We start from the raw sequence: 72,089 nt of genomic DNA, 5'->3' as shown, positions 1-72,089 counted from the left end.
TATATTTTTCCCAAATAGAATTGAAATCAAAATAACTCCTATTCAAAGTATTTCTCATTTTGCCTTAAGAGTGTTCCTTTGAGATACTCCCTAAAGCTTTCCTAAAGCCCAGCCTCTCGGCCCAAACAGCTTGGCAGAACAGATGCTAAAATTCATCAAGTGTTTCAGTGTCACAAAGTCAGTTTTGCTCACTGACAAGAGTTTCAGTCAAAAAATCAGTCAAAAGTCCCAGGCTTTCCCTAATGCTGTGCGTTGTCGCAGATGGGAACGAGTCTTGGTGAGTTGTGCAGGGACAGAGGATCCCCTTGGTTTACTCCGGGGAAAGCCTTCACCCAGCACAAACCCATGGGCATCCCTCCCAACCTGCATCACCAACAAGGCCAAGTTTCCTACACCAGCCCACGTCTGGGCTGCAAGCACAGCCCTGTTCTGCCCCTTGCCCCGGTTCCTGCCCTCCAAGCAAACGTTTGCGCTGCACAGAGAGGTGCTTGCTCCAAACTGCAGTGTTGGTGGGTCTCACCCCTTTCCTCAAAATATCCTTAGGCACACCAAGACTTCAACTGTTGAGAACTTCTCTGCCTTGTGAAACAGCTCCCCAGGTTTGCTTCGGGACCTCTCGAGCTTGAACACCCCAGGTATGGCAGCAGCTCCCAAATTCCCCCTTACCTCCACCTGCGTCCCATCCTTGCGCTCCTCCCAGCGCCTCCAGAATTAGGGTCCACAGCCGGATCCAGCACCACTCGCAGGGACCAGCACGGCCACCCGGTAGGGCACGTTGGTGCCGAGCTGTCCTCAGGGACAGGGGAGGCTGTCTGGGGCAGGATACATCGCCCCCGTGTCCACTGGGTGGCCACCGCGCACCCGGCCGCGCCTCGCTATTCCTCGTTCTCTGCTGCCATCAGGTGGATGCTGGGTTTTCTTCAGCTTCGAGCTGCAAAACCCCACCGCAAACTGCCTGGCTGGAACCAGCTCAGGCCTGGGAAGTGTATTCACAGCCTTTGGTCCTGCAGGCAAAGTCACCGGAGCCCGGAGAGGCGGAGGTGCCCCCCGGTGTGCTCCCCTCCCAGGAAGATGCTGATTTTGGACACGCCAGAGGGCACCCAGCACTGCTGGGCCTTGCGTCAAATGAGTGGTCCAGATACAACCCTACCTTGGAGACGGGAGTTATTCGTTGCTCCCCTTCACTGTGCTGTCAGCATCTCCCTTGCAAATCCCACCCCAGGAGGGGCACAACTGTAAGCAGTGGCAGGATCATCACTAGTACCACCTTGGCATGACCCCACGGCCGGCAGACTTGTATGTGCTCATTCAGACCTCTGCTGTCTCCAGTACAGAAGCCCAGGACAGGACAGAGCAGGTCCGTGCTGAGCAGGGCACCACGACATCTTGGAGATGTGGTTCTGGACATGGGAAGTGATGCTGCTGGTAGGGGTATACAAGTGCCCCGCTCCATAACTCCCCAGCCAGCAGCTGTACAGGACAAGGACTGCTCCTGTCCAGCACCACAAATTCGTCACCTTAGCGACATCCCCTCCCAGGGCACTTTTACGAATTCTGCAGTTTGGAGCAATTCTCAAAGCTTTTTTGGAAGTGTTTTGCACTTACCATGCGAAGCAGCAGCTAATTTAAGAGGTGTGAATCACTGTGTCCCACAGCGCAGGAAGCTCAGAGTGTTGTCTCAGTACTGCAATTCAGACGGATACCATGCTCGTATAGGAAAAATTTGGGAGTTTGGTGGGCGAGCCAACCAACCTGACACTGCCCAGAGCCAGGACACTGCTAAGATGTTTGATGCCAATGCAGTACAATGTGATATCTCCTACAGTAGTACAATAGTTAGAGACAACAACCCCAAGCTGTTCACAAAGTTCACACAGGGCTTTGCACAACTGACGCTAGGTACAGTAACTTCCCACCACCACCAGGCACCCACCTCCAGTGCTGTGTTCCCAGAACTTTGCATTTCAATCCATTCTGCTCAGTCAGCAGCAGAACAAAGAAGCGAAAACATCGGCCTCACTTTGCAGCAGGGTACTGGTGCAGATTGTGCCTTTTACGTGGCCCTAGGAGATCCTACAAATCTGAGCATCCTCTGTTAAATGTGACCCAAACCAGATTCAAAAGGCTGTGGGAGGGAAGAGCCTGGGCTGACAACAGTGGGGGCACAACTGTGCAAATGCAAAAGTCCCAGGAAGCACGTAAAGTTAGGCAGAAAGAGCGCAAAGTGGTGGATGAGGATGCTGAAGAAGGCATTGTATTTTTTCCCAGCAGATTCAGACCACCTACAAGTTGTCAGCACTTCTTTCCCCTGACAGGAGGATCTAGGAAAGCGAAGCAGCCAGCGTACAAGGGGAAGCAGCACTTCTCAAGGCACCAGGAGTGAATCTGCCTCCATCTCGGGGTGTTCCCATTCCAGCACCACCCTTGCCCTCACCTCGGTAGCGCCCTGGTTGCTGGTGTGATGGCTGCACACGTGCCCGCCATGCTGCAGGACAGCAGCAGGTTGGCATCAAGGCAAGGATGAGCTGAAGGGGCTTTTCCAACTAACTGATTCTATGGCAAACTTTTGCAGACAAAACACCCCAGGAAGGGAGAAAAATGCAGGTTTGGGGCATGATTTGCAACAAGAATACTCCAATGAAGTGTTCCACTCATAGGCATCTGCTGCTGGCCCCCTTGGAGATGTGAGCATGGCAAGAAGAAGCGAGCTTTGGCCAGGTCCCCGCGACCATCTTCACCCAGGTGTGGTTCAGTCCAAGGAGTTACCAACCAGCACAACACATGGCAGGGAGATAGGAGCACCCAAAAAACAGTGCTGCAAAAGGCTGGGGCTCTGCCTCTCAAAATCGGTACTACACAGCAGTTTAGGAGAGCAAATAAAGGCACGAGCAAAGCATGGCAAAGAAAAAGAGAGAAAGGAGCCGCCACAGAAGTTGTATGGCCAGAAAACAGGAGCCCAAGTGCCCTAACGCACTCTCTGGGCTCCTGCTTTTCCTATGCCCCTAGAGTAAATCGGATGCTCAGGCGTTGACAAAAGACTATCAGCAGAAAGCAAGGTTAAAAAAGCAATAATTCAGCTAGTTAACTGCCGTCGTTGTTCCTTCCTATCTCTGCATTCTTGATAAACAAATTCATAACAAGATTTTACTGCTCCGTTCCCCGGAGCAGTCTATTAGTCTGTCGTTCAACATGCACTACCAGTTGAAGCCAAGCTCCCACAATACAATATCCCTTAATATGATCTCCTTTGCATTCGCTATGATGTAATTATGCTAATTAGCCAGCCTGCTTTGATATCCTCATATTTTCCAGGAGGTTTATGATCAAACCTGTTCCTTTAATTTACTTTCGCTGCCATCAGAGCCGGCGTGTTTTTATGTGCTGTGCCACATGCACGCCTCTCTGCGGGCTGTTACGGCTTGTCAAGGCCACGGGGAGCTCAGACATAACTTTGCCCCAGCTGACAAGAATTTTAAAAATCACTTCTCCTAACTAGCATTTAGCCATGCTGGATGGCTCCCCCTGCCTATAATGCTACACCAACAACGCCCGTGCATTTCAAGGTTTCGTCTTTTTGCAGCGTAGCAAGTTTCTCAGGAAACCTTCACATATTTACCCTTCCACTTGCAATGAAAGCCCTGTTAAATTAACATTTATCTACCAGAAAAAAAAAAAAAAGTTTTGGAGGCCAGATCCTCACAGCTCATATAAACCAATGCAGCACCTGCAAGGAAGAAGCTGGTTTCGACGTCTGGGAGGGTTTTTTGTATGTATTACTTAAAGCAATTCGCTTGACATAAAAATCTCATTGCCTTCCTGACAGCCTGAAATATAGCACGGTTCAAACCATACCAGAGTGGAAGATGGAAAGTCTCTCTCCTTCAATGAGTATTAGCTTTCTTAGGAACATTTTCTTTTGTGTTTGTAAAGTTTCAGTGCAAATGTGCTGCAGAAAATGGGTTACACGGGTTATGTTTTCAAGTATGCTTTCTTTTGAAAAAGAAGAAATTCTGAATTTTCATGGCTTGGGGCTACCACTAATTTTTCTTCCCATTAAATGTGATTTAAATACTGAGAAAATTTGGTCATAGTCACAATAAAATAACCAAACATGACCCAGATCCCTGTCATAGAAGGTTCTTTTTGGGGTGCATCTTATCTTGGTGCGCAGTGCCCTTTAGTACTTTGTATTTTGAAAGTGTTTTTACGAACTATTTCCTTCCCCCCTAGTTACCATCGGGTGGAATTGCCTCATGCTGTTACATGAGTAAATGCTGTGCTTTATAATGTTTTATAGATTTCCACGCTGGCTGTGCACTGCAGGAGCATTTCCTGCACAGGGCTGTGCTGCAAACTGCCTCTCCCTTGCAACAGGCACCGTGCAGCTCACCGGGGACAACACCAGCACCAGCGCTGCCACGTGCATCCACGGGTGGATGGAGGCTGATCCTACCTCTTCCATTTTCCTCCCCGATACAGAAATACAGCTCCAGTATGTGGGACAGGCTGCCCAGCACACACGTTCCCTGCCTACAGTTGCTTCTCACCTACGCTGGCTCTTATCTTCCAGCAAGAAGTCCCACTTACTCTAAGCCATTTCCCTACCCCGTTAATTCAAAGGGCAGAGGGCCAGCCCTCGGCACCGACAGCCCCCAAAGATTCAGGAACAGGGAGTTGCCTGGAGGGTGGAAGATGACCCATGGCACCGTGCAATGTGTGCAGGAGAAGGAGGCTCCGCGGCTCCTTCAGCTCGGAAAAGACAACCTGGCAGCTGGGCACGGCAATGGGGGGCTGGCAAAATTGCCAAATTCTTATCTTCTAGCAACAGTTCCCCACGACCAGGTAGAAAGCCCTCTGAATGGGAGAGCTTGCCTGGTATGTGGGGGGGAAGAGCCTCCCAGCTGTGGGGCTTGGGGACAGAAATAGGATTAATCTGGCTGAATCAGACCATCCGAGAGAAACGTGGGTGCACTCTGAAGGAATACTCTTCCCTCTAAATGCTGTATCAGCCACGAGGAGTCAGATTTCCCGTCCTCCCACGCCACAGGCTAGGCAAGCAGATGTAGGAAACAGATGCCCAACTCACAAACGAGCAAGGGGACAAACACCTCAGCAGAGCCAAGGGGATACCCAGACTCCTGGGCTCCCCCAGGTATCCCCAAGTACTCAGAATTGGTAACACAGAGCGAAAGCTTCAATTAGCTACTCCAAGGAGACCCCTTTCCACTGTCTCTGACCTCTTAGTACAGCGGAAGATGAGTGGGTGAGCAAGGAGACCAACAGGACTGCCCAGCGGTGAGGAGCAGCAGGATGAATGGAGTGGGCAAGTCTGTCTCAGGAGGTCAGGGAACAGCCCAGAGATTTTGGGGACCTCAACAGATTTTAACCAGACTTCCAACTGCTTCCACCCTGCTTCAGTGACCAGAACTGGCAGAGCCTTGTCCTCTCTTCTTTGGAGCTTCCCAGACGAACAGCGAAGCCAAGGAGAGCAACTCCAAGAGTCCAGCCGTGCAACCTGAAGCAGCTGAGAAAGACCCCGTACACACCTACCTAACAGCAGAAGCATCCATGTTCCTTGGCCACGTGGGAAATAGGCAGGCTCGGTTCATTTACATTGGGTTAACCCCCACATCACATGCCCTCAGAATAATTTCAAAATAAATCTCCTACCTGGGGGAAAAAGCAAAACTCCACTCGATTCATCTCCTAGAGCGTACAAGGACAAGCAAGGAGGAGAACTGCTGAGACAAGCAAATCCTGTTGTCTTTACCCCAAACCCACAGGGTAATCGGGACTGTCTGACAGAGGAAAAGGTAATCTTTTTGATATAGCAAACAGTGGTTGACAGACCAGAAAGCTTTGCATGAACGCCTTTTAAAAACAGCCCTGAGCTTTAGGGCATGAATGTCAAATTTCTGTCTACCAGGAGTATACCAAGAGTAGTGAAGTTGCCTACATGAGCTGCCCCAACCAGAAGAGATGGTGTTTGCTAACACCAACCTGGGAGGAGACAACCACCGAACGAGTCTTGCCACAGCACAGATGGTGACCAGGCTGCTGTGGGAAAGTCTGGCAGGAGAGTAAAGAGAGCACAGCTCCATCTGGGAACACCTGAAGCAAAGCTTATAAATGAAACCTCCTGTGAAGAACAAAGACGGTGTGCCCAAGAGGGATAGACACCATTTGACCACGGTGGTTGGCTGGGACATCAACTGCAGGATTAAGTTTAGCATAGTGGAAACCTTGCCCACAGGAAGTCAGGGTCGTCTTGCTGGGGAGTCACAAGATGCCCAAACAAACTCTACGCTCACAATAACAGCATTCAGATCAAGCCTGAAACCTACCTGAGACCATGAGGTCTTACCTGCGCCCAGCGTCAGATGTCTTCGAGACATGGTCTTGTGGGATTTTTCCAGATTCTAGCTGTCCTAGGCTCTCAGACCTAGGGTTTTGCACAAACCATCTTGGGAGTGTGATACAGGAGACAGCGACACCTCCCCGTGCCCCCAGTCAGGAGGCTGCTTCCCCAAATTGCAAGATGATGAGGATGGAGAGATAAATGTTGGCAGAGCACAGAGTTTTCAGAAGGCAAGACAGCCCTGTTGCTACGACTTCATGGTTTGTGGGAAAAGAGAGTTCGAAGTGAGAAATATCCTGCAGAAGACTTGTCAGAAAAATTTAATTTTGAAATAACTGGAGATACGTGGGGTGACATAAGCTCAGGGAGACTGCCTGGCTGGGAAGATGACCAAGGGACCGACTTGTCTGCTTTGCTTTTATTCAACAGCCCCATGTAATCAGCACTTTTCGTGTAGCATTTCAACTCTCATGTGCCTGGCCTTTTTTTTTTTTTTTTTAATTCAAAGGTAACAAAATTTTGTGACATCTTTTGTGTAGAGTGGACTAAAACTATCATCTCACACTGTTCAAAGGCTTTCTTGATATTTTGCATTAAAACATTGTCATTAACACAGGTACCTCTCCTAACCCTTTTTTAAAGGCAGTAATTTTCAAAGGAATATAACCTCAATATAACATTAAAGCCAAGGTGCTGATTTAACCTTTTTGCTGACTCTTAGAAGCAACAGGTTAAATTTAAAACCCTGCTAGCAGCGAAGCAGCATGTGCCCCTGGTCGTTCTCACCTCACAGAGCAGGCGAGAAGTGTGCAGGCTGTTTATCAGCTTGCTCTGGAAACCTGCGCTGGGGCTGATGCCCGAGGTCAAACGAGCTCGTCTTACACCAGGAATCAAGGTCTGTGAGGGTCCTCTGTCCTTGTGCAAAGTAGCCTCACCCTTAACAAAGAGCAAGAAGAGCACAAACCAGTGTCACATCTGCAAACTCCAAGACTACCGGGAACAAAAATAGTCTTGACAACTGACACGTAACTCCTTCCATAAATATCAGCACCTGTTTCTCAGTACTTCGCATCTTTGAAGAAGATACTTTGATTTCAGCTGGTCGGAAAGCCAGCCTCAGCTTGAGTTACAACCTGCTCGCAGCACCTCCACCACTGGTCATTACCTAGGGACAAGAGAGCCACCCTCATGCGGATGGAAGGGCTGAACCCCAAACAATTCCACAAGCTAAAGGACGGGGGGCACACTGTGAGATACATCTGTTGGCATTTACTTCAAAGTTTCCCAGCCTCAGAGCTATGGGCTGCCGGTGGCAATACCCTGTCAAGAAATACTGTGGCTCGGTGAAGTAAGCCTGGGGCTGGAAGGCAGGAAGACATGCATGGGTTTCACTTGGCTCTGCCACTGCAGCATTGGGTAATGGGGACCAAGAATTTCTCCATGAGTTTAAACACTTATTTGAAAGTACACAAAGGGCTGACAAACACTAGATGTACCTGAGGACTCCAGCAAAACATGGGCATAAAATACAACCCACAGACTGTACTTATTTACGCATGTAGAGATGGAGTGCAGATATCATTGATCATGTTCTGCCTCCCGTGGTCCTCCTCCACACAACCTTTTCGCAGATCATTTTCCCCCTACTCCCCCATAGCTGTGGAGGTTTGTCATCTGCGTTGAGAGAACCCGATGCCTCTGCTGTGCAGAGCCACCCATGCAAGCACCTTTTATGGGAGAGAAATCAGGGTGAGAACAGAGCTATCCCGCTTTATTTTTTTAACTTCTGAAATTATGGTCATGTTACTGGTATCATAATGAGTATCAGTATTTTATCCCCTTTAATCTCCACACTTAATTAGTTTATTCTGTGGAAAACAGCCGCTAAGGGAGCTGGCTCTTGACAGAGCTGACATTGCCTTGACCACACGGATAACAAGAAGACAGAAGTGATCTCAGGCTGCTCAGTGAAAGGCTAGGTTTGATCAACACCAGTTAGAGCATGTGATTTTTGCAAGTATCAAAGGAGGAGAAATAGCTCCTATACACCATGAAAGGCACACCTTAGAAGTTTTAGAGTTAACGCTATCACTGCTGCTAGAAGTCGAGTACCCAGAGCTCCATGGATGTTAATAATGGCAAGTTTGCAGCCAATACAAGAATTTTGGTTTGACCCAGACCTGCCACTTAGGCATCCAGGACATGGAGAGAAGTCCACCGACTCCTTTCTGCTGGCCAGTTCTTTCAATCCAGATATCTATACTCTCATCTAGATGTTCTTCAATGATTAGGACTAATATTAAAGAAATACAAATTCATTTCAATACCTAGCTAATTCATTAAACTTGCTTTTGTCAAGATCCTAGCAAATTTACACTACCAGCAGCCTCTGCAAGCAGACTGGTGCTTCTCAAGCCAGCGTCTGAACAACAATCAAAAACATCAGTTAATTCACTGCCATCTGTCCTTATCTGTTGTCAGCCATGCAGTTGGACATTACAGTCCCAACACTGGCAATTAGTGTGGCCAGGGCTACGTGCTGCAGTGCTAATTAACAGAGCACTAGCTCTCCTGCATGTACGCAGACCTTTTGAGCCTCTTCAAGCTTAAGTTCAAGTAGGCTTTGGACCATCAACCAGGCAAGTTCCAACCCAGTACTCTCAATCCAAATACAGTTAAAATACTTAGACTGTTCCTTGCACACTAATTGCTTCCCACTCCCCACCCCCATTCCCTTTTTAACAAGTACCTAACTTGGAAGATTTTTTATTCCTCCCTTCCCCTAAGAGAACTTACTGCTATTGACACGTGCACATTTTGGAAAAAAAAAAATCTACTTAATACTCTTCCTCAGGGCATCAGAATAACACAGTATCTTTTCTCCACAATTAACAAGCATGCCTGCTGTCTGTTCAGTAATTTGGGATTTAAGCATATATAGAAGAAAATGAGACAAAAGAAGTCTTGCAATTTCAGTAAGTCAGACTCCAGGCCCTTAAAAACAAAAAAACACCTTCACTTCATGGGATAAGATGTACTATATGCTGAGGAGCACTTGAACATTCAACAAGGACTGTTTTAGCACTCTGATTAAAGAAAAGGCAAAATTCTCAACTCCAAAATCAAAATTTGTTTAGGTACTAGGTCAAATCTCTTCCCACAGAAGCTGTGGACTTTTTATTATTAATTCATTTATTTTTTAAGACTGCTTCTCCTTGTGGGCAGGTAACAGTCTCTTCCATGCAGTGCCAGGCTACGGGACAAGTTGTGTCAGTTCTTCAGTCTTGACCTCAAGTTACTTCTAAAGGGACTACACCAAGTCCCACCTTTGAGAGTAACAGAGGTGCAAAACTAGGCTTATATTCCCACTAGTTCAATTTCCCTTAAACCTGCTCCTGTGCTCCAACTATTCGTTCAGTACTGTAACAAAAAGAAAACCAGTTTTTATCTTTAACTAGCAGATGTGTATCAAGAGTGCTCATACACTGGTGAGGGTGCTTTTCAAGACCACGTATCTCTGCTGAAGCTGAGCATCACCCGCTTTCATTTTTTCAGCTCCACCACTTTTCCTGTTCTACCAAACCTCAGTGCTTCTCAGCCCTGGCTCTCTGCCCATTTTAATTTAATGCACCACACAAACCTCAAAGTCTGAGTGCATTATGAAGATATTTTCCCCTCACATCAATACTAACATCAGCGTTGCTAACAGCTGTGGTTTTTCCTCCCGTTGGACTCTCAGACTTGTGAAGCTGTAGAAGAGATAGCGCACTGGTCTAGAAGGGGATTCCTTATTGTTCCTAAATTAGTGTGTTATCATTTCCAAGGCTCAACTACAAAAAGAGGAGATAAAGCTTATGTTGGCTACGGAGGTACACCTCAGTGCTGTACATGCATCTTTCCTGCAGACTTGGATCCTGTTAGATATGTCCAGTCCGAAGGGCGGATGCTCTGCAGAGCAACCACAGCCCTTGCCAGCCACAGTCCCAGCTTCCCCTGCCCTCAGCCTGCCGCAGTGCTCTGCAGTCCTGAGGCTGCTCCACTCCTCGAGACGCATGGCAACGCTCCCCGCAGCCCTCGTGAAAAACTGTTTTGTTTGTTCCCCGCTACAAATCTAGTGGTTTTGGATCCTCTGCTACTAAAGCCAATGCTGTTTGTTAAGCAGCAGACCACTTACCAAAATAAATTGCAACTAATTCTGAAATGGAGAAAACTCTTAGGCATCAGTCTGGGTAGTGAAACTCTGTGGAGCCCTTACCCTTCCACACTAGCAGCAAAGCCCAGCCTGAGCTTCACCTGACTTTAACAACTCTGGCAACAAGCAAGCAAGGAAGCACAACACGGGCACGCAGCACAATTAAATCTTGGCTCTGTAAGAAACTTCGCTAGAACCTGTACCCGTACCTGAGCTAACACCTCTAATAGCGCAATCTTTCTCTGCATGGCCTTACTCAAATTGCCAGCAGCTCTCAAATCTTGACACTGCCTGCTGTTTTATGGCAAGACACATTCTGCTCTTCTCAGGGGTTCAGCAGGACAGAGTCTTGCTTTTCTCCTGAAAAGCCTGCCTCTCCTGCCTGAGGCTTCCCCTTCCCCCCCACCAACACCATTTAACCACAGGCTCCATCAGTGATTTCACAGGAAAAGTACAAACACCCAGCCGCTAAAGCCCTGGGGAGTCTACAAACTGCCTCCTAACTGAGGACTTTGGAGCATAAGAAACAACCCCGAGGAGCCTGGAATTCCCTGCTCCAGAACACAGCTCTGAAACTTGAACTGCCCCTTCTCCACCTTCCTTGAAAATTTGCTGCATGCTCAAGGTCTTCCAGTTTCCCTGCCTAGCTACTCCTTGCCCAAAGGTGACCAACTACCTAGACAACTCCTCTCAAGGATTAATTAAGAACTGATGGACAGCACCCACCCCGCCATCCAAAGATAGAACTGCAACTGCTGAGAACCAAAGTTTAATAGTTGAATAGTCTATGCTTGGTGCCACAATAGTTGCTCTTGGAATTTTACTTCAAAATGAAGAGGCAAATAAGCGAGATTTTAAAGCAAAGATAAGTTTTAAAATCATATGGAATTTGCAGCCTCAGGTACACATTGCTCATAAGCTCAATTAACTCATGAGGCATACGTTTTTTCTTTAAACAATACATTACTGCAGCTTTAGATGAGCAAATAGCTAGGTACTATTAACACAGAAAAATCAGTGTCAGCTTTGTTCCACCTTTTAGTGTTGCAAATTAAAAGAAAAACAGGAGTGCAGGAGCATGCATTGTCCATTGCTACTTTGGATCCTATTCCAAAAGGAACAGGACAAGCAACTGGGCTTTCCTATAATCCATTCTGACTAGATCTTCTCCATGAGGAAAGAGGATCAAGAGCATCAAGGCCTGACATCTTTACATACCCATCATTCATCCATTTTTCTTCTGCCAACTGACTAGATTTAATCCTGACTATAGTTGATGAAACAAGTAATGTAACATCAAAGATTGTTCTTAGCTTTGAAGCCTTGATTCTAGTTTTTGTAGCTGTGACAATTCTATTACTAGAAACTTATTCCACAAGCAGTGCTTTCCCAAGAGAAGAAACAGCAATCTTATTTAGAGAAGTTTTTACACAAGAGGCATGGAAAAGACAAATAAGATGACTAAAGGCTATTTTTAAATGGCCTTCTTTAATATAAAGAGTTTGTGATGGTTACATACCATCCAAGCTTATGGAGTCAGGAAAATACACAATACATTAGTATTTTCTCACTAGTAATAAACTTTCAGACTGGCTGCAATTTAATTCCCTGAGGTCCTCCTAGAGATACTTTCTAGTACAGCTGTCATGTTACCTAGGATATGTGTAATTCTTCTAGTGAATACAGTACTTCATCGACTCCTCAGAGCTAGTGTTGAAGCTTGAGCATCCCCAAAATTAGGTTACAGTCAGACTTGTTTTGGGAAAAGGAACAGCACTTTATACTCAACTAAAACACTGCGTGGGTGGAGTATAGTGAAATCCTGTATTTCACAATATTTTAACTCAAAACCCAGCTGCAGGAAAATTTCAGTTTGCAATGCTAAAAAAAGCCATAACCACAATGAAGTATGACAAGTTTGAAGGTAAAAACAAAACACTTTCAGCTCGCTGTGCCAACAATTTGGAGGCAGATGATTATCAACCCCTCAAACATCGCACCCGCCCACTTCAACATGAAAAGTCAAGTTGGACACATGAAAATAAGAAGCTTAGCGTAGAAGAGTAGTTGTGATTTCTAGTTTTACCGTGTAAATTAGTTTAAAGCTATTATTACTAAACATCTAAGCAGACTGTTTTGATAGAATCCAAGTACCTTTTAAAGCAGATATTCATACTTTATGTATTTAAATTAGGCACCTCAGTCAACAGCCTTGGCTCTCTATTGGAAAGCAATTCAGAGCCTCAAACACATTTAAGAGTTTACCTCTCCCTGTTTATTATACACAGAGTTTGAAGTTAGAACTGTTCAGTTTGCCTGCAATCAGACTCAAAAAGGTTAAGCACTGACTAAGCACAGCACCCTGAGTAAGAACAAGAAAACGCCACGGTTTTCACCACGTTCTAGATTTGTATAATAGCACCTTTGGAAGCCAAAGGAGGTAGGAGGACTCTGCGCAAGACACTAAAACAGCAGCAGAGAAATCCTGTTGCAGAAAGCTGAACACCTAAATAAGCACCATGCACAAAAGCAACAGGAAAATACACAGAGGTGACATTCAGCTATCAATTCTCACAGTTTAAAGGTGCAAGACTCCATGCATTTGACATTGTTCTCAAAGACACAGCCCTGGAACTGGAAGAACTGTTAAATGAAATTGGCATTTTCTTCAGAGGGGGAAGGGTTCTGAGAAGTTTTCTCAGCTTGGATGTACTGAGATGAGGCAACTCAAACTGTTTTTAGACTCAGGTGTTTACATCAGCTACCTGATTTTTGATTACTTTGCTTTGGCAGGACTATGAAAAATCAAGCTCAGACAGAGCTAGTGACAAGGGAGAGATTAGAACCCAGGCACATGGAATCCCAGTACAAAGTTAGAGCAAGTCATCACATATAGCACTTTTCCAGCTTCATTATACAGATAACGAGTTGTCTAGCCTTACTTGGAGTACCTCAGCTGATTATTCCCTGCTTGGTAAGTGTTTTTATTAACAAAGCACTTTTACTGAAAAAAAATAATTCACTTTTCATTTGTACTTTGGAAGTCATTATACTTTGCCTGACAAATAGAAGAGGGATGAAGTCACATTCCTAACATACTGCAGGCATTCTGCATTGAGATGTTTGAGCAGGCACTGGTCAGGTTTTGAGGAAGAGCAGAACATCGGTGGGATTAAGTCAAAAAGGCACTGGATTAAGAAAAAGGAGTAGGTTAAAGTTACCCAAGGACTGCCCAAGACATTTAAATAAAATACAGGCAAACATATTTCAAAGATTTGTTCCCTTGTTCCACCAAGCTGTGGCAGAAACAGTAACAGTGGGAGAGACTATTTTAGTGGATACTGACAGAAGCCAAAAGAACTGACTTCTACACAGACTGAGGTGGCCTTGTCCACAGGCAGCACCACAGGTCCACAGATAATGCCTGCAGCATCCTTGCACGCTATTTGGAAGCGCGTTTACCAAAAATGGTTTTCGTCAAGGCTATTACTGTGTTCACAGCAAAGCAAGGAATATCGCCTCAGCTGAAAGAGAACACATTCAGAAACCCACAGTAAGGAGACTATACAATTAGGTCACCCAACTGATTCAAGTTGCAACCTGCTCATAAATGCAGTGGAGTCTTTAACCCAGACAAGTTGCTCTTATCTGTTTCACAGGTGAAAGTAAACATCTGAGCCAGTAGGATGTAATTTGATTGTGGAAGGAAAAAAGCAACTGCTTTAACAAACTTGATCTGAAGTAGAAGCCTGTATTGTTAGACACACAGATCCAGAACCTCCACGACAGCCCAAGAAGCGATTTTAACATCTAAACTGCACACCATTCTGGCCACAGCATGCATGCAACTCATGCCACTTTCTTAGGTTGGTTAGAATAATTCCTAACCTTCAACAGAAAATATATACAGTAATTAATGAAAAAAGCAACCAACATGAGAATTAAAACTTTTATTAGTGTATTCACATATTAGGCAAATGCAACGCGCATGAAGCTTATTTCTTAGGTTCACAAGTTCTACCAATACATTAGTCTACTGGTAAAACTAGCACAAACTGGTAACCGCTTTGCCAATTTTGAAAAGGTGTCTGGCCCACTTTTTCAAGGCTTGATTTTTGGTATTGCTTCTATGCCCTAGTCATTATGGCATAAAAATATCCATCGCTATCATCAATTCAGTCAACTGATTAAAAGCTGTAACACTGGCCACATTTTTGTTCTCAAAGCTAAGTTATCACTAGCTGTACTTACAAAGTACAGTACTAGTGTAATGGATGAAACAATGGGAAAAAAAACAGACAAAGGCAATCCTGCTACTGCCACAATAACAAAAGAATGACAGACAGCTAGATCACAAGATTGTTAGTAAGATGTATATTTTTCAAGTCAGAATAACCCTTCTATACAGTTTCCCAACCCTTCCCCAACCCAGACTTATTTGTAGAATATATTTCAGAATATTTTTAATATGGTGCAGCTGTAGTGTCCAAGGGTTCACAATAACATGCACTGTCACGAAGAACCTAGAAGTCCTCCTCCGCTGGTCATACCTCAGCAACCACTATCCTAGAGGTTTTGCAGAAGCAACTACTTTTATTAACAAGGCCCATTATGACATAATGAATGCATATGATCTGGTATGTAAGTAAGCTATACAAAGCCACTCAGATCAGAAATTTAAGTTCTGTTACTGAAATATCTTAAGAAGCTGCATCTATTTAGAACCTATACGAAAGAGTCTAGTTTACCCTGGAAAAGGATTTTAAGGTATTTGGCTCCAAAAACTAAAACCAAGGGGTTTTTTTTCAGTGACATCTGTTTAATGAAAACATACAGATGTAAGGGGTAAGCCAATAACCTTGTGTGTTTAATCCAGTATCCAATACCATGGTAAATTCTCACTCCATGAGAAAAAAAAAGTATTGATTTCAATGATTCAATGTACAAAAAAGTCCCAAATAAATCAGTGCCAGCATTATTGCTGGCAACAGATGCATCAACTCAGATGGGTAGGGAAAAGTAGACTCCTAGTGTGATGGATACTTGGAATTTATAGTATGAATTCATTTTAGGCCCCATTAAGCATATAAAGTGTCTTAAGATTTCACAGATAAATCTCAGACATTTCTTTCCCTTCTAATGGAGGGATTTTTTTTCTTTAAGAAGGCAGCAAAAAGTTAAGCTTTTCTACAGGGAAAGTCTGCTCTTTTTTTTTTTTTTTTTTTTATGTTTAGGACAACTTGAAAACCTGCTTATATAAAAAATACAAAAGAATAAAGGAGTAGAGTCTTGGAATTTTGAGAGACTTGCCCCAATCAAAAAACAAACCAAACATCTGTTTATGGGAACTAAAATGTAGAACAGCACAATACTGTGATATCTGAGATCATGATACATTACCTGTACATATACTTAGCTATTCATGTTATTGATAAACCATTAGGACACTCAATTATATACCCAATAAAAACACCATTAAGAGTCTTTAGAACTGTCCCTTCTTTCTGAAGAAGGCATTTCTATACACTAAGTTTTCATCTAGTATCAGAGTATAGGAAACAGAATCCACAAGGTGCTTTAATTGATGAGACCTCAAGTGCTGTTTTTTTTTTTTTTTTTTTAAAAACCTTTTTGGATAGTAAACAGTTCATGGGGACCACACACAGATACTACGACAGATGAGCTGTTATATTAAGTCTGTTGATTGGACTCGGTATTCAGCCCACTGGTAACGGAGAAAGGAGTTTTACGACATGCTGGAACAGCGTACTGAAGGGGAGCCCATCTGAGTCAATACTTTGTCCAGCCATTGTAGAGGTCCATTCAGATGAAGTTCAATCCAGCAAGGAGTGCTTGTTACTGTTTGCCGCCTGAAAAAATAAGTGGAATGGGAAAGTCAGAAAGGAGCTTTGGCTACCATAAAGTTTTCAGTTCTAAGATCCATACGATAGGATGTTTCCATCCATCTCTACTACAAAGAAAAGTTTGCAACTATTACTATAACTGTACTAATGATTTAACAATCTTTGGAAAAAAAATACCCACCCCACATCTATAAGAAACATCAACAATCACATTTTTATCCACAATATATCAAGAATATTCTGCTCTGGAGAATAGGATAAGAACTGAGCAAATGCTCCAAACACCACACCAAACGTCTTACTACAAAAAAGCAACTCAGAAGTGAAGACTGTCCAACCAATCTGGTGTCTGCATCACCATCAGCGCATACAGCTACTATCTTCACCATCAAAGAGTTTGCATGCATAACTGCGTTTGAATTTCATAGACAACTACTAAAAAAGTAAGAAACAGAAATGCATGGCTCTGCATAGGTAGGTTGGCCAAACAGTGCAGTGCTTTGGCAATCCTAAGATCTAGCTTTTTACAGCAATCGTCAAGAAAAATGTACAAAGAAGCCATGTCAGAAATGCTGCATCGTAACACAGTGTGGTTATGCTGTGCTAACTGATGTTATCTCAAAAGGAACACCAAACTTCATCTCTGATTTCCTGTAATCTTATTTATACTTCTACATTGTTTTGTACATCTTCACGCAAGCAGATTAAGTAAAAATTTTGTTTCTCTTTTCTACTCTATAGACTTGCCTTATTTTTCCACAACAGCAGCCCTTAATTAAAGACTTTTTAGAAAGCCTCAGTAAAAGCCAAAAGCTTGATAACCATAAAAGTTCCTTTTACTCTCCCATACATCCTTGGGAGAGAGACCTGTTATTCAAAAATCTTCCTTTTCATCCGCAAAGAAACCAATATTGGACATACTCGTGCCTGAGAGATCCTGTTATTTCACCGTACCCACTCTAGGCATGGGAGTTTTCTCAAACTAGAATGGCAAGACTACTGTTGCTAAGCCAGTCTTTCCTAATAATTCTACCTATTCCAAAGTCAAAGCGAGGAGGCATTAAGATTCAAAGACAGCAGATTAGTCACAAACCCAGCCCCTTTGTTTTTACAGTCAGCACTGGAACCCTTTGCTTTAAGGAAATATGTTTATATAAATGGGGGAACTGAAAAGGCAGAAAAATTAAGCCAACGAGAAGATGGATTTCAAAAGCTGTCTGTGGTTTTACATTTCCTAGGAGCAGAAACGGCTGGGGTCTGTGCTCTCTCTGCACTCCAAAAAACATTATCTTAGCCCTGAATGGCTATGCCAAAATAAAGCGATCCAATAAAAGAGCAAGCTAAACCACAGGAAATGTAATTCCATTTAGTCTCGAATCCTCTCCCAAAGAAGGAAGTTCATTATTCTACCACTGTCAACTCCCCTACAATGTGTTCCACAACACACTTCCTGAATATTTTATAACTGGTTCTGTTCAACAGCCCTGGCAAAAGATAAAATACTGATAGTCACTTAGCAGCCCTCTCAAAGCTAAAACTCAGCTTCTTCTATCCATGGAGTTCCCATCTATGTATCGCTAAATCTTTGCTGAGATTACACCTCAACTTTCTTCAGAAGATTATTCTAGTCCTGGTTAGTTCCTGTGTTAATGTGAATGCTTAACTGATGATCTGAACTTCTACCACAATGCTCAATTTAAGCCAACACACAACAAGCAAAAAGCTATGAACTATTTTGTCTACTAAGCCTATAAAATCTACCACCTCACCATATCAGCATGCTTATGAACATATGCCACATGCCTAACAGGTAGGTAATGGTTTGGCTTTGCCAAAGTCTACTCAGAGAAACATTTCTGAGATAATAGCGAAGCGTGGAAGTTTTAACAATGACTAGTTTTTAGGGTGATTCTGTGATACCCCGCTTCACTATCTATTTTGACAATTTAGACTACCTTAATTTAAATTCAAGGTTGTGCATGTAGGAGCACCTTTAATCTTAAAAGCTGCTTAAAACTTCTTACTTTAATCATAAGTTAGCATAACTTACAAATTTTACACCTCAATAATTTATTAACACCATCTTCAACAGAGATGCAAAGAAACTAGTTCAGCATTACATCGGTACTCAGACTCTGCTGTTCTGGCAGTGTTTCCACTGGGCTTTTTCAACCCTATGATCTCTGAAGGGTTTATGGACTGCTAACAATCATTCTCCCTCCTTAACAATAACTTTATCAAAAGCCTCTCCGCTGTTTTAACCCAACACTTACACTCCATTCACTTCAAGCTGTCTTCATATAATCTGACTGATTAAGCCTTTCTTCTATTCTGACTTGAATGTTGTATTTAATTATGCGTTAAGTGTATACATACGCCTTTTGAGCTAAATCCAACAGTTCTTTAAACTTGAGCCAGATTTTTTTTCCTTGCGTACCTCTTGCTAACAAAGAGGTACCAATTTATTTCATTACTCAAATTTTTCATTTAATTAGGCTTTTACAAAATTGGCTTCATTTAGCTGAGAATCCTCCCCCACACACCAATGGCTCACATTTGCATGGATATATTGCAAGAGCAGATAAAAGAATCAAAACCCCAGGATCTACCGTGCAAGCTGGTATTGTTTAACTTCAGAATTAAGGATAAAAAAATAATTGTTCTGTATTGCAATATGGTATTGATGTGTCAGACTTCTATTCTTTTAGTACACAATTTCTAGAGACATTTAAGGTTTTTTGTTGTTGTTTAAAACCACATCTGTAGCTCTCCAAAATAATGAAATCTTTAAAACTGCTCAGTTAGAAGTTAGTTCCTTCTCTTTCCAAATTCCCATACTACATTAAAAAGAGGCACCATCTAAACTACAGGTTTTAGTTTGTTCTATAGAGAATATAATTAGACTATTCAAAAGCAGATAAAAGACTACTTTTCCACTCAATGATTTTTAGCGTTTTTTTTCTACATAAACGCACATCTTACTCCTGCAAAGTTTTTTCCACTCCAAGTTCCAATGTATTTGCCATCCCTTAAATGCACGTTCTCCAACTGTTGTAGTCTGCATAATGAACTCAAGTCACTTCAATACTTTCCCTTGGGTCCCATCAAACTGTATCCCACACCACAACCTAACAAACTCATTATACTACACACAGAAAAGCACAGAGACCAAAATGACTATAGGTCTAACACAGCAAATAGTTGTATAACAAGTTCTGAAACTTCTACGTGCTGTCAGTGGTTTCACCACAATAAGCAAGCAAGACTAAGTGAGGAAGTGAACTCTGATGAAATTCCTTGCTCAATGAACTTCAGTGTGATACTAAAATCAGTTTACTTGTCTTTGTGACTTAGGAGCTCCATAGCTGAAGGAGAGAAAAGGAAAATATGGGTTCAACTTGAAGACAACATAGCTACAGTAGCACATATATATGGCTTTCAAGCCAGACAAATAGAGCATGTTAGCAAGAGGAAAAAAACAGCTCTAGATTTAAGTGTAAAGGCTTTTTTCTTACCTGTATTCAGCTCCCCATCCTTTAACGAAACTCATTCTTATGGTACACATTCTAGTAAGCTGATAAACTGCTTCAAAACCCTGATTCACAGATTGAGCCAGAAGAGCAGCAAATTCTTGGTTATTGAAGATTTTTAGATTGCATCCTACAAAGAAAAAAAATGTCAAAAAAGTACACTTAACAAATACTTGTGTTTGCTACACAGAAGACCAAAACTACGAAGAAACCCTTTACAGGCAACAAAAAGAAAGTAAATGACACCCCACAAATAAATACATTGGATTTTTTTTTTGTACGAGACCTTTGGTAGGCTACAAACCTGGTGGAATTTTGCACACAGTTGCAGGATGCCAGCCATATCTTTGATTACAGTTCGGGCTCTGAACAAAAATTGCGCTATCACTTAGGCACTCAGCAAAAACTTCTCCACCGATGTAATAGAGGCGTACTCCCCTTCCTGTAACAAAATTCAAAGGAACTCTAGTTACGATATGACCCAGGCAGATTAACAAACAAGGGAGTACTTTGTTTTAGAGAAGGCCAAGTTTTGTCTTTAAAACAAAAAGAGAAATCAATTATCTAGATAACCATACTGTTGGTCTGACAGCTGCAGCATGGACAGAACACAACTAGCTTGCATTTTTATCACACAATATTTGAAAGAACGGCAGAATAATTTTTGGTCCAGTGATCTAGAATTTTCCAGCTATGCAATGGCTAGTAACCAAAGCCAAGTTAAGAAGCAAATAACTTTTTCACTTGAAGAAATTCCACAATTGAAAGAAAAAGATTAGATTCAGCGTAATTAAAACATGTGCCAATATGAAGTGCTGTATGTGAAGTGGCACATGCCGCTAAGATGATGGGAAAAAAACAGAACAAGTATACCACTTCCACAGACTCTCCTCTTACATGCACCCACACGATTTCACAACCCACCACATACCCCTTTTTCTGTACTACTTTGACAAAAACAATGGGACTTCATTTAGTCCTATTGCCAAAAAGAAACCAGTAAGAAATTCTATTTTTCACTTCTGAATTATGATCTTGCTTTTTCTCAGAGGAAAAAAATCTGTATGGGCTATTTCTGGCATGAGTAAGTAGTAATGTACAATTGATTTTCCCCCAAAAAAGCTAATTATAATTAACAGGTCCTTTAAAGGCCATAGCTTCATTGTTTTCTTCGAAAACATTTTTCAACCAAAATGTGAGCTACTCTCTAAAAAAAAAAAAAAAAGGGGGGGGGGAGAACGCCTTACACGTTTGCTTTTCCTCATAATTGACCATTTTAATTAGCCATCACTGGCATATCTTGGGCTTTTCCACCTCTAAAATTTGATGACAAGCATTTGGATTTGGGGTGGAAAAAGTCAGAAGGTTCTCCTAAAGACCATAGAATCATGAAGGTTGAAAAGACCACCAAGATCATCTGATCCAACCATTCCCCTTCCACCAATATCAGTAATGAAAAAAAAATCTAGTGAACACTGCTAAATAAAAGAAGAATCTATCCAAAAACATTCACTTTATTGAAGAGGTTGCGTTGTAGAAAATATTCCATAACTGTTACAGAGAAAATCTTGATCGCACCGAAACAATGTGTTATTCCAGTAACAGCTTTTCACATTTAAAAAAGTATTCAAGCAGTACTACCAATGTCCATTCTGTATTTTGTAAATTAGAATAAATCAAACGTGTTAATATTTTATAATTACAGCCTAAATTTCATCACAAAGCGATTCTGAATATAAATGCTATCGAGGGCAGAGTGGTCCAACAAGGAGCCTGGAAGCCAAAACCCTGCCCTTCACACTGCTTTGGTGAATCATCTTTTTCCTGAAACAAGACAGTAGCCACGTGAGCAGCAGAAATACCCATACAGCTAAGTGACTTCCTCCTGCGCCTGCTCTCAGCCTGGCAGCTGAGTGACTGCTGCTGTCACAAACTTAGTGACTACTGATTGAGGAAAAGGCAGCTCTCTTCAGATCCAGCCATTACCACATCTCTGCCTGGTTGCAAGTGGCTGTGGTAGCAGCAGCTCTGGACTCTTTTCTCTCTCTGGCCTCAAAAGCAGTGACCTCTGTCATTCCAATTCTGTCCTTAGCAAGAGACACCAAGCTCCCCTTGGAAAGCCTTGAGACAGTTCAGTGGCTGGTTGTATAATGGTGAAACAATCCCAAAACACAGATCTGCCCTTCCTATCTGGACCACTACTGATAATTTCATGGCTAAAATATTAAAACAGTTAAAAGACGAGATTTTTACCTATGTGTCGCCTTGTCATTTCCACTGTAGCATTTCTGTTTACATTGGAAAGCAGACCTAGACAAAATCGTTCTGAATTTGATGGATCTGTAAAACCATCTACAGTCAGGGAAGGTTGTGATGCATGGAAGGTTTCTCCCACTCTTTGATTCAATTCATAATATGCTATTGAACACCAGAATGCAGGCTCTGAATAAGTAACTGGTTGCAAGTCTAAAAAAAAAGTTAAACAAAAAATAAGAATAGCACAGAACTGAAGCTGAAAAAAACCTATCTGCCTTGCTATTTTTCTTTTCCAGAAATGGTAGCTTAACTCTCCTCCAACTACTCAAATTTAATTTTTGCTTGCCATCATTTTTACCTATCCCAGTAAAGAGAACAGAATTCAATATTCCACACAAGGGAAGGGGTGGAGGGGAACAAGTGATATAAAATGACCATGGTTCACATACTTCACTTGTACTTGCTCAGCAAAATGATTAAACCAATGTTACTGTAAGTACCAGACATTGAGACACTTCTATTACCATTTTATAACTTAAAAACACTTTGGCAACGTTAAAGAGATTAAACTATCAAACACTGAACCACACAATGGAAAAAGTTATTGATATGAAAATTACGTTCCCTCGTATTACAATATATCCACCTTATACCCATCCATCTGAACACACTCTCCCTACTGTAGCCTCATATCTTTCCTGTGCATCTTCAGCTTTTCCTGCATTGCTTCTTCTTTTTACCTACTCTAAGTACTCACTCAGCTCTCTGAATAGCATTTTCCTCTCACACCAACTCCCCATTCCTTAAACAGAGTCAAAAGAATCTGATCTTCCCGAGGCATTTATACAGACACACAGCAACAGAACCTGATCAAAGCAGGTGGGCAACTAATGGAGGAGCAACAATTGTCTTGTGGCCACAGGTGAAACATTACATGAGAAGAGCAGAACAACAGACAGGGGGAGACAGCAAGTCTGGGCAGCACTGAGGACAGGCTAATGTCCTTTAAAATATTTTCTGAATTCATTTCCTGAACACACATGCAACCACATTACTCTCTGCTAGAAGCTCAACAGTTACAGAAATAGGGTAGTTATTAACTAGTCATTAGCCCAGCTCTATTACGTTTATTATCGGGAAGCCAACCCAACAGTTTCCTCCTAATACAGCTCTTACTTTAAGGTACATTTTTATTTTTAGTGTAATTATATACATAAAGAGGAGCCATCACACACACTGAAACAATTAAAAGTATTTCCAACTTACCCAGGCTATGATTAACTGGGGAGAGAGTACTAGGAGACAGCTCTGCTGGAGATCCTGTTGAAGCAACACGGATTAAGAGCAAATTATTGTCATCATTTCAGACGGATACATATGACTATTACTTAGGTACCATCTTTATCTTAAAATTCTTTGGACTAAGAAACCTCAGAAAAGCTACAACCAGTTTTCCAACATGTCACATCTTTATTATGAATTAAAATTACATTTAATTTTCCAGACTCCTGGGAACCTACACCTCCTTGTAAAGACACTAATAACATCTTAGTGCTGCATTTGGCAAAGTTCTCTCTTCGTGCACAGTCTGGGAACATATATTTATTTATGCACTTCTCCAATGAGAAGGCAGTGACTTCTTCCACACTCAGTGACAAAAGCTAAGAAAAAGCAGACAAGACAACCAAGATGTTATTTCTTTATGCTTGATAGAGTTGATTTATCTCCAGAAAAGAACAAGATGATTTCCTAATCTGAGGAATTTATTCTTTATTCTTATTCTGGATGGATGAAGGGAAAAAAAAGAAAACACTCTCCAACACAATTTTCACACTAGTAGGCAAAATACAGGGGCAAAGGTGCTTTACAAAGGAACATTCCTACAATTACTGTTGATGTCAGGCTTTTTAATTAAAGTAGTTATTGTCAACATAGTGGGAAAATACTGCAGTTCTTAAATAAACTAGTGCAGTTGGTTCCAATTAACTGAAAAAAGGTTGCTAGCATTAGCTAACCGAAACCACTCTCAGGACTGCCAGCACAGCAGGAGGTTCTTATCCAGCACATTAACTATGCTTTGTCCAAGTCTAAGGACTAACAGATTATCTAGAAATTCCGTCACACAAAGGCACAAATGTTTAATGTTTCCATTACTCTTTCAATATAGCCTTCTAAACAAAAATTAATTTGAAACTCAGCAGAAGCAATAAGAGCTAAGAGAGATTCTCAAAATGAAGCATTTCTGTAACCTATTTAGGCCAACAGTTTGCTTCAATGAACCTGTTTTCAGAAGGGAAAGCTAGTGATAAATTGAAACTAGTCAGCTATTAAAATCTATTTCAAGATTTTCTGATGAAGCCTTAATTAGACGTTTATGCTTTTGTTACGAAACAAACGAAATGTACTTAATGTGGTACACTGTTTTAAAAGCATTACCCTGGCAAAAAAATATTTTGCTCACAAAAGACTGAAAAACTGATATTTTAAACACAAAACAACAGGTTGTACAGAGGGCTACTGCCAATATCATTTGGGCTTAGGTCATGCCACTATGTAAAAGGATCACAACTAGTAAACCCAAGTCTTGAAAGTGGTGAAAATTTTACCTGTATCCATGCTTTGGTTCAACTGCTGGTCACTTGTTTCTCCATCTTCACTGATGTATCCTGGAGGTGGGGTTTCTGTTTAAAAAAAAAATAAAGTATCCATCTATTGCTTGAATGAATAGGGCAACTTGTAAGAGTTAGCATATGGGGGTTTAGTTCAAGTCCTCATAAGCTCTATACAATACCTGAATACTGAATTAGAATTTCCTTTTGCTGGACTTTCTTTCTACCATAGGAATTCAAATCCATTACCTGCCTTATTGCCTACGTAAAATGTATCATCTTTTGTATGACTGCCAATTGCTCAAACATATTATATAATTAATGGACAATCCTTGTTTGTTCCACGTAATACAAGATACTTTCGCTACAATGAGTAACAATTTTGCAATCGTGATTAACAGCTTTCACATTTAGTAGAATTACAAACGAAAAAACCATCTGGTGACTTCTACAAAAAAATATGAGCTGTCTTTATGTAGTATAACCATCAGATCAGACACCCTCCTACACCCTAGAAGTTAAGATTTAAAGGTTATTTTTCAGTTCAGTCCCCATATTCATTTTTCTTCAGTACCCAACAGCTGATTTCACTCATTAACAACTACATTATCTAACCAGTTATGATGCACAAGCTATTGTTATTATAAATTCCATATTCTATTAAAAAACATCTACTCTTTTAACTAGCTGTCTAAAGCCAGGAGTTTTACAGACCAAAGTAAACTCAATAACAAGTATAAAGTATTTTGATACTAGAAACTGTCTAATTTCACAAAAATATCTTCAAAACCCATGAGAGTATGGTTGTTCCTTTTCCCCATTCAAAACGTACTCTGTAATCCAGATAATGAGTTAACCAACTGCCTTTCAGGAAATAATTTTGTCTGAACTGGGCAAGTGTCTTTTCCTATATTTTAGTAACAAAATGTCAGTTTCTTTAGTGAAAGTGGTCAAAGCTAAATGACCTCTACAATCACCTTAGAATTATTTCAAACATCTGAGAGATTAAACTCATTTAATTACATATTATGAAACAGCAGAAACAAAGCCTTTTGCCTAAGAATTAAAATCAAGTTGTATCTAATATCTATTGCTGTAAATCTCTGACATAAGGAAGATCAGAAGGAAGTCAGCAAGAGGAAACTTGATTAAATCAGTTGCTTAAATAAAAATGAACCAAAGGAACTGCATCTTTGGTTCAGTCTGTAAAACTACACACTAAATATAGATGTGACAAAATTCAAGTGAGAATTTAACAGGAAGATTAAGGGAAATCTTTACTAGCAAGAACTATGACGACAAAAATCACATGGTTTTGAACATTTTTATAGAATTTACTGTGATAAACCGGACTCTACCCAGCTTTGAATTGTTATACTTAATCCCACAGACATGGTAAAAGGTCAATAACCATTTCCAATCCAACCCACACCTCCTGTTTCCAGTTGCTAATCTAGGCTGTCTGGCACAGACTGTTTTCCATATCTAGTCTGTCTGAACACAGAAGATCACCTCCAATCTAGTATTATTAATACTGTTTCAGGGTCAGAGGTGAGCATCAATATAACTGGAAAGAAGTGCTTGAGTACAGCATTAAAAGACGTTTAGATGTAGAGCTTAGTGGAGGACTTGTTAGTGTTAGATCAGAGGTTGGACTAGGTGATCTTGGAGATCTCTTCCAACCTAGATGATTCTGTGATTAAAAATTCCTAGCAGAGCACGAATGCTGCCACAAGTTTGGACAAGGCAGCTCAGCACATGCCAGATTTGGAAGGGCCCTGAATGACAACCTGCACCTCCACAATCACCAACTGCCCAGTAAACACACAGGAGGTACCCTGTAGGTGAAATAGATCTCTTTGTAGACATACTGAGATGGTATTGTGGTGCAATACTACCACGGTTGTTAGTCTGGTTTACTGCTAAAGAAAAGTTCTCTGAAGCAGGCTGTCAAGACACACAAGGCTTATCAAGACCTAGCTAAGTAGTCAAGATTAGTTAAGAAGGTCAAATAAAATAAGATTGAGATACGATTCTTGAATACAAGAGGAGGGTGTCAGTGGCAAAGAGGAGGCGGCAAGGTGTGGTGAGCTGCATAAACATTTGAAGATCATGTGAGTACCCGCAATCACCTTGAACAGACTTCTTGCAAATAACTACACAGAGTTCCTTGAGCTCATTTCCTGTATTTTCAAATGGTGTCTTTCCAGTAAGTTGTCTGCAAACACTATCAAAAGTCCTCTGATGAAGTCAAAAAAGTATACATAAGCGAAGAAAGCAACATTAAGTTCTAGCATCTTAAATAGCTCTTTAAATATCTCGTTCTTAAGTGGCAACAAATTTGGCACCAATTAAACAGAGGAGATCAAGTTCATGGAAATTTTCTTGGTGCCATTTCAATTTTCAGATATATTTAAAGAAAATGCAGGCACCATCCTGTGTAAGACATGCAGATACAGTTTGTATACTGCACACATCTGAGTTTCAAGGCAGTCATTCTTCTAGAGAGCCAGGATCTGAATTTTCAGCTTATTTATCAGTCCTTGGATGCTGTAACATAGTTGCATTAAATTTACAAAAAACTTCAGCTTGGCTGGGTTTTATATTCCAGACAACTTCCTGAAGAGGTAGGAAACAGGAAATTGGGACAGGAAACACAGGTCACTCATTTTACATTTCAGTAAGGACACAGGTTTGTGCGTGCACTGTAGCAGCTCAGTCTTGAATTTTGTTTTGGGGTAGGGAAGAAGAATTCTTTAAAAGTTTGGTGTAGTTACATTGCTCCTGAATACTAAAGATAACAAAAACTATGCACACAATTGTAAGTACACAAAGCAAACCTTGATCAGTTGCATTGCAAGCTACGCTGTTTGGAACTTAAAGTTTTCTCCACATACTTCACATGGGGGAATTGAGCAGTTTACTACTCAGTCTCCAATAAACAGCATCTGGCAACACCTACATGTTTATAGAAGTCTTAAAGCATAATGTGAAGGTCTACTTTGTACTCATCAGCATTGTGAACCTTAAGCTATTGAAACAGAGTAAGCTACTCTGAAACCACAGCAATACTTTTTCACACAGGATCATGTTCTGCAAGTAACAGTGTTCAGGCCTTCCATTGGAATTAATGCAGAAAATCAACAAGATTTAATTGGTACATTTTTCAACTAATTTCATCACTTTGTGAAATTACCAACACTGCAGCAGCAATGAAACAAAGATAAGTGGACTGTTTGCGTTGGGAGTTCAGCAAATACCTGGTATGTAATTGCTCTGTGGTTCAATTCCAGCTGGAAAGTTAGTGTTTTCAGGAATGGAATGGGTATAGTCATCAAGAGGTGGAAGCTCTGTTAGAATCTCAGTGTGCCGTGGCACTAGTACAGGAGGCAAGACTGGAAAAGCAAAATTCAAAGTATTAGTAAGACCCTAAAATACACACTTGTATGAACCAAAAGGAAAAAAATCTAAAACATCTCACAATTTCTTCAGATGTTTCTCAGCACTGCTAGTACTACAATCATATCACTCATTACCAGAACAGATTCCTGAGGTGTTTTTGAGTAAGACTACGCTATATTAGTAAGACAACTCTACTCTCATTTTCATCCTGGACCATACCATCGCTAGCAGCACTGGAAGCATTTGTCATGGTTATTCAACACGTGTAAAAAAATTGTCAGCATCTTTACTACTACCATCCTCTGAAAGTTCTTATTCTCCAAACCCCTGCATCTTTAATCATCTTGTAGTTCTGGCAACGGAACACATCATCCTTCTATATTTATCTAAAACATTATGCTGAACAAGTGTGTACATACAGATGCTGCTATAAAGTCAGAAGCAGTCTTCCTACCTGGTGTCTCCACTCTCTGGTAGTGGTAAGGGTTTACACATACTTCATCCTTTTTAAGATTAAAAGCATATTCACAGTTTTCAATTGCTTTAAGTTCATGGTGACTGTGTAGATCTGGCCAGCGCCACAAACGACAGTAAATAACGTGCGGTAATCCTTTACGATGAGACACCTGTAGTCGGCCATCGAGAGATCTACATGGGAAAGATGTTGAGAAGTATTTACAGACTGCATGCTGTCTCAATCACTCAAGCAACAGTGTATGCACATGGGAAAAGCAGTTTGTTCATTTTCAGAGTTCACTCGATTGACACTGTTAGTGACATTTGTACTCTTGTTAAAAGGCTTCAAATGCAAGACAAGTAATGACATCAAACAGCATTTTTACTTCTTTTTGAGATGCTCAAATTATTGCCAGTGAACTTAGGGTTCAATAAAAGCCACTTTACCTCCAACCAAGTATTTAGGATGATTGCTTCACATATATTTTTAAAATGCAGAAGACAATTGTTGAAAGAAAAACACACATTTACTAGTCCCTTCAGTTTCTAAACCTCAAGGCTTTACTGTGGCACGGATACTTTATGGCTTTAAGCATAAGAATTCCCCCAGGACTGCAAATAAGCCTATAAGCAGTCAGCTGCCCAAGTGATCCACATGGCAGTATAACTGTAATGCAAAAAGCATGAACACGCATCTCGTAAGGGCTGTACAGTTTATCTTCTTGACTTCATCTGCCTTGCTACCAGCTGAAAATGTTTTGCTAGTTTTAAGACTGACTGCATATGCTTACAAAAATGCAGATGTTTATGATCATTATGGGATGGGAGACAAACCTCAATACACAAATCAAGTAATGTGACATGAAAAAATAAAGAACCTGTTCAGAATTTGCCCACCATTAACTACTGAAGAATTTACAAACAGTTCTTTAGTAGCTCGTATCTGAGCCAATTAGCAAGGTTTAACTGAAAGCTTGTGGCATACAAAGCAGTTTAAACACTTTGTAAGATTAGGTCTAAAGAATTAAGTAGCCCAACTTTGTTAATATAAATACCAAATCACATTAGAGCTTGCATTTAACAAGTCTTCCCATTCTTTCAACGGCACTGGCGTGAAAAAGGAATATTCCGGTATTAGAATTTCATTGGTCAAAACATCAGCTGAGAACACTTGGATTTCTACACTGGCAAGCAAATATTTTAAAATGCTGTACCATGAGAGGCCTACAAAGCATTTTAGTCTATTTTACAGCTAAAGCATCCCATTACAGACCCTCCAAATCCAATCCCTCCCACAAGATTTCTATGATGCGAGAGAGGGCAGAATATTCACCTGGTTTGTTCAGAGAAGCTGTAAAGGCCTGTTGTATCCCACTGATCTATCGTGTTTGGTGTACTCAGTCCCCAAATTTCAGAGCAAGTGCTGTGCATAAATTGAAAACAAAAACAAAAAATTGATATGAATATGGAACATGGTTATTCAAAACACCATGATGTCAAACATGGAAAAATGTACAGAATACTTCCCTTCACATAGAAGATAGAGCATTATTAGACTTGCATTTAAACAGACATCTCATGCTATATTTTCTATATGAAGGAGGCTATCAAAATGGAACACGTGATTCAAGGTAAATGATAATGTTTTTAAAAGGTGAACAAGTTCTCTGACTAAGTAGTCAATACAGCTATAATGTTCCTTAAAACAGGCAAAACTTCAGCCTAGCTCTTAAAATTCAGTTTTCAAGGGTAGTTTCAGGGCGCTTTTTTTTGTTGCTTTGTTTTTGTTTTTAAATATAAGCTGCCCTAAGATCAGAAGCAAAGGCCATGTGTATCTGAATCTGAACCATCACAGCCTAACTTTAAGGTACCATCACTTCAGCAGTCTCGTTCTCCATGCACGTACTAATTTACTGCTTTTCCAAAACAGGAACACTCGCTCCAAAGAAAAGCATGTTGCAACTGATATTTCACACTATTTTCTGTACTTTCATTGATTAAATACCTGAAAACTATTTTCTATGGCATATAAAACATACATTTACTACAGTTTTACAGAATTGCATTTTAAGTCTTAACTATAGAACAACAAACCTAATTGTTAAACCAAGCAGAAGGAAATGAGAGAACTATTTCTTCACCAAAGTGGTTCAGTGACAATCAGAGAAGTAAAGAAAAAGGAGCCTCCAGTGACAGGCACAGACTAAAAGCAACCGATTTAAGCAAAGCAAGAAAACAGCACGGGCTTATAAATGGGCAGCACATTTTCAGAGGCATAGCTCAATCTCGAGTGATCATAGATGTGCTCTGTGACCACTGGGAACTGACAGTTTATTTTACTTAAGTAACACACAAGTAGACTTGGCGCCACAGAAACAAAGAGAATTTGGGCGACAAGCAACTCCACTAGCACAAAGCTGGAAATCTGACCGGCTGCTACATTACATTTGAAGTTAAGAGCCTCTGAAAAGTTGCAGCGGAAAGAAGAGAATACAAGTTCACCAAACTCCTGGTTTTAAATAGAGGCTTGCTAAATATAGGGTTTTTTTTTTTTCATTTAAGCTACTAATCTTAGACAATATACTCATAAGTTTGGATTGGGCGCTCAAGGGAATAGAAGTGAGATAGGTATTTTTATTTCTCCTCCCCACACAGGGAAAATTCATTAGTGTTACAAAACAAAAGAGCAGACAGCACAGCATTATACTTAAAACCATCTTCAGGACAGACAACCACCTCAATTCCACGGTCACTTTAGTAACACCTAAGTGCAGGCTACTGGCAAAGCAAAAGAACGGTTCTGGTCCCCTATGTGCTCGTCCCACGTGCCTCACTTCTAATACCACCCCAGGGATGCTGAAATGTTCGTGCAATTGAGCAGCGAGCCAAAGCAGTGAACTTGACAGACATGGCTGAAAATTCAAGTTTTTTGAGTTGCTTTTCAGCCAGATCAGTTCTTTTACTCACTGTGGAGCTACACAAGCATTGCAGAGGGGGGATGAGATTGTGACGTGTGACAGCAGTTTGCACTTAATGACAAAAAGAAACATTTAACAAAACATGACCTTTGACATTTTACTGCCAATGGACACAAGTGGAAGTCCTATGCCAGATGAACTTCTGTATTTTTGCAGCAGCAGACTTCCACGTGTAAAGGCCCATTCTCCAACAAGCAGCTCTCCAAAAAGAGCCAACTGCCCTGAACCAGTTGCATCCACCTAAGACACTGACAAAAAGGACAGCTCTCTGGCCAGAATCAGAGCAGGCAGAAGAGGGACACTGACCATTGGTAGCACCTGCAACCTCTCTCGTTTGGATTCCTAAGCTGCCTCCAGGACAGCAGGCTGCCAGAAGCTGTGCAAGGACAGAACGGTTGGCTTGCAGCCACACGGGCAGCCTGCGGGATATCAGGGAGCATCCCTGCACTGTACTGTGTCCTTATATATGCACCACTGCTGCTTGTAAGACAGACCATAATACACATGAAATTAGAAGAGTGATCAGCAGACAGAGCGTGCTGTGTATTAATTGACACAGCCAGCTCGAACAGCTTACCACCTTTGAGCAACAGATCCTTTATACAAATCAACGTTCCAAAGCTGATGTTGTCACATAAATTATGTTCCTAAAATTGTGGGGTGCATCACTGCGGTAAGCGCAACGTGCCACAGAGTTGCTTCGCACGACTCAAACCAACATATTCAAAAGTAAAATTTTATAGCCCTTAGAGAGTGATGAACAATATTTTATGTTAACTTTTCTCTATAAATATTTGAACTATTGTACTTGATAACATATTCCAAGCCCTATGAAAAGAAAGAGTATTCTGAAGCGACTGCATGATGGAGCCCTAACTAGCACTGAAACCCAGGGCACCCTGGAGAAAGGAGATGGTAAGGAAACAGGTGGGAGCGTTGAAAAATGGGGCACAGAAAAAATGAACAGTTCAGACCAAAACTGCTCCATCACTCAGCATCTTATGCAATATGCTGTCTTCCAGGACATATGTCTGCTTAGAGCTGGGATTAATATCAATGGGTTACTGGCTCATCTACACTAGGAGTACATTCCAGATCCAAAAATGCACAAACACTACAGAGTCTGCAGGAAATAGCCCTGTACGATCAAATGTAGTCATCAATTTTACCACTCACTGGGAGAAACTTCTTAGGAAATGAAGTGGTTTCCCCACTCTCCTGCTCCCACAAGATCCACTGCCCAAGAGGTACAAGACTTCCTCCCACCACATCACCCAGCCTAACCTTGCACTCTTAATATTCGTACACACCCCAATCAGAATGAGATTTCTGACCTGACCACCATAAAGACATTCTTCCTACACAGCATCTCCATTACCCTGCAGTTACCGCTCCTATACATGCTCATTCTCACACAAGCAATAGCCTGGCGGAGGAGGGCTGAGACTCCTATTCATCCCAGATTGCTGGTGGCTGTGAAGGTGACTGCATTCTGAAAGATGCTTAAGCAGCCACTAAAACCATCTAAATGGCAAACAGGTGGCACAGACTTAGGTAGCACAGAATTTGTGCCCCGAAATAAATAGGGTACATTATCTCCTAAACTTACCTTTCTGAAGTGTCCCAGATCCCTTAGGGGAGGAAGGCTCCTTCTTTGCTTTAGTCCATAAAGATATCAGAAGAATTGAGAACTAACATCTGTACTCGTAAGTTAAATCTCATCTGGAAATGTTCCCAGGCCCTGGAACATGATCATGTATGCTAGAAAGCAGCTAGGACATTCCCCAGCACTGCGCTGTGCCAATTAGTGCTCTCCCACTCAATTCCCAGCTCTGTGACTCGGCACACAATTGGGACCGCTTGCACTGGGCAGTTCAGCTGCAGCCACCCTGCTCTGGAAGCAAAGAGCGTAAGAGCACGGACACAGGCAGTCCCGAGCCAGTTGGCCACGGTGCCTGGGAACATTCCCAGGCACGTTTAATTTATTAGGAGCGAAGTAGCCAGCACGTATCACCATTTCACCTTTAGCGAGCAGGCTGCCCTCAGGGTGAAGCCTTGAAGCACACTTCAGGCTTCATGTTTTATAGAACAGCTTTTTTTTTTCGGTTGTTGTTTTGAACCCATTGTATATTGCAGCACTGGTAAGCCATCATTGTTTCCAAAATATATTTTGACTCCTGCAGCCAAGCAGGACTTAAATCTTTCCTGTGTAGACAGGGCTTAAATATACTCCAAAATACAAGCTCAGCGCTAATACACTTCCTCCCAGCAGAGTGGACAGATTCATTCCAAGGAGCATTTTCATAGCTGGTCTCAATACAATTTAACTGTTGACATAAACGAGGTCAACTATTCAAAAGCTAGCTTTGCTGTTGTTTTTTTTATTTACTCGTTCTAAATCTTTTCAATACGGGTTTAGATTAGCAGATCACCATATTCTGTGGCCTCCAGCACTTCAAACAAGTTTGCTCTAGGATACTAGGATTGCTGCTTTTGCAGACCCTACAAAATTACTGAATTTATTTTAAGGGACTTTAAGGATTTAAACAATCAAATTGGCTTAATTTTCCATGTGTTCTGAAGTTCTAGCAAAAGAAAACTACTTCCTAGAAGAAGAAGAAATGCTCTAAGGCTACTTGCAAGAAAGAACTGCTAAACCCAGGGATTTTCAGGGAAAAGTCAGTGTTATAGCGAACATCTGCTTCACACACAGCCTGGGACAACTCAGTCCTGCAATTCCAATGTCAGGACTGACCAGAACACAGATGTGGTGAAGAAAGGGTCAGACAAGTTATAACTGGGTGGAACCAATGCTACTTCTGCCTGAGCCTTTCCCTAAATGGAAAGGGCTGCAAGAGTTGGCGTTTCAACCTTTTTATCTGCTTATAAGGAGCAGCATCTCAGATGATATTACACAGTTCTGGCAAGAAGAATCTTTAATGTGGCTATCAGCATGCAACAGTACAGAGTATGCCTTCAGTTCTTCCATTTCATCATTTCCTTTAACAGGAAAATCCGAGCTCCAAAAAACCCTACTCTGGGCAAGAAATTACCTAAACAGCAGAGAGCTGTAGCAATGCTTCACAATTTCGAGACAAAGTGCCAAAACCACTTCTCTTCAGTAAGACGCAAAATACTGACACACAGGAAAAACATGGATGCAGGAAGAACCTAAACATAAAGATAACCAAAAAAGTTCTTGTATTGCGTAAGTCTACATGGTACAGATGATGTTCCCAATCAGCATAAACAGTACAAGCTATCTTACCTGAACAGTAGGCTTACTCGATAAAAGCCTACTAAGAAAGTGGACATCTGCTTCAAATATAAATGAATTTTTAACCTGCCCATAAAGGATGAACACAGACAAAAGCAGTTTCAGCCACACTTGAGCAAAACATCCAACTGTTGTTTTTTTTAAACTCATATCCTTACTGGAATAATCAAAGTCTGTATCAATATCCGTAATAATGAGATATAAACTGCAAAGGATCAAGCAGTCTAGAGTAGATGGAGCGCATCAACTGGAACACGCTGACTGAAGACAGATTCTTATACTTGCAGTACGATTAGTGGCAAAGGACGCTGCCCATCAAGGTGGAAAAAGGAACAGGATAAGGGTACTGCTCTACGTTTCCCAAAAGATGTGTTGCCAACCATCATATTAATGTTAGTCTGTGACAGTATGATCTCATCTTAGCAAATTCAGAAAGCCGTTTGCATTCTGACTTGCAGTGGCACTAATTCTGAATTAGAAACTCCCATGATTGGAGATGCATCAACACAGAACAGTCTGCAGTCTTTACAGATGTCCAGATGCCAACTAATAAAGCCATCTCAGCTTGGTGTTCAACCTAGGCTGCCTAATTAGATTCAGTCCTTCAGCACTGCTAAAAGCCAGCGGTACTTGGCTTTCTTTGACTTCTACAATTTGCAAGATCCAAGCAAATATATGCAAGTGCTGTCCAAACAGCTGTGACCACAGCATCAAACAAGCTGGTGTCTGTGCATGGCACTGCACTGCAAACACTCCAAGACATTCCTGTACTTTCCCCAAGTGCATTTGCAAAATAGATGATACACATAGGGACAAAGATAGGATGTCTTATCAATGATATCTAATTGTAGAGAGATGCTGTTTTATTGAGGTTATAGCTGAAAGAACCTGAAGTCAGCACAGTTTTAAACAGTACTGCGTGTGTATCAGAACGGTTACACACATGTAATACACAGACAGCAGCCCGAACAGGTAGCCACTATTGTGAATTCAGTCTTTTTTACAGAGTGACAGATTGGACAAAGCAACCTTCTTACCACTAAAACTGTTCATAGTGTTGCAAACACTGCATGCTTTAGGTACTTTCTTTGTACTAAATAAAGTACTTGCAACAAACACTACATCAGATGCAAGTTAAGCGGAACCACTTCAAAGATGTTTATATATCAAGTAGCAGAAACTCTCTATAGAAGTTGGTAAATATTGTCACAGCTGAAGCGTAACTGCAATTCCATATTATTCTTCAGTCCTGCAAAGAAAAGGGGTGGCTCTACAGGAGCAGGAAGGCATGAAGTTCAGTTGGCAGTCTCTTTCCTAAATGAAGTGGTAGCACTAGAAAGATGAAAAATAAAATTTGAAAAGCAAATTTCATCACATTAGCCAAAGTCTGTTTTACTCAGGAATCATTACATAAAGGTCTTGGACACTGACATCCCCTATTTATTAGGTACTACACTTAATACAGTGAAACTCCCAATTATTTTCCTGAATCATACATTTCAGAGTCTACAGCGAGTAACAGGTTTGCAAGTTCATTTTCAAGGCAATCTTTTCCCTTCATCTTTCTCCTCCACCGTAACCTCACAGGCCTTTCTACCACCAAAGGTAGTTTGTCTGCCCCTACCTTTTCCTGAGGCATTTGTAGTGCTGGAGCTGCCACTGAAAGAAAAATAATTTCAGCAAATTGTGACAATACTCCTTTTATTCACCTTTTACATGGGAGACAATAATGAGTTAGTTTCCTAAATCCAAAATTCCCATTCAAAGCTTCTCTAGAGTTGTGAGCCTGACACTTATGTTTTCACTTATTTTCACTTGCAGTCTAAATGAGAAAATGCATCAAATGAAAATGAAGTGTTCACGTACAGTACAGAAGTTATTTAGTACAGGCACAGAAACGCCTTCATAGCAGCCTACCAATTACAGGACTTACTACCTTCACTGAGATTTTGTCAAGGGGGCCAGAAGGAGGTGCAGAATTTGCTTCAAGAACGAATTTTTGTTACAACCAAACTACCCAAAATTAAGTTAGAACTCTAAAAAAGTTACCAGACTTACAGAATCCCATTTTCTCATAAGAAAGGAACAAATTACATTGCCTTAACATTACTCATCTGCTTCTGTAAAACCTGCCTGAGAAAACGGGTTAAAGCCTATAGACTGAAGACCTGTATCTTTTTTTTAGATTTTATTATGTAAGACCTTAAGTCTAAGACCTTATACACAATATACAGAACTGGAAAACAAGAACACAGTTATATTTACTTAAGCTCCAGTTCAGCACTGGTATAGCTGGATTGAAGTTATGCTCCTGTGAAGACACTGTCCTTTACTCCACTGATACTAAGAAAAGGATCAACCGGTGGATGAAAGAACTGAATCCTTCCTCCTCTTCTGACGGCTTCTTCCTGATGACACTGGGGTTCAAGAACCCATAAAGCTCAGAGGGAGGCATACAAAGGGGTATACCAAACCTTTGGAACAAGAGTCTTGAATGTAACAGGAACGATGGATTTGAAAGGCTGAGAGATAATACAAAGTTAGTGTTAGATCAGAGGTTGTACTTGGTGATCTTGGAGGTCTCTTCCAACCTAGATGATCCTGTGATTCTGTGAAATTAGTCTAGATCACCAATCAAAAAGTTTCATGACTTACATAGCAGATTATATTCAGCACAGTTTACAGTTCCGATGAAATTTGCCTGATCACGGTTTCATTAATTCTGTGTTTCAAAGGAAAGTATGCGTAGCTACTTTTATATTCCAAGTTAACAGTCCTTCCTATATACTGTCAGCTAGCATTTCTCCACATTACAGCCTAAAATGTCTGCGCATCAGCCAGTAGCAATGCCAATTACACTACCTGTGTTTGCAAACAGCATCTCTGCTAGCTCCACAGCCAGTTGTCTGAACAAAAGCTTCCTGTAAAGTGTACTTTGGCTCACTTAAACACCCCAGCTACTGAATTATATGTTGCTCGTGGTCTATTTTCCCCATGCTGGGGTGGCAGGGAGAAGGTTATCTGCACTCAGATCTGTTCTCAGTTAGAAAACATTAAACAGACCTGCAATAACAATGCAAATTTTAAGTTACTTTCATGAGAGATCTACCCTACTCCTCTTTGGATCCCACATTGCTTTGCATCCCAGCAGAACTGACCAGTCCTCTTGCTTACATTTCCATCAACCTACATTATAGTGACAAAGTATCATCTACTCACTTCAATGTAAATAAGCAGACATACACATTCGTCAGCTGGCACGACTCAAAGCCATAGCAGTACAATTCTGCTTGTGAGTAATGCCAAGTAATACAAGTCCCAATCTCCTTTTCTCGCAACAGAAAGTGTAAAGACTTGGGAATTTAGTATGAAATGATTTTTCTAAGCATCAGCTAGAGTGATGAGCTAATATCTTGGCCGATGCTGAACAAAAAGCACAAGCCTGAATTCCTCTTAAAAATCATTTAGACAAATCTGCAGTGGCATTCATTAAAAGGAGCTGGACACGACTCTTGCAATGAGATTGTTCTGTGACAGACACGAGTAAAGAAGCAGACCAATGGGAAAGGAAGAAAAAAAATAAAAAACAGTTAAAGTATTAGCAACCAGAGTAAACAGATACTTGAACAGAAGTATAGGTGGGCAGTTAGACAGCTACCAGATTCTCCCATTCTTCAAAGGAAGCAACAGAGCCTGTTAATATAGGAAAAGGATATTAAGTAATGTCTAAAGGAGACCTGGACTGCAGAAGAGAAAGCTCTTACAGAACTCAGAGCACAAGTTTCTCTCTCAGCACAAACTCAGCAAAACAATAGCAATGCTGGCAGCCGGGCACTCGACTCCCACAATTATGAGTGCTTCCTCAAGTGCCTCCAACCCCTTCGATTTACTTTTATTTGTAAGTAGCCTTCGACACATAAAAAAAGCTTTGTTCCGCCTCTCCTGCAGAATCCAAAAAACAGACCTTTCTTCCAGCGTATCCAACACAGATTATTTGCTCACAACAGTAACTGTACCTTTTCTCCCTGCCCACCTGCTCCCCACACAAACACTGAAGACGTACTATAGCCAAGAAAGAAATGTTTACAAATGTGCATACTGAGTGGAATATAAGTCAGGAATCATTACACAACTCTCCTCTTAATCAGAACCCTTTCAAGAAAAAAGCTGACATTGAATTTTATGCAATACATTAAAAAATCGTTACATCAAATACAAAATTCAGCATTTGAACTGTGGAAAATGACTCAGGTAACCTTTCTTATAAATAGATCTATGCTAAAAAATTAACACATCAAAATAACCAGAAAAGCACGAGCCACAGGATACAGTTAACCTCTCTGTTAAGGGAGACTGTGGGAAAGAGAAAAAGAAGTGCTTGAACAATGCCATTTACTTTAGCTTAAACTCTGAGGATGTCCACAGGGGATGCAGAAGTGGAAGGTGAAGTACAAAAGAGACTCTGTTAGAGGCCAACAGCATGGCCACCCATCGCTCAGAGCAGGGCCAGTGGCTGGTTTCTCCCAGCCCTGCACAGTGCCAGGCCAGCCACTCAGCTCGATGAACAGTGTCTGCTTCTGTTGCCTTTTCTCAAGGCACACTTCTTCCTGGTCACATGTCCAACAAACCGCCGACAAAGGCAGAAGTACAGATACAAGGCCCCTTCAAAGCAATTCATCCTCCTCCCTTCTCCCAAATCCTGACGTGCTAGCCCAGTGCTGTCAGACAAAATAAAGCATCCAACAACACTCAGCATTACCTTTATTTTTTCCCCTCAGTACCAGAAGATGCTTGGAAGGATAGCACCTCACAGTTCAAGAGCAATTTTTCCAGGGTGCCATGGAAACCAAGCAGAAGGAAACCATTTATTTTCCTTGCTGTCCATATGGTCTGTTTAGATGCACATCCTATCAAGGGGCCTTCACTCCCTGTTCACTCAGGCAGAGAGCAACCTGCAAACTCGTAAGCTTACAAAGAGCAAGGTCAGGCAGCACAGAGATGGTGCTCAGGACCGAGAAACAGACGGCATGCAGCACTGAAAAGCCTCTCTTAAGAGTCAGCAGAGAGCTGGCCGCAAGTCTAAGCCTTGTGCTAGAGAGACTGAATGCAGGGAGCACGCAGAAGCGGGCTACGGAAATCATGAGCTAACAGCTCTACTGGGAAACTTGCCCTGCAGTTCCCTACTCCAACATAACTGCTTTGAGCAGCTGCAACTTATATCTCACGAACTCTGAGCAAACTTGCTGGTGATAAGACTAACTACAATGTAGATTTAGCCCTCCTAATGAAACATTCAAAAAGCCATCAAAAAGCCCCATGTCCAGTGAGGGTTGCAAGTGTACAACAGCATTCACAATGGCACCTCCCTGAGACTAACCAGGCAGAAAAAAGTAGACAAACACATAGCCTCACAAGCTGTAAGGAAGCAGGTTTGTACTTTGAGATGTCATTTCTGAAATGCTAACTTTGAATTCCTATGGTGCTTTCATTTGTTATACTACTGTATCCAATAAAAGTTTTCTGACTGCTAAGTTATTTTGCAGTTTCTCCCTACTACCCTCAGAAATGTAAATACAGCATTTCAACTGGGACAGAAGCGTGTAATTTTGAAATTCCCACAGTTGGAAGCACTGTGCTCATTATGTGTCTGAGTGAGCTAATATTAACATAAGATATCTGTATTTCATCTGAGGACATCATACTGAAGTCTTTTGTCAGAAACTCCAAAGACATTTAAGATATCAGAAGGCCACCAGACATCCTGAAAGAAATAAAGGATCACAGCTTTATTACTGGAGTAAAGGAAGGGTATCCAGGGACACATGTTCTGAAAATGTCCATTTAGGAAATAACCTTTCAGAGCTCTGGGTAGCTGGTGAGATGTTGCATGCAGCTATGAAGCGAGTATGCTCAGCAACTCAGCCTGAGAAATTGCCATCTGTCCTCCACTCTTGTACCACCTCTATTAAAACAGAGGATTGAGCAATTCCTTTCTAATAATTAAATTACCACTGATTTGTTTCAACTAAAGAGAGATGACTGGCACAGTCTTCTAGAACAGGAGCGATGTCGATCTATTAAAAACCTTTCTTTTACTTGCAAATTACATAAGGAATGAACAACCTACCGATTCATCTCATTTCACACCACATGTGGTTACTTTTTCATTCTTCTGTTTCCTATTAGAAAGCAATGTCAGGCTGTGAGTTAAGATGACACCCAACGCAGCTCCACAGATTGACAGTCTGCATCATCCCTAACAGGGACTATGGTGAAGGCAGACCTGAACAGAATCAAGAGTACCAAAGGACAGAATCTTTACAGAAAGCCATATCCATCACAACACTGGCTGAGCTATCCACAACAAATGGCTCTGCTAACAGCTGATGGCAATCTCACAGGTCGTACTTTCAAAAGACAAACAGAGCTCGGCACACACATTTCAGGACTAGCACCGCACAAACATTCAAAGATGACCTTTGTCTCAAGTTCTCCAACCGCTATTAGTCAGAGTAGGTGAAAGCTTTTCCCACAAGCTACCCAGTACAGCTACCAAGGGCAAAGTCAAATAATTTCTTTAAAGCAGCCTGTCCCCCTCCAAGTGGGTGAGCACTACGAGTGGGCTGTTTTGTAACTGGTGGACAGCAGAAAAACTGAAGATGTGACATTTTGATTAACTATCTCAAACTAGTGAGTATTTGGAGTGGTGAGGGGGAGGGATTAGCTGTGCAAGACGTTTATCTTAGCCTCATTGCCTGAAAAATATGCTAATTTGGCAAAAGATTGCTCTTAGAACAACAGTTACAGGAATCTTTTAATACCTTGTTTCAAACCAAAGATGCTACTGGACAGTTCCCCTATGGATTACACACCCACCTTGGGAAACCCAGGAAGACAAGTGAACACAGGATATATATTGAAGTGCTCAATGCAGCAAAGCCTCTACACCATACCAGAATGACTCCTGTTACAGCCTACACCAGCTGTGCGGGCACACCTAGCAGAAAACTGGTGAAACTTTTGAGAGAACATACTGACCTTAATCCATGTCCAAACAAGAGTATCTTCAGAGAAAAGGAATAAAAAAAAAATCAAAGAAACTCAAGTACTACATAACTAAGGTCCCCAGTGCATGCAGAACTCCGTGCAAGTAAGAGGAGTCAAATGAAGGTAAGGTTTGAGCCATAGAGAAAGCTTCCCCAGGCAACATACTGCGGAAGAGAACTGAATGGCACCTGTGCTGTGGCTGTTACAGCAAATTTATATGTAAATATAAAAATTAACTGAAGTCAGACAATGGCATTGCCTTCACACATAGCAATGCCTGTATTTTACTAGAAATATTAAAGAAAATTCATAACCACCAAGGAAGCCATAAAAAGGCTTAAAGAAGTATCAGCGTTCAGGTACAAGAAAGTTTTTTTTTTTTTTTTTTAAATGAATGTAGTTTGTTCCCTGAGATACTGCATAGCCTTACACGTTGAGTAAAGGCAAAAATCTATCAGCCAGGGTGCCTGGCTACAGGCCTCTATTCTCCTCAGGCCCAGAACAGAATATGGGACCCCATATGAGACATTAATGACAGAAAACTTCAGTACTTACGGGACAGATCCCTTAGAACAGGGATCAAAGCCTATTTCTTGAGCTTCACTGCCTACAGCTAGGGAAAAAGGAAGTGTTAAGATGACAGACATGTCCTGAAGTAATTGGCATCTTGTTCATGACCCATACCCAGAATACACAACTGCAGATGATGCCTACAAGCACTCTTGCCTCACTTGCAGTTGTTTAATAGCTGAAGTACTTTCTGAGGACATCCAACAGTTTTCCTCTTCCTTGCTCCACTTGTCAGGTGTCAACCCTGATCCACCAGCACCTGCCCTGTGCTGATGTGGCAGTTACCCTGCTCTCTCCCTGTACTATTGCAGCCAAAGATCAGAGTTTCAAAGGCTTGTGAATATCAGCATTCGAGTAAACAGATAGCTTCTCAGTGCAAAGAGAGCTGGTTAAATCCTTCTGGGAAAGGCTAGCTGTTGGAGAAAACAAAGGGTCTCCACATGAGGAACACATATTCCAGCTCTGGGCTGCGGTAAGAATGTCTCGTCGTTGAGCAGGATATTACAGCATTTTTAAAATGGCTGTCACCAATGCAATTTGCCACAGGCACAATCCCACTGGCAGGAGACCTTCTGCTCTCCACCTATATTCGTCTCATTAAAAGACATGGGGAACAGCAAAACACTGAACTCTAACTGCTTTGACAAGTTATCAGTCTGTAAGACAGATACATTGGACATAAGCAAAACAAACATAAGTTAAATAAGTGAACAAAAATGTATTTTCTTTGTTAACTGTTTGAAATTCACCAGAATGGACACAGCTAAATTCTGTCCTTGCTACAACCTTTAAGTTTATATTCAAGCCCCCCTCCCTGTTACAGAAGGGGATATGTTTGTTACAGAAAGACAGGACAGGACTGCCAATAAGTTTTGGTGAGCAGATGCTGTGCTGCTGCAGACTTACAGAAACACATCAAGGTTCAGAAAGTGCTCTTGGAAAGAGTAGTTGGAGCCCATGAAATTAACATTTGAGTGACCTATTAAAGAGGAGAGTCTTTCAACCAAACACACCTGAAAGTCGAGCACTGCTTCTAACACAGCTTTCCACAACCGAGCTGAAAGACTCCATATCAGTTGATACTAGATTTTCTTCATGCTCAAGGTTTCAGAACTACAGCAGGAGTTAAAATTATTTTAAATCTCAACAGAGGAACTTGACTTGAAGCTTCCCACAAATCTAAGAGGAAGTGAAGACCAGTTCTGGAATGTAACTCACCAATTCAACTTAACAGTATCCTTAAAAACATGCATTTAAGCAACACTGAGTTTACTTTTGTATCAGACTTCTACCTACCCAGTAGGTAAGAAAAGATAACCTGAGCACACAAAGAAACACTCAGTTTACCTACAATTACAGGCAAAGACTCCAAGTGAAAATTTTTAATTCTTGACCTACCAAAACTTGCTTGCACGTTTCAAAATAAAAAGCCACAATTTGGGGAATCTTCTTCTGAACAAATGCTGAAGTCAGATTACTGTGCAGCACTCGTCCAAGGGGACTTCCCTGATCTCATTGTTCTTCTGCCAATTTTGAAGCATATGCAGTGAGATGTGAACCTACTCCAGCTTCTGATTGTTCTCTTGTATCCTGCTGGTCTGCTTCAAACAATACAGCGTGACACAGGCCAACGAAAGCTGTTCATAATGAGACTACCGCATTGTATACAGTAAATTTCAGAAGTTTTCCACCAACCAGCACTGCAACCAAGTCAAGAGTAATGGAGCAGTAACAAGCAGTAAACAAGACATGGGAAATTACTTTTATTAAATTGGCAGGTGTAGATTACAAGTAGAATTAAATCAGTAGGGAACCCATTAACTGGCTATTTGTGTTCAAAGCTGCAGCAGTAAAAGAATTGCAGCATGTTGTTTATCCTATAAATTCTTCCTAGACTAATGGCCTGATCTACACAATTTGGAAGTTTTTCCTATAAAACTGCTCAGTTTGTCATAAAACATTCACATTAGTAAACAAACCGTGCTCAGGTGTTTTGTTACAGTACCAAGAAAACTAAATTGGCTGACTTCTACAAAACAGGAATATAACAAGGAGAAGGATCTTCACCACACTGAATAGCTGGCCTGATAAAGACACTAATTAGAACAGCAAGCCGGTGAATAATTTAGCACTGACTTGGGCTGACTAAAGCCCCAGTTTCTTTATTGGAGAAAAATAAATACTATTTATGAGGTTATTTGGGGCTCAGTATTGACAGTAAAGCACAGTCAACATATTCTTCTTGAATTACCAACATGTCTTCTTAATGATAACATAAGGTATTATTCCTGCTAGTTATAGCTTGGTACTGGGATCTAGTAAGCAGGTTAAGTTGCTAAAGTAATCACAAATAGCCATTTTTCATTTGCTTAAGATTCCACAACCCCAGCATCAGTTCTTAATCTGGCACAAACACTTAATGGAATATAAATCAAGCTAATTTAAACACTTAATTTTTGATTCTGACTCTTGACCATCTCTTCCTGCTTCTCACCACTAACATCATCTTAATGAGGTGCAACAGTTTCTTTAAGATAAAGAACTTTCACAGATTCCAACAGCTTTCCACACCTAAATTTGCTTTCCACATCAGTAATGCTATAGTAGGAACAATGCCTTAAACTCACTCCTTAACCAAATAATTCAGTTTATGCTGATGTGGAGGTAGCATTATCACATGCCTTAAAAAAAAAAATCATCTCCACTTAGACTGAAAAATGACAAATTAGAAGCTGGTAAGGTCACCCAGAAAAGGGCAGCAGAGCCAGGACTAGAATCCACATCTCTCTAGACTGTGCCCAGTGTTCCAGTAAGTACTAACAAGGTCCTCAAAATTCAGCAATTTTTCCTCCTGACTCAAAAGCCAAGCTCTTTTTAACTACACAGCATTTTGCTATTGGCTAGTATCTTACACATTTACATTTTTACATGTTGCTCTGCCTCAAATGACATGCCAATACTTTCTGGTTGGCATACCAACTCTAAAAAATTATGTGGGTAAGTCATGTGACTTCCTGAATTGCACGAGCTTAAATTTGGCAGCCCTAAGTTTCTTTGTTTAATGCTCTAAGACTTCCCTTTTCAGGATGACATCAATATTATAAGATGTGGTAATTTGAACTATGTCTACAGTAAAGTTTCATCTTAGTTAACAGCAACTCAGTCCTCAACATCACGGCTGTGCAAAAACCAGGAGTAATATTTTAGTATACTTAATAAATCCTTACTCAATTACACTGTAAGTCATTACTCTTAATTTCAATTAACTCTGCCTTAGAAGGCTAGAAAACTTTTCAAATTCACCTTATAAAGACTGACTTACCTATGCTGCAACAAGGTTCCTGAATGCCATAATATACACTGCCTGGACGGCTCCCTACTCATATTCTTCTGCATCCAGATACTAGGAATAAGGTCTTGCTGCGAAGTGACCAGTTGAGAAGAGTTGGTAAAGGAATGATAAGTTATTAGAAAACAAACACTCTTTCTGTTCATGAATCCTGCATCCTACCCTACATCACAAAGACACTAATGCTATGAATCAAACAGAAAGCAAACAGAATTTAACTTTAGGCTACGATGTGGAAGTTAAGTAGAAAGGGCTAGAGAAAGGGGAGTGGCAGTACTCAGCTTCTTGCCTTACTCTGCTTTGAGCATTCGCTATGCTCTGTCGCAGCCCAATCATCCCAATCTATAATGGTTCTTCAAAAAACAGTACCACAAAACTGCGTTGACCTGTTCACAAAAGCAGATTTCCAGTAAGGAATGCTCGAAGCGCTGTTTTCATAATCAAGCTTCAAAGAGGTATTCATTTAAAAGCTGGTTTCTGAAGACAAGAACACAAGCTGTGTAGTTATTCAGCTCCCTTGAGTAAACATTTTAAAAATACACAGCCATGAATATTAATGCCAGACAAATTGGTATTTCCATATAGTTAGGTGTTGTTAAATCATAGTTAGCTGATCTAAACCAACTTATTTTTCATTCAACAGCTTAAAAGAAACTGAGAAAATTGTGAATGACCATTAGCAGATACTCAGTTCTCACTTCTAAGTTTAGTTTTTTGAAAAGACACCAATTAAACTGACTTAAGATGGTTTTGAAGTTCAAGAAAACGCAGAACAATAGTTTTCAAGCAGATGTAGGTAGCATCACCAATATGGTCTTACTAATTGCGCACCTCAGGTTTACAACTTCAGCTTCACAGAGACTGGAGTCAAACTCACATGAATTTTATTTCCCATTATATATCCACGCAGCATCTAAGGGTTCTGCAACCTATAGCTTACACGTCATTTTAATTATATATGTAATTATGGCCATTGTACTTGTCTACAGCCGTACAGCAACCCACCTGAGTCTCTGGAAACTAAAAGGGACTGGGCACATTTCTTTGGGCAGGAGATGGTCTTGGAACAGCAGGCTCCAGCTTCTGCCACCTGGTTCTGAGGAAGGCCTGGAGTGCTGTTGTACTCTGTGTGCTAACCCAGGCTGCACAACACAGAACGCACCAGGTGAAAGCTGTCACCATGAAATTATTGAAAAAACAATGCCGATTAGAAGACACTGCAAAATATCGGAAAGCACCCCCTAAAATCAACTGCTTTGCACTCACCACTTTCAGCAACAGCTATTTTTCTCCTACACTATTATCTGTGTGTGTTGTCTGTTTGGGCAACGCAGGCAGGCTTTCAGCTGGCTAGCAGCTAGCAAAGAGGTGTCTCACGCCACAGGAAACCGTTGCAAAGCACAGTGTCAGTCAGTCCATCCTTACTACCCTACAGAAGTCAGAGCCTGGCCCCATAGATTTAGAAAGCACTGAGAACTTTTAGTCATCCACGGAGAATGTGGAGACAAGGTTCAAGTCCCACCATAATTACAGAACTGAAAAGAGCAGAGGCAAATTGATCCTCCTGCTACATCTTTCCAGTGAACACATCCAGTGTTCGCAGCACCATCTATCAAGAAGAGGAAGAGGAGATTTTGAAGCTGATTTTGGCTAACAGTCCCCAAAGTCTCAGCCAGCTTCTGCCATACTTCCAGGAAAGATCTCTGGCTTTGTTTTAAAGCATTGTTTTCACTGAAATTGCAACAACAGAAAAGCAGAAAGGGCTCTTTTTCACCTGCAATAATTCTGTCACAAGAAAAAAGACTTAAGATGTTCAGCTGTAGTCTTCAAACATTTATGGAACCGATTTACATGTAAGTGAATGTGTACAGACTGAAATAGGGGATTTGGTTTGGGAACGTTCTTTATACACAGCAGTTCTCATTTTGTGAGCTATGATCAAGAATTAATGTCCATAACCAACTCGAATAGAGAATTATTACAACTACACTACGAACTAACAGAGGGTGTCAAGCTCTGTTGCTGGGAAAACCAACTTCACCTCTGTCTGGTTAGCAATGTTATTTTAGGATGCACTGTCCCAATCCAACTGCCTGCTGTTGTCCTCTTAGCTAACTTGCTCACAACTTCGCAGCAGATGTTGGAACTCTCCTAACACTGTTTCCAGAGGAACCACTCCCCTGCTCCCCAGTGTTAATTGGGGAAGTTACCCCTATTCTATAGCCTTAACCTGAAAAGAAGCAAAGGAATTTCTATATTGCTGTCTTTGAAGTACTCCATTTTGGGGGAAAAATCTTAAAAGCCTGAGACCAATCTATTCTAGAAGCCAGGTTAGCTCGTCAGCTCTGCTCTAGTGGTGATCAAAAGCATCCTTAAAACTAGGTTACTGCATGCAATCACTTTCCTGACAAACATACCCAGGGAACTTATAAAAACAGAGCCTGTGCTACCAGTTAGTATGTTGAATAAAAACAGCGATCTTTACACCTGAATTATAAATGACTTTTTATTCAGTTATGCAAAGAAAAAGGCCCCAAAATCTCTTAAATTTAAATGATTTTCTTGCTCTCAAACAACAGTTCCAAGCTACCTGTCCATCTTTTAAAATGTCGTCTTTGCCCAGTTTATTCCCACTGTTACCTCTTTTGTAAATACTTGTAATCAGCATCATTTAGCCCCATGTATGGAGACCAACGTTAAGTAATACAAGAGCCAACTTTCAGAAAACACTTTTAACGTGTGCAGTAAGCTATGCCTAGGCTTCTTAACTTAGCCATACTGCCAACTCACTGCAGAAAATGAAGAAAGGGCTGCAGGGCAAGCAAGCAAGGGAGTATCACTAGCATGTGAGAGAAATTCAAAGTAGCTTTGGAGAATTTGGACCATGTCAAGTGGTCTTGCCTCCAGGTGCTCAGTGAACTTTCAGCAGATTGCAGAGTTCCAAATATCTCAATCCTTGTAGAATGCATCAGCAATACAACAGAATTAATATGCACTGGATTTATTTCCTGAACAGTGTAAGTATAAGAACAAAAGGAATCCAGTGTCAGAGATCACTAACATTAATCACTTCTTCATCAAGAGCAGGCTTTTAGACTCAGAAGTCACACATAAGAAATTCCTGGATATGTAGATTTTTGCTTCATAAAAAAAGAACATTACAGCTTCAGAAGTAGCCTATATACACACACTGACATTTTGACTTTAGGAAAAAATGGTATTAAAACCATCTTCTGTCTATAATGCTTGGAACAAATACCACCACCATACTATTTCCTCAGGACAACTGAAGTGTGATCGGTTCCTTGACAGCAGTTTAAAAAGTTACCAACATTCACTGTTGGCTGAACTGGAAAATATACAACAGGTACAGCTTTAAAATATTTCATCCTAACAAGCTCAACAGGTAGCTTGTAATCTTAGTGTCAACCAACCACTTCACCTGCAATTACCTGCTTTGCATGTTATCCAACACTGCTTTGAGGTCTTCTAATATTCCCAAAACCACGGAACCCACTGCAGGGTTTCTTCTCCGCCTTTGATTGGTAAAAACACAATTCACCTCATATTTGAAGCAGAATCCAGGTGCTTCAGAAGTCTACTTGTTGCACTAGGAGCAACTGCTTCATTTCACTTAAGACTCTAAAGCACCCTAGTAGCACCCTAGGAAAAGACTCCTTGAATTGGGATTTCCTGAATTGGGATTTAAAGATGTTGGTCTTAAAACCTTACTTCAGCCAGTACTCTGTGAGATCACTTTTCCACCAATATTCAACATCATTTTTCTCTCGTGCTATAGATTGCTATACTATCAAGCAGTAATAAAATTTACCTCCTCTGCAGAAACTCAAGACCTCCCATTAAAAAACTAAGATTCAAGTGTTAAGTACTGTTCCATACATAGTATCAAAAGCAAGCTTACATATTAACTGCAATATAACCATTAACATCAACATAAGTTTGGTCTGTTCAAGAAGAACATTTGCTCTTTTAAGTTGGAACCAGGAAGTTCTTTGATGCTGTATTAAACCCTTTCAGAGTACTGAGTGAGCACACAAACATCTGGAAAGAGGAAACAGAGGTATACTGTTATAGATGCATCTTTCAGTGCCTCCTCCTCCCAGTCAGCAATAGCCGTGTCAGGGCACGCACAGAAGCTCCACTCACTACGCAAAACTAAAACGAATGAAGGCTGCAGATGCTGAGACTGATGGGAGGCACCTATGCCTTGTTTATGCTCCTCCATGTAAGGCAAAAATAAAGTGCAGCTCTGCACTGAGGGATATCAGGGTCTGCCTCTGTTCAGCACTGCAGCACGCAGACCGTGCCAGCAGCAGAACTGCCAGCCGTGCGACGAGATGCAGCAGTGCTCTGTGGGTCCAGCCAGGGGTAAGCAGGCACAACACAAGGTGGGACCTGCTGGGGGACAGTGAAAGGATTACAACATAAAACAAAGAGGGAACACAGGTGTGCCTGGGGCGTGCTCCATACTGGCAGGTCATCTCCATTATCACACATCCTTCATATAAGAACCTATTAAAGCTGTCACATTACCTAAGTGTTGACACAGAAGGAGAATTGAGCATGTACCCATATAATGCTCAGGAAGGACTTAGTTCTGCATTAGTTTTCAGAAACATATGCTCTAGAGAACATAAGGCATTACAAAGCAGTATAAACTCAATGCAAAATTACAACTCCCCTAGTTCCCCCCCGGCCCTTGTCTTTAACAACAGGATCTACAAAACCCCAGTCATCGCTATCCAAAACCTGTTCCACCTAATCTCTGTTGACATTACTTCTGTGTTATTTGGTGTTTTACAAAAGCTTCACTTTTGCAAGTCTAAAACAAACAAAAAAATAAAAGCCCCAAACATAAAGAACATCTGCAGTTTTTAAGACAGAAGAGAGACACAGGTGATCCCATGAAAACACTGCAACGCTAAAGCCAGTGATTTGTTTCCCTATTTTGAATCGCAATATTGTATACTGTCACCACTGAAATGACTTTTTAAACAATGAATATAGACTATAAATGTCAGTTGATTATTCACTGCATGGCATGGTTTTGTTTGTTAAGGGCTTGGATTTTAGTTATTGCTATTCACAAAGTACTTATTTCAGCAGAACACTCCACGCTAATGAGGAAGAAACTGCTCTATTAGAAGTCTTATATAAATTGGTACTCATGTTGTTTCTTCACTGACTGCTTCTTGTGCTCCATTTGTGTAAAAACTGCAAGGGAGAGCATAAAGACATGATGTATGTAACTGAATTCATTACGTACCTTAGAAATGTAACTGAATTCATTACATACCTTAGAAAAGCGAACTCAAGAACCAACATTTAGTTTGAGGATACACAGGGATTATGAGATTAGAATCCTACTGGCTTGCTGGGAGGATTCAGCAAGACAACTACAAATTACTTAAGAGGGCTAGTGTCAAAAGGACCTCTGTACTTATTTAGCCTCTGCTCTAGATTACTGACCCACTTATGAAGAGCTAAGCATCCCTGCTGTGTGATGCCAACACCCACTCCATCTGTTTGCTTCTGCTTTCTCAGAACCTCTATTAGTCTGTGTAAGAAGTTGTGTTAATTACCACATGAGCGGCTTGAATAGTTCACACAGCATCAGCCTCAGTGTGTGGTCACCTAGACCAACAGCACAGAAACAGAACCATCCTAATCACAGCAGGATTATCAAAAGCAAAGTGTATGCAGATTTCTGCAGATTTTCATCAATTTCATTCAAGCCACTTTCAGTTTTGAGAAGAGCTTTTACATTTTTACTTGTTTCAGGTTTCAATGATGAAAAAATATACTAGAGTTAAGTATTGTATCAACCTCGATGGACATTTCCAACAGGACCAGAAACTTGTGAAACCACAAGGGAAACTTCTGTTGAGGGAATAATGCAACAGTTGCAAAAAGAGGCATCTCCAACACTTGTCAATATGCTGAGTTAAACAGTATCAAAAATTAAATCTAAAGCTAGTTAAAAAAACAAAAAACCACATAACAACAAAACCCAAAGCCCTCTCACTCATGTCAGAACTGCATCTCAGCAACTTAGCACCCAAACTTCTTGCTGACAAGGAAGGAAAAAAAATGTTTGCAAGTCAGTCTTTTATTGTTTATCCCTGCTGATGTACAGATTTTAAGACATCAATTAAAGCAAATCTCAAGCAGCAGTTTTATTAACTTACTAAATCCAAGAACGAAAATCTCCAGAAATTACAGTACTCAGCTGACATTTGAACCCAGACTACTGCTGTCAGAGTGAAAATAGTATCAACAGTCCAAAAGCCAACTTTGAAACTCAGTTCTGTATAGCACTGTTTGCAACCCTGATATCATCTCGCCCGTTAATTTTAAAGTAACAAATGGCTTTGGTGTTAAACCTTGTGCAATAGGCAGCACCATTTGAAGAGCTCTCTTGCTCCCTTCTTACTCATAAGGTAGCCAAGAAAAGTAAAATTTTAGTGAGCCCTTTTTCAGCTGACCCAAGGATAGATGACAACAATACAGCACATCTGAGCAAGAACTGCTCACTGGAAGACAGAGACTATATGGAGTTTAACTGAGCTTCACATTCAGTTTCAAGGAATTATTTACTATTTCACAAAAAGGCCATGCAACTTGAAGGAGCTACCCAAATACAGGCAGCAAGTAGACCAGGAAAACAATGATAAGTTAGCATCTTGTTTGTACCTCGGAATACTGTCATCAGAGGTATAGTTGTTTAAACATCTTGAAATAGCAATATTTACTGCCCAGTACCCTTGCAGAAAAGCTCTAGGAACTTGCTCCAAGAGCTCTGTAAATTAGACACACAGTTTGTATAAATCTATACCCCCTGTAACATGAAAAAGCCCTCCCAATTAAGCATTTTGTCTTTGCCGTGGCTTTGACTTGGCTAAATACATAAAGCTGTCTCAGAGAAATGTATCCTAACAGGTTCCAATCCTAGTCTACTGATACACACAAAGACAAGAAACTCTAATAAATATTTCACTTTTTAGCTGGCAATAGAAAGCAGAAGGGAAACCCAGACAATCTGGGGACTGCTCCAAGGAAGAAGATACCAGCAGAATGCAGCATTAGAAACAAAAGGTGAATAGAAAAGAAAGAGCAGAGAAGAATTTAAGTAGTCAGTGATTCAGAACACATGTATGGTTTTCCCAGAAAGTTATGTCAAATCTAAAGGAGAATCCTAAACCATTATCAGGTAACAGCCATAACATATTTGATAGGTGGCAATCATTACTGACACTAGTCAAACGTAGCATGCACCATGATGAATATAAAGTTTAAAACTCATTGGGACCAATGCTAAAAATACAGAAAATTAAGGTCATAAACACATCCAGTTTCTCTCCCTTACAAACTATGATGTATGTCAAGGGGCAAAGTGCCCAGAATATTCCTGTGTCACCAGATCCTCCAGCAATTTCATAGAAAGACAAACATCTGTACAGTGATTTGATATTTATGGAGCACACTTGATAAGCTTACACGTGCACCTTTAGTGGGAATTCTGTACAACGTGAATCTAGAACACGCTGCATTATACTTACAAACATAACCCTTGCCTCTCGCACAGCAGTTGCTATGAATTAAGTTGAGAAAGTCAAAAGGGTAGAATGCAAGCTGTTCGCCTAAATATATATACATGTAAGGAGCAGAAGAGAAGTTCTAGAAATACTCCAAGTTAAATGAAAAGCACTTCCATTAACCAATGACAAATAGTAATTACAGTAAATAAACAAGTCTTCAGAGAAACTGCCTCCCAAGATAAACTTTCCCTTCAGAAGGGAAAATGGATGCAGCTTGTACAACTTAAACAAAACTAGCAAATAGAACTGAAAATAATAATTAGATGACTGAAGTGTTGACCAAGGAAAAACTAGTCTTTTTTTTTCTGAAGCAGAAGCGTAGTTTCAAATAAGGCCCTCCAATTAGTACTATAAAATAAAAGCATAAGGCAGTGTTAGGAACTAAGAGCTATGCTAGGCACCACCAGAATACATACAAATTGGAATCTGGGTAGTAACGAACACAATGTAAAGTTATTAAAAATTGTGACTCGACAGAGTGTGTGGTTCAGTTCTAAGAACTGAAGCAAATGGTACCTAAAACCAAAATAGGTTTTAAAGAATTTTTAACAAATCAAAAGCATGCAACTGATTCTTTTATTCGTTTGTTCACATGACAGCCTACACATCTGTTTGGTTTCTTAAGTGGTTATAAAAGTTTCAAACACAACAGTGCTTACCTTGGTATAGTCACACATTTCGTATTGCAATTCTGAGTGGTAATTGCCTTCTCAAGCTCATCCAGCTGTCCTGTTTTCTTCAGCTTCTTGACCAAGCTTTTCACTGCTTTTTCACACCACTTTTCCTCCTGACCATTCTGCTCACCGCCACCAGCCCCTCCAGAGCCACCAGCAGATTTTTTCCACCCCAGAAGTCTCTTGACAACTGGTGGAGTGAATGGCAAGATGGATGACATGACTTTCACCAGACAGAACACTCAGCACGCAATAAATCAGTGATTCCCGTCTGATCCCTAAAAACACAAACCAAAACAGACACGTTAGCACTGAGGTTTCACGTAAGACACATACCTTGCTTAGGCCCTTCCCCTACCAAGTGCCATACAACATGGCATCTGAAAACAAGTCAGGTAACAGTTCAGGACTAGTTCACATCAATGAAATTAAAGGACAAAATTTCTACAGTCACTTCAGCAGTTAGCTCAGTTTGTTACAGACACCTAGTTTTTCCTCAAGTCTTTCCTGGCTGAAGTCTACTCACTTCAGAAATTACAGGAAGTTAACTTACTTGAATCTAGCTTTGCACCTAGTCTGAGCTGGTTTTAGTCATTTGCAAAAGTTTTCCACAAATGATCGACAAACTGCATACCCAGATTTGCATGTGCCGCCCATCTCCACATTAACTTAATAAGCAAAATTGTGTCTGGAGTGCCATATAATCATTATGAGTTGACAGAAGTCTTTCAGCAGCCAACCCTTTGGCAAGCCTTTTTTCATCGTTTGTTATGATTTAAATAACTACCGATTTTTGCGCCACTGGGGACATGGATTTGAAATTCACCCTGAAGTTTGGTGATGAGCTTATTCTCCTGTTCCAGGCATGAGAATTCCAGAAAGTTACCTGACTTCCAAACCTCAGCACCCTTAGCTACATGAGTTACTTCAGTCAGCTAAAAATACCTTGCTCTAGCTAAGCACTAATGCTACTACCTTCAGGCTACTTGATCAGAGCTTTCAAGGCAGCTTATGTGTGTCCCCATCCTGAGCAGGCACGCTCTTCGCTTCTATCCAAAATATACAGCCTCACCTAACTGAAGTTTCTCATCTGCAAAACAGCGTGGTTCATTTGGGATACTTCAGGCTACAGTATTTCTGGCTGATTTATGCTTTATCATGCCTTCACAGTTTCAATGAGAACCAACAAGTCGCCAAAAGCTAGACTATATTCCACAGGTAGCTTTAAATCTTAACTTTTTGACTTCCACAAAACAGAACATTCAGTACGAAGGACGTTACAGTTTCAACTAAATTATACCTCAGTGAAGCAGCTTTTGAGATCACCTGGAAATATGACCAAAGCAAGAATTGTAATTGTTCAGGCTCAAGGAGACTGAGGTTCTGATTAATAGGGACTCGAGATTAACAACAGCCACTTTGTGGAACTGATTCAAATAACCTATCCTAAATCAAATCATTCATTTTCATACAAGACTATAACATGCAAAGAACTTTTGTTCTTTCAAAAGTGTTAAACTATTAGGGAATTGTGGCCAATACATCAGAGTGCAAAAGCATTACACTGTAACCTTGGCTACAGGGAACAAGAGAAATAAACCCAACATCTTCAGATTAAACACAGAACAGTACACTCAAGCTACAGTTTCCCAAAGAGCCTCCAGCCACAAGTAGCCCAGGTCTCCTTCCTTTCTCCGTGGTCCCACCTCTGCACCAACAGCAATACCTCTCCCCAAAGACTCAGACAGGTAGCTGAGCAGAAACCATCAAGTTTTCTTCCCAAGTTAACTTTCACACCAGTTATCAAGTTGCACTAGCTCATACCCAGTACTGTAAGGACCCACGCTGATGCTGGGTGAGATACAGAGCGTGGATGGAGACTCTCCTCCAGCCCCAGCCTTCAACAGCGGTGATAGCATCCACTCTAGCTCTTGAAATGCAACCCAGGCATGAACTGTAATGACAATTTATTCTGGTGGCACAGCCACATTAAGCAGTCTTGCTCCCCTTTTCCGCATGTTCTAAACTGTTCCCAGGGCCAGGAATAAAACCCCTTAGGGCCCTAATCCAGTACACTGAGTGGCTTCAGAGGTGAAGTGGGAGGCTCACACAGCCTCTGCTGCTTTAAGAAGCATGGCTTTCTTAAACACGGCTTCCAAAAAGAGGGAAGGGGACCAGCCATACAAGGCATGACCTGGGACAGCAGTTACTCTGAACTTCATCACTGAAAGAGACTTCAGCTTCCAAGCAGGGCCAACACTGGATGCTTCAGAGGCACAAGAAATTCAGGGAGCAAAAGGAGGATAGCCTATTTTGCTGCAAAGCCCACATTTTCAAACACTGGCAGCTGATGGATTAATATCCAGACTAAGATTCTGGGGGACTTTAACTTCTTTCTTCTAACTACAGCTACACCACATCAAGGATCTGCCAGAAGCATCAGTAAGAATTTCAGCAAGTTATTCCAGTTACAGCCCCGTATTTTTCAAAGGCCAAGCAGAGAGAATATAACCCAAGTAGGGCAGCACTTCGTTCACCTCAATACTTTAGCCCACTGTGATGAATACTTACAGGAGACTATTTCAGCCAGTTTAATTTATGCAAAAGTTGCACCCTTCTGCATGCCTAGAGGAGGCACTTCCTAGGAAGCACACGGCACAATTAGGTTGAAGGTCGGATGAATCTAAATTATGCAAGGAAAAAGCAGCAATAAAGTAATTAAGAAATACCCTACTGGGTCTGAAGAGTGGTGCACCTAGCCTAGTGCCCCATCTGCAGCAGCGGGGAAAGGATACGCTATCCGAGGCAAGCACACGAGCCTTGCTGGTTTATGCAGTCTGTTCCCTCTGTAACTCTTCAGCATCCAAAATTGCTGTAGCAGGAATATTAAATGCTACCTTCCTACTTGCTCCCTTTAGCAGCCATTGAGGGACCTGTTGTCCACAAATTCACCCAACCACTTTCTGAACCTGCCTCCACAACCCCTTGCGGCAAACAGCACCAGGATTTAACATCCAGTTTTTAAAAGTATTTTGGGATGTTTTTAATTTAATCTCTTCCAAGTTTCAGACTGTGCCCCTTGTTCTTGTGCAAGCTTTGCTAAAGAACCGTTTGTATTCATCTTGTCCACAAGCTTCGTGATTCTGTACATTTGAATCACGTCCCTCCCACAAACAGAGGACTGTCAGCCTTTTGTGGCAAACAAAGTATCTGAACACTGCTCACATAGTTTGGGAAGCTCCCCTGGGCAGATGCCAAGCCTGAAGTTTTCCTTCTCCAATTAAGTTACAAGCACTTGAAGGCATGGCAGAGGGAGTGATCTGAAGACCACAGAAAAGTTACATGAGATTACGGCTAACATCTTTTCAGTCACATTACACTAAAGCTCTACATATCAGCATTACAAGAAAAAGCACAAAGATTTATACCTCATGAGCAATTTGCAGACAGAGGACAGACAGCACGTGTGTGCTGCTGAACATCTGGCAGCGGCTCAAGAATCTGCCCCTTCCACTGCCTCTGGGCTGCTCTGCAGCCCTACATCTGCACTGGGTTCTCTCTCTGTCCACTGAGGCAGACCCAGACATCGGACTTACACCAATGCGCTCAGCGATCACTGCTACAGCTCTTTTTTGGCCAGCAAACCCCATTTCAATTCACCACCTGTAACTTTTGCCTTCAGACTGACATAGGAATATGAGGAGTTTTAATCTTTGTCCCCAGAACATCATTCACTTGCACACTGTCACTGCTGGCACTAGCTTCTTGGTAAAAACCCTCCTCTAGTCTTTTTCCTTGTATGCTTCCTTCATCCACAAAAGATGTCGTTTTCTCCAAACAGACCCAGGGAACACTTGCCAATACCACAAGCGATATTCCCACATCACAAAAATGGCTGCAGATTAAATACAGGCTAAATAAATACATAATAACCCTTCTTCTTGTGATAGTCTTTGTGATTTCCTTGTGGTTCACAGGCAACCACCTCCAAACACTGAGAACCTATTTAGGGCCTTTGCTTTTTAAAGACCTTACACACGCTTCCCACCACTCGTTCTTTGTGCTGCCTCTCCACTGCTCGTTCTGTTCCACTGATGCCCAACACCATACCCCAAGATCTTGTCTTTTACCTGCCCGTGTACTATTTCCACATATCAATGTACTGGGACTCTAGGTAATTACAGGGAGATTCCCAAGACCCCTTTTCACATTCAACTGTAGTTGAACTATCAGTATGATGGCAGAAGCGTGACACACAGCAGAAAGCTTTCGCTATTTCATCCCTTTCCACATTTCCTGGATTGTGCCTTAAAACCACAGCTTTGAGTACTCACGGAGCTTGAAGGAGAGGTACAAGTGTCGGACTGCTGGCACACACGGAGCACACGCTGTTATACCCAGCAGATTAATACTGGAAAACGTACAGATTGCCTAACTTCGGTGGTGTTTCACCTCTGCCCCCACAGTATATTCGGCTTCCTCGCACACACGCTTCTATAGCGGGTCAGCGCAATAGCTGGCAACCTGTAAAGTCACAGTTTGAGTCACGTCTGCTATTATTCCACTCTACTGTGGTTCTCTGGAACAAGGATTAAATATTAAGCCCATGATCCCAGAAATAACTAAGCATAAAAGATGATGAAAACCTTAAGGGCAGCACGCTTGCAGACCAAAATCTTCAGCGGAAATTTTCCTTTTCTGAGTGTCTGGAACTTACTATAAACGTACTGGTGCTACCAAAAATATCAAGTGATTTCTGGCTAATTTATTCTAAAGCCTTATGCAACATATTTCAGATCAATCTGCTTATTCATCTTAAACTTGAAATTAAGAAACGGGACCTCTCCTGGTTTTACTAGAAGTATTCTGGCTTAGAAGAATCTCATTTTCAAGTGCTCTTCTGGAATAAAAAGGATAGAAGTTAAGCTCCTGAGGAAAGAAGATCGAGGAAAATCCTTTGTAGCATTTGGGAGAGTCTACAAGTTCATTTACTCACAATTTTAGTCTCATTTTTTTGATATTTTAAATAGGTAATTTTTTTTCCATTAATCCTAGAATTTGGAGGAGATTCTATACCAATTTCACCAAGTGTACAATGCCTCACAAACCTCAGAGGAAGGAATATCCACCCTTTCCCTTCACATGCCTCCCTCTGCTATTAGTTCTTTTAGAATAAGCACATAAATTGAGGCAGTCTATTTAAGGCAGCATCAAGACCCAACATTAGGCTAACCAGTACCGAGAGAGCTGAAGCTTTAAAGTGCGTAGATTAGGCAGTACAGCATGTCACCTGCATTAATGTAAGGTCATCAACAGTGCAAAAACTTTGAGAAACAATGAAGTATTTCGTCTTGCACTGAACAGAAGCAAAACAAAATTAATTTATGATCTGCTTCTGGATTCTTGAAGCAGTGTTATTACGAACAACAATGAGGCAGCTTATTCTCAGCAGAATCTGAGAAAATTTTCCCCAATGTTAATGATGCCGATTTGCAGGAAACCTGAATTCTGTACAGTGTTCAAACTAAAAATCAATGCCACTTTTTCCCTTTCAGGCAGAATGCATTCTAGTTAAGAAACTTGCTGGAACAGACAGGAGAAGACACTTCACTGCTGCCCCTACAACCACAACCCCTCTAAAACCTGCTTTTTGAGGCTCTGGGGCGCTCATGCCTTCTTCTTCTCCCTCAAACATATATTAAAGACACCTGGTTTCATCATACCGGAGAGGCTCGAGCCTGCTGTGCATACATACGTTTCCGAAGAACGCGCAAGTCAGACAACACACAAGCTTCTCTCCCTGTATTCAGACCGGAGCAGGACAGCTTCAAGTACTTCCTTCCCGGCTGTTGGGCGTTCAGGTTTTTTGCCTCGGTGTGGGCAGAGAGCTGGGGGAAGGAGAATGTAGCCCTGCTGATCAATGCCCCCAGACCCACCCCCAGCCGAGCTTTCCAGCCAATTAGGCCAGCGGTGGGGAGTGGCTCCAGAAAGCTCCCTCCCGAGGGGCTCCAGTTGGCCCGGGCTCCCAGGAGGAGCAAAGCCAAGGTCCGGGTTCAGCTTTGACAAGAGCTGATGAAGTTCAAGGCAAGCTGCTTGTGATCCGGGGGGGGGCAGCAGCGAAGGAAATGCTCCCTACGGGACAGCTTCAGAATGAGGGTTTTGCAATGTGCCAATCTACAGCCTCAATTTGCACGTTAATTTTTAAGTTTCTTACAGTCTAGTATTGCAATGCATCTTGAAACTCTGCAGAACTTTTGTCTTTATATAGCTCATTGAGGAGAGAATTACCCACCTACTTTGAAAGTTTGAAAGTAGACTTTTTCCTCTCACTCATTTCATGAAGTTTGATTATGAATAAACCACGAAAACTCTTGTTTCTCATGTGCAGAACTAAAATAAGCACCAACATGATAGAAAAGTTTCAGGAGCTTAATTTTTCTTCAATTACTAAGGACCGCTGCAAGCTACAGACAAAATAATGGAAAGCTTTATTGCTATCAGAAAATTAGCACATTGGAAGCAAAATGTGCATTCACACAGCACACTAAAACTGCATGCACCTAAACTACTAATAGGACTGATGTATTTTAGCAACTCTCCTAGAATTACCACAGAGGAATATTACCACAACTGCAGTCAGCCAATTCACTTGTTCCTGCAAAGCAGCAAACTTTTTCCACATCCTTGCTATTTATGAACTCACAGCCTTTCTCCTTAAAACTAAAAGCCCTTGGTAGAGCCACAAAAGCACCAAAGGAGCATTCCAAACCACAACAGCTTAAGCTCTTCTCACCTAATTTGCTTTGATTAAAATTGCCCATGTGCAACAGACAAAGGGCAGTTTCGTTATTTTGGAAAGTAAATACTCCTGGGGTAAAGCTGACAGGTAGTCCCAGAACTGAATAGCAGGTACCTGGTTCAGCTTCTAGCCATATAACTTAGCAGGTTCCCCCCTTCATTAAACCACAAACAAGCGCATTTAGCAATTAGTTAATGCAAGCTGACTTTCTAAACCAGCCTAACGTCAACAAGTGTTCCTCCAACAGGCCAGGCTCCCCTCCGTGCTCGCTGTGCACTGAAGAGTGTCTTGCATTACACTCTTCTCGCTCTAGCTTAATTAAATCAAGCTCATGCCCCAGACTACGCTGATCAGAGACCCAGGAGCTGCTCTCGCACAGTCTCTTTCTTGGTCTTATTTCACACCATGGCAGTCGAACGCACCTAATCACAATAAAAAGTCATCTGGAACAATGTCTTACTCTTTGTAAGACAGTTACTCTACTGGAAGTTGAGAGAAACATTTAGTAAGGCTCTCTGCAGTAACCAATTTCTTCTAGCCCACAGAGTATTGAGCACAGGGCTGCCCGTGCTCTCCATTCTGTTACAAAAACCTAATCCCATCGCATGACCTGCAGCAATTCAGTTTAACAAATCAACAATTACAAATATTTTGGCAAAGTAAGCTTAGGTATTGTTTGCCTCTCGGCACAGTTCACAACCAGTTTGTGGCTTTATGATAAAAGTCATTAAATCCAATCTGAAAAGCAGAATTTACAGCTCACTTAGCAAGTCAGGCCCATAAATAGATGCTTTCAATTACAGGGCATTTACATGCACAGTCATTAAGACAGTGCTGAATACATTTGAAAACTCTAGAATACCTTTAATAATAATTAAAATTCTGCACTCTGTTCGTTATATAAACAAAACTTTGGAATTTTCTTCAGTCCCAAGCAGAGCTTGGATTCATTGTTATCCAGAACCTACTACAAAGCCTGTTCTCCCAGTACTTTTGTGGGAAAGGGATCAGAGATGGAAACAAGTTTTGTTTTTTAAATTTGCACTCACTAGCACAGATTTTTGAGCTCCAATAAACTTGATTATATCAACTGGTGCTCAACACTTCTAAAAGATCAAGTGGAACAGGAAGATGGAGGAGCACCTAGGAGAGCCTTTCATTTGGAAATTCCCTGTGCTTCATTTGCTGTGTTCATTTGCTTTTGTGTTCATTTACTTTTGCTCACGGATCTAGCTTCTAGGTGGAGGAAAAAAGGAGATCAGTTAAGAGGCCAGTGTTTTTTTTTTTTACTTCATTTTTTCAATTGTGGTTTTTTTTTATTATTATGAACAAACAGAATCTCAGGAAAGCTGACAAGCTGTTCTCCAGAATTGTACTACCCATGACCAGATTCCTCCATAAAGAAAACTGAATCTTCCCTCTTGCGCATTTCAGTGACTGCTGGTGTAGTCGAAGCCTGAGCCACACAACTACCAAGTTATCCTATTAAACATCCCAGTGAAGACAACCCAAAGAACACACTTAAGTGAAGTTTAAGCCACCTCAACTGAGAACCTCCCCCTCCCCCTTTTTCAAGGGATTTACAGTTAATGCTATCTTTCATCAGGACAGTGCTAAGCAAACGGAGCAGGGTGGGGAGGAGGGTCTGGCAGCTTCAACCTCCCCCCTTCAGCCATACTCCCATCCTCCTCCAATTCACGAGACTTTGCGAACCCACAACTTTTGGAACAAACGTGGCGAAAGATCTCCTCGTGAACCTTGCAACTCGAGCTCCGACACCGCGATAAAGCGTAAGAAAGTCTAAGCAGCAGCCCAGCTCTGTCCAAAAAAAAAAAAAAAAAAAAAAAAAAAAAAAAAAAAAAAGGCCTTTTGCCTTATACAACAGGAGCCTAACCAGCCCCTCGCCACAGGGCCCAGCCCCACAGACGCACCACCACGAGCCAGTCTGAAAGCACAGCTCTGCAGCCAGCAAGCAGCACACCTGGGGCCAGCCGAGCAGCCCCCAGCCAGCCACGAGCCGTGCCCCCAACCCCCCCCACACCCCTCATATTTCCCCCTTTCACCGCCCGCATCCCGCAGCACGGCGCCCGGCTGCTCCCCCCCGCTCCCCCCCCCCCGACGCGGCCCGGCTGTGGGGGGCTCACCGCGGGCCGAGGCGGGGGGGGAGGGGGGGGCAGGGCCCTGCCCGACCCCCTCACACCGCAACAAAGCGGCAGCGGGGCACGGGGAGCCGGCCGCGGCCCTCCCCCGGTCCCCTCAGCGCCCCTCCAGCGCCCCTCCGGTGCCCCTCAGCGCCCCCCAGCGCCCCCCGGTCCCTTCAGGGCCCCCCCGTCCCCCCCTCACGGCCGCCCCGGACCCGACCTCCTGCTCCCCGGCTGGCTGCGAGGCCGCCCTCCTCCCTCAGCACCGCCCGCCCGCTCCCATTGGTGGACGCGTCGGCCCGCCCACCCCCGCGGCCGGGAGGGAGGCGGCGCGTTGGTCCGCTAGCGCGTCGATCAAGGGGAAGGAGAGAGGGGATTGGGGGGGTGGTGGGGAGGCCCCGCCCTCCTCCCCCACCGCTCCCGCGGGCAATTGGCGGGTGCAGGCGGCGAATCAAAGGGAGGGGGGAGGAAAAGCAGGGAGAGAACGGGGGGACGGGGAGGGGCGGGAGGGCGCGAGGCTCCGCCCCTCCGGCGGGGTGACGCCGCTGATTGGTCTCGGCGCTTGTCACTCTTCACTCGCCGCGGCCGCTAGGGGCGGTTGAGCGGAGCGGCGCGGCGGGCGTTTGGGTGACCTGCAGGCGCGCATGCGCACTAGAGGTGTGAGATGTCCTCCGCGGACGCTCGCTGCGGTAACCTTCCGCGGTGGGCGCGGGTGGGAGCTGAGAAAAAGTAGTGCCAGAAATTACCTCAGGGCCCGTGGCCGGCCCCGCACAGGGCAGCCCCCGGCCGCCTGCCCTCGAGTGGCGGAGCGAAACCGATGTTTAAAAGCTCCCTGGGTGAGGGAGGGCAAAAAAACATCCTTTGGAGGACAGGCACCATGGTGGTTCCTCAGGAGGCTGAGGCAGGAGGGGGATGCAGCTCTGCGCCCTTCGCACCTGTTTTGTCCTCAGATGGATGTAAACCACACATAAAGCACGTTAAACCACCCGTAAAACCCATAAACCATAACACCACCTCGTCTCAGTATCACAGAATCACCTAGGTTGCAAGAGACCTCCAAGATCACCCAGTCCAACCTCTGACCTAACACTAACAACTCCTCCACTAAACCATATCACTAAACTCTACATCTAAACGTCTTTTAAAGACTTCCAGGGTCTGCTGGCGTAAAGCTGCAGGCAACTTGGTCCCAGCAGTCCCCAAGGTGTGAGGCCAAAACATGGCAGCAGCAGCGCCTCCTTCCACCTGCAGGGCCTGGTGGCTGCTCCCCGCTGGCTCCAGCCTCGCCACAGAGCGGTTCTGTCCCCTCCACAAAAACCTTGCCGCTTCTGTGCGTCTTTTTTTTCACTAGACTCTTCGCAGCTTTAACCAGCTGGGGTACGATAATGATGTGACCAAATTCTTGTACCCGACTAAATGCAGAGAGTCGCCACAAATAAATGAGAGCCTGCTGCCTGAAACTGCATGGCAGGGAACACGTTGGCGTGCAAAACCCATCACCGCATTGTCCACTCTGTGGTAATGTCCTACATGCTCCCCGCAGCATCAGCAGGAAACCACAAGACTGTAGCTTAATGTGTTTGTTTGGGGTTTCTTAGTGTGACAAGGTGTGTTCGTGCTTGAAGATGGTGGAGATGATGGAGTTGGAGATGGTGGAGATGATGGAGTCTGTTGGAGATGCTGTGTTTTTTCACTTCCATGTCTTGATACTTTTCCTTCTTTAACCCCATATATCACATCTGCAGGCTACTTCTCTTACACCTGAGGTCCCAGCTCACCAATATAACCTCTTGCTTTCTAGAGCCACGCTCCTCTTCCAAACTGGAGCAGTTTCTGCACTCAGTGACGTAGGTGTTATGATTCAGTGTCTTGGGCACTTAGCCCATCTCAACAGGTTTGGTATTCTCAGGAGCCAGGTGAGGCACCTCTCCCATCATTTAGCCCTCCTGACAGAATGATAGATGTGGACTTGCAGAAATCTCCCTCTTGCCTTGTCTGTCCTTGGTTTTCCCATCTTGAACCAGACATAGCTTACTCAGTTACTTTTTTTTTTTTTTTTAAGTTCTATCAGTCGGAGATTAGAGCCAGTCATGAAAGAAACACAAAAGCAGATATACAGTGCAGACAATGCAGAGCTGCTAAAAGATTACTATCATGTTTGTGAAAGATAAGGAGGTGTTTCAGGCATGTTGTACCTGGAAACAGGTACTATTCAGCCAGCACAGCACTTGCTTTGTGGAGGGTTCGCTGCGTTCAGAGAGAATTTGCTGTGTGAGCAGCAAGTTAATTAAGCTCAGTGTTTCTACGGATTTGTGTCAGCCTTTTCCTTCACCTCTGCACTGCAATTAATCCAGACCCCCTCTCTCTTACCTCCCCTAGGCTGGCTTCTGCTATACCCTCACCTCGCATCTATGTCCCCAACCTACTGTTATTGGTTTGCTGTCTGGGCATGGAGCAGTACATGATATGGCTGGTTCAGGGCTATGTGTGCTGGCTGGCCAGCTGCCTGCCGCTTCTCCACTGCCAAGGAACCCAAACAGTGCTGATAAGGGCTGAGCTCTCTCTGCCTTTCTCCATGGTGGAGTGATAACAAGGCTTTTCTTTTCTAATGCAGCCACAGTTTATCATGAATCTTCACGGACACTGTATCTTCAGAAACCCTGGATCTCTGCCCAATTTGGTTGAAATAGGCCAAATGGTTGAAAAAATTAAAATGGGGGACTTCTGTCCAAAATAAATAAATAATATATATATATATTAAAAAAAAAATAAAGTATGGCATTTGCATAAACCTCATTTCTTTAGGAAAGGAACTTGCAAGCAGCCAGAGAAATAAAGCAAATAGAAGAAGACGGCCTCAGGGCTGCAAATCACAGAGCCCAGAAGTTACCTGAGGAGCATGGTTGCCGTGGAGAAGCCAGGCAAGATGTGTATCTGCAACTTAAACATAGCTCTAGAAAGTGCTCCTAGCCACATACCTGCAACTGCAGAAATAGTACCTCATTTGGGAAAAGCAAAGAAACAGCAAAACACAGTCCCTGATTCCAAAGCGGGATATTGCTAAATTTACTAGTAAATCACTAAGCCATGTAGCTCAGCATATTTTGGACATTAACAGTTAGGTACAGATTGTTAACAGTACCATTTGGATTTAAACCTGCAGCGGAAGAGCATCAGCATCTCCAGGAAGGGTAGCTAATGTGTCTCACAGGGATCAACATCCTCACAAGTGATGTTCTTGTGCAGAGGCACAGAAACAGCGGAGTGGTATTCACAGTCACCGTTTCACCTGTCTGTCAGAAAGAACAAGGGAAGTAATCTAAGTTCTAAAGAAAACATGATGAAATGTAAACTGGCTGCACTATGCTGCAGAGACTACATGTTGACTTCCCGAAGGCTGTGACCAAATCCCCTAAAAGGTAAAAGAAGTAAAACACCAATATCAGATAAGTTCAAAGACACGCAGGATTTCTAAATGACCAGATACTATCAGATATTACTATGTGAATGAAGATGAACATGAAGTGCAATGCCAGGAAGGCAGGGCTTGGAGACAGAGCAGACAGCAGATAGTTTCCATGTTGAGGTCTTTATTACCAGCACATCAAAATGATCTGTTAAACTGTAAAAAGAGAGAGAGAGAAAGAGAGGGAGAGAGAGAGAGAGAAAGAGAGAGAGAAAGAAAGGAAGAACGGAAGAAAAGGAAGGAAGGAAGGAAGGAAGGAAGGAAGGAAGGAAGGAAGGAAGGAAGGAAGAAAAGAAAGAAAAAAGAAAGAAAGAAAGAAAGAAAGAAAGAAAGAAAGAAAGAGAAAGAAAGAAAAAGAGAAAGAAAGAAAGAAAGAAAGAAAGAAAGAAAGAAAGAAAGAAAGAAAGAAAAAGAAAGAAAGAAAGAAAGAAAGAAAGAAAGAAAGAAAGAAAGAAAAGAAAGAAAGAAAAAGAAAGAAAAATAAAAAGCTTTAAGTTGATTTTGGATACAGAAAGATCAGCCAGGGAATAATATACCATGAAAATGACCAGAAAATGACCATCATTCCATGGAGAAACACTGCTAAGTGCTCCCGGATTTCTTGAACTCATTCAGTTGAAGCCCTAGCATATACTTCAATAAGTGCTTTGTCTCTTACATCAGTGGCTGCACTGCTGGTTGCCTGCTTACTGTAAATGCCATTTGCGCAAATTATTTTCACTCTAAACTTTTGTGAAGGTAGCTCTTTTCTTCCACAAGTCTGCATAAGATTATGAAAGAGAGAACGGCATGCAGAGAAGCTGGAGCTGGAAACTGTGAAAGGGACAAATTCCCTTTCATGCTGCATTACTTCTTGGCCAAATGACATGAAAGCAGCCTTTCCATATCATTGTAGGACTGCCTGCCACAGGGGCTAGCATTGGAAGACTTGCAAAAACTTCCCCCATGGAGATAATAGAAAGAAATAACTCTGCTAGGATTGAGATTGCATCTCCCTCAGCTTCAGAGAGTTCATATGCGCCTAAACCAATTGCCCTTATATCACATGAAGTTTGCAAGCACTTCTTGTGACAGCATGAGAAAGGTTAAAGAGGAAACTACATTTCGCTTTTCCCTTCCAATAATGAGGAGCGTATCAGCTGATTTTAAAGATGACTAACTGCTAGCATTGTTCTGCCCAAACGGTCCTTGCTTTAAAGAGATGAAACAAGATTCTTAATGTCATAAATGAAAAGGAAGCTATTGCGAGAGGCATAAAAATGTCAAAAAATGAGCAAAAACTTCGTCTCAGTCACACTGGCATTTAGTAGAGTAAATACGTGCAAAGGGACAGTACTCCTTCTTTCAAAAGTGCTGAGACTGAAGGCTGGGAGCAACAGAAAAATGCATAAAAAAGCATTTCATTTTTCTGCTCTTCTTTTTATCTTTACAGTAATGAAATTTGTCTGAAATGTTGAAACTCTAATCTGTTCACTACCTCTTCTCAAATGCAAAAGTATGTTTCCAAAACTACGTAAATCACTGTAGTTTCAGACTGTACTGTTAGATAGCAAAGCAAAGCAAAACAGACGAAAAGGGGCCGTTCCACTGAGCAGAGAACTTGATGACCCTTGATGAAAGCATGGTGTGCCTGTCCTATAACCGTGTCAAAGTGGACTTGAGAAATAATTGATAGAAAATAATATGCTAAAAGCAGAGACGTATATTTCTGACCCAGAAGAGCACCAGCTGGTTGGTGTTCTTGTTATAAGGCACATCTGTCAGATGAAACTTAGACAGTAATCCTTAGACGTGACATCTCCTGTAAGAAATTTATAGCACAATGAGAAGATTTATGTGTTTATTCACATTTTTTATTTACATGGTGCAATTCTCTTGAGTAAATGATTTAACTATCTTTACTTATCCATATATCCTAGTGCCTAGTGCCTATTTGCACATAAACTCTATTGCCCTGAGTAACCACAAGCACAGCGGGTGAACAGAGACAACTTTTGCATAGTCAAACACTTGAATTTTGAATTCTTTTGAGTTACTGGCATGAGCCTGGGCTATGTTCCTTTACTCTGTGCTGAAATGGATCAGGAACTGTGATACAGTGGGGGCAGTAAGGTCCTGTTGCAGGAAAATCCCAAAGGCCTGGATCTGTATCGGGAGCTCGGGAGCTCAGATGCAATCATGGATATTACACATACCTGAATATCATTCCTGTCTCCTGGCTTCAAAGGTTCAGTTTTACAACTAACTGTAGGTGTGGTCCGCCACTGCCAAGGAACGGTAGCTTCTTACGCTGCTTGAATTCAAAACACGTTTTAATTATGCTTGGATGACAGCTGAAGTTGCAGAACGGCAGGTTGCGAAGCCTCCAAGATGGTTTTGCCGGAACTCCCTCGGGTCCAGCAGCACATAGCTGCTTCCTCCTGAGATAAGGCCGAGGTTGGCGAGGTTCCTCCTGCCTTCTGGTACAAACTGGAGCGTCCCTGAGGAGCCCTTTAGACATGCCCTCTCCTTTGGGACACGACGATCTCCAGAGGTCCCTTCCAACCTCAACCATTCTGTGATTCTGCGAGTCTCACTGCTAGCTGGGGCAAGGCTGCTCTCAGTTGTCAACAGTCATTGAAATGGGCTTTTCTCTCCTATTTTCCCAATTTTTACATAGTGGAAATGTTTTGTGTTGCCAGCATTTCTGGTATTTTCTTGGGTTACTCCTCTGTCCTTTCTTGTTATTCCAGATACTACACCATTCATCTGCCTACATCCCTTGGTTTGGATTAGTTGAAGTTGATTAGAAACACATTTATGCTAACCCCAAATAAGCCATCATTAAAGTGAAATAGCCTTGTTTACGGAGAGATTTACACCAGTTTATCTTTATTGACTTAAATAAACAAGAGTAATTTGAGAGTAGGCCTGGGGGACAATAGCTTTGTTTCTGAATTAATGGCAGGCCCTGGTCCAGCAAGGATTTGTGTACATGTTTAAATCTAGGCAGTGAATAGGCCAGTTGAAGGCAGTGGGATCAGTCAAAGGAATAAAATAAAATGCAATCCTCGATACGATTAATTTTTGTCATCCTTTTTTTCTGTTTTCTTTTTCCAGCAAGCTGAAATTAAGTCATTATTACAGTGAAATTTGCACAATTAAAAAAAATAGTTTGTGCCTCCCTAGGAAGGATCAAAATAAACCAATTTATGCTGTGATCAGTTATTGCAATACAGTCTGTTTCTGTTTTACACTGTGTAAGATGCACTATGCTAATTAAGCATATGTTTGTATAGATTAGTCTCAATGAGATTTACCCCAGTTTTCTACACCATCTGTGCAAGACTGGTAGCCGAGTTGGAAGTGATCTCTGTATATATTTTCTCTATTAGTTTATGAAGTCTTTAGAATCCTTTGAGATAAAAGTTTTCTTTATGCTGTTATTGGTCTTGCAAAGCTTTAGCTGCAGATTTGGAATCTTCGCTTTGTGCTTTCAAAAGCTAGTGATTTACAACAATATCATTTAAATAGTTACTGTTATTTTGATAAACAGCACAGATAAAGCAAGTGTTTGGAGAACCTGAAAAAAATCTCCCTTGCTTAGTTTTATTTAGAGTTATAAAACATATATTACTGTTACGCAGGTGAAGGCACCACAAAATAAAAATGTTGCCATAATAAAAGACTAGGCTTTAAAAATATACTGGGACTTTATCATTACAAAACTGTCATGTTGTTTATTTCAGATCTTGGCATTTATCATGATGAATAACTGATGCAAAAATCTCTGTCCGTCTAACAATGCCTGAAGCCAGCTGATACTTTTTCTTCCACGGGGAGGCTCGTGTCAGAACCTCTGTCCCTGGCTCTCTGCATTACCAGGGGCAGGCTGATTTCGTCAACTGGGGTGGCAGAGGAAGGAGCTCTGCTCTGGACAGCCCTGGCGTGACACTGACAGCCATCGTACTTGCAGCAGCACAGCTCTCTGAAGAGGACTCAGGGAGCTCTCCCTGCCTCATCTGCTGCAAGAGTCAGCTGCAGAGTCTTTGTCCTCCCAGCTTCTCACCAATCTATGGGAGGACATTTTCCTGGTGCCACGTCCTGGATGCAGGATTTAAGGCACCGAGAGGTTCAAAATAAACAATTTACCAGAATCTTCAAATTTTTGACTAAGACGGACCATTACCATCTACGCTATGTTATTCATTTCAAAGGCCAAAATGTTTCCCCCACAGAATGCTTTTTTAAGCTCACAACCTTTGCAGCTCTGAGTTCCTGCATATCAGCCACGGAAAAGGCAACTGATCTCCAACTACCAGCCTGAAGTGGGAGAGATCCACCCTCCTGGCAAGTTGTGGTCAAAGTGGGAGCCTCTCTCTTTTACCTGCAAGGAATCTGCTCAATTTCAACTTTTTGCCATTAGATCTCATTATACCTCTTTTGTGCTTTTGTTTTTCTAGATTGATGTGCATAGACAACGTCATGGCATATAAATATTTGGTGGGTGGGAGTGAGTTGCACCTCAGTGTTTTTCCTAAATAAATGAACTACACTGAGTTTCTTTGGTCTTTCATCACAAGGCAGGTTTCCAAACTTTAACATTTATCCCAAATCCTTTTTACTTTTGCAACATCCTTCTTAAAGTATGGACACAAGCTGTGAAGACTCCTTTAATACATTTAGTGTTGTAAAAGTCTGCCTTTATTCATTTGTCTCCTGTTTATACATTCAAAGGCCTCTTTCTCTCTCTTGTCTGCTATGGAAAACCAGAAATATATGCTCACGATATTTTCAACAGTGAGCTGTAAATCCTTTTTAAAGTCACTGCTTTCCAAAATGCAGTCCCAGATCTCAAAGCTGAGATGTGCACCCTTGATTCCTCGAGACAGCTGTCTTAAAACCACCGATCGGAGTGACTACATTTACTGCACGGTGCAGATCACTCTATAAAAGTAAATTGTCAATATTTATGAAACATGGCAGTAGGAAAAGCCTCACTGCTTCCAGCCACAGGCAAGGACAGCTTCTGATTTTCAGACCTTAGCATTCACAAGTGAAGAAAGGTCAGACAATAAAGAAATCTTAAGTGCTTTAGAGTAACATTGGCAGTGAAAATGGAAATAGAGCGTTATGTCTTCCAATGTATGTCACCAAACCAAATCTGCAACTACCGTCTGCCCAAGTTAGCTTCTTCATGCAAGTTTGACACAACTGCGGGCAAACATACTACAGATCATATAATTTTAAGCACCAGAGATAAGAAAAACAGAGCACACAGGCTACAAAAGTCAGATTCAGAACTTGATCAGGCCTTTGATAAATGTCACAGCCGGGAACAAGGCAAGGAAAATCTACAAGAGATGAAAGTCTTGGAAAACATAGAAGATGCCCACCATGTGCAAATAAATAGAAGGACAAACTGAAATACAATAGTGGTCTGCAAAGAGCAAGAAAAAAATGAAAGAGAATAATGTCCAGTATCAGTGTGGTGTGTTCTTTCCAAGATACATCGCTTTCCAA

At 41.8% G+C, this 72,089-nt stretch overlaps 1 protein-coding gene across 7 annotated transcripts; it reads right to left on the bottom strand.

Annotated features, from left to right (window-relative positions):
* Positions 1-14,491: 14,491 nt before the first annotated feature.
* SMAD2 (SMAD family member 2) lies at positions 14,492-63,422 on the bottom strand. 7 transcript variants are annotated; one of them, XM_050716191.1, is made up of 14 exons: positions 60,474-60,568; positions 59,937-60,069; positions 58,516-58,705; positions 56,753-56,864; positions 54,167-54,459; positions 30,001-30,090; positions 28,666-28,859; positions 28,070-28,204; positions 24,807-24,881; positions 23,467-23,520; positions 22,198-22,410; positions 20,249-20,386; positions 19,930-20,074; positions 14,492-16,420 (listed from the first exon to the last, which is right to left on the bottom strand). In XM_050716191.1, the coding sequence occupies exons 5-14, from the start codon at positions 54,400-54,402 to the stop codon at positions 16,297-16,299; spliced, it is 1,404 nt and encodes a 467-aa protein (XP_050572148.1). In that variant the 5' UTR covers positions 54,403-54,459; positions 56,753-56,864; positions 58,516-58,705; positions 59,937-60,069; positions 60,474-60,568; the 3' UTR covers positions 14,492-16,296. The 7 variants fall into 7 exon arrangements, with proteins under 7 accessions (XP_050572148.1, XP_035415819.1, XP_035415820.1 ...); XM_035559926.2 differs by lacking the exons at positions 56,753-56,864; positions 60,474-60,568 and adding an exon at positions 63,342-63,422; XM_035559927.2 differs by lacking the exon at positions 56,753-56,864 and having other exon boundaries at positions 60,474-60,566.
* Between the last annotated feature and the right edge of the window lie 8,667 nt (positions 63,423-72,089).

The sequence above is a fragment of the Cygnus atratus genome, chromosome Z, assembly GCF_013377495.2.
Source record: "Cygnus atratus isolate AKBS03 ecotype Queensland, Australia chromosome Z, CAtr_DNAZoo_HiC_assembly, whole genome shotgun sequence".
NCBI lineage: Eukaryota > Metazoa > Chordata > Aves > Anseriformes > Anatidae > Cygnus > Cygnus atratus.
The sequence above is the reverse complement of the archived record's forward strand: the minus strand, read 5'-3'. Positions and strand labels throughout refer to the sequence as shown.

What these genes read in the sequence shown, in the direction of transcription:
- SMAD2 (XM_035559926.2), bottom strand. Translation starts at nt 54,402, where the DNA reads ATGTCATCCATCTTGCCATTCACTCCACCAGTTGTCAAGAGACTTCTG. An exon ending in AGCTTCTCTGAACAAACCAG is followed by an intron (nt 28,860 to 30,000) that starts GTGAATATTCTG and finishes TTTCCCATGTAG; the next exon opens with ATCTCTCGATGGCCGACTAC. An exon ending in AATGACAAGGCGACACATAG is followed by an intron (nt 20,387 to 22,197) that starts GTAAAAATCTCG and finishes ATTTTGTTACAG; the next exon opens with GAAGGGGAGTACGCCTCTAT.